The sequence below is a fragment of the Pseudorasbora parva genome, chromosome 2 (genome assembly GCF_024679245.1).
Source record: "Pseudorasbora parva isolate DD20220531a chromosome 2, ASM2467924v1, whole genome shotgun sequence".
NCBI classification, from domain to species: Eukaryota; Metazoa; Chordata; class Actinopteri; order Cypriniformes; family Gobionidae; genus Pseudorasbora; species Pseudorasbora parva.
Window position 1 is genome coordinate 7,940,712 of NC_090173.1, and position 68,203 is coordinate 8,008,914.

Consider the following 68,203-nt stretch of genomic DNA (forward strand, 5'->3'; position numbering starts at 1 on the left):
TATATTAAAAGTAAACATAGCTTTATTCGTCTGTAAAAACGAGTATAATAATAGGCCTACTATTTTGGAAGTTTCATGACTTTAAAGCACTTTATCAAATTTATGACCGCTTAAATTATTGTGCATAGAAATATAGGTGGAAAAAGAAAAAGAGGATAATACAACGATTAGAGTACAACTTAAACAAATTGAAAACGCTCCTCTAAGCTTTCCATCTACTGAAGATGAAATTGTTCTGAAATACTATTTAAAATCTTTCTCAAATACAATAAACATATTGTTTTGATGTTGGTGAATTTACATTTAAATGTGCTAAGTAGATACTTACGAAAATTAACCATGTTTTTATTATAGTAAAAGTATAGCCTAGTGACCATGGTTTTAGGCAAATTGATTACCATTTATATAACCACAGATTTACCACAACATGGTTAAACTGTGGTTAGAGTAGCAAAGTTACCAACTAACCATTTGTTTTTTGGTTTTATTTATTGTAAAACCGTGGTTATTCATAACAAAGTATATCTTTATACTTTAGGCACATTCATAGTGTCCAACAATAATGTAATTAAAAGTTATGGATATTGCAGGGTATTATTACTATCGTTATTATTGCGCGCAGATCTAATCTGGAAAGTAGTTCCGGCTGAAAACACGTCATCGCGGGAGGCGATATAAATGCGCGAGGCTGCCAAACAGTGAAGTTTACAGGGGCGCGTGCGGGAGCGGGGAGACGTCACGCCATGAATAAACATAAAATAAAATAAAATCACAGTAAAAGTGCGTTTCGGTCAAACGCAGCGCTTCAATGTGAAGGATCTCTTTAAGTGTTGATGCTTGTGTTACGGGAATCATAGGAGCGGGAGAGAAACACAAGCTTTGAATCAGTAAGTGCTTGATTTATAATGATAAAGAAGAATATAGCAGAATGCATTTGTGTTGCAAGGACACGTTCATTGCTTTTATTTTGAGTGACTGATGAGTTGTCGTCCATTTTAGATTGTTGTGAGGAAACCCATCTAAAGAGGCAATGACTTGATAAGCTGCACCTCAAATATTAAGCCTTATTGTGTTGGCATTTACATTCAGGATGAGTGTGTGTTTGCACAGATGTCCTTGGCTTTACTGGTGTGCTGAGGGGACTAAAACTAAGACTAAAAGGCCAAAGGTTTGCAAAAGCTGATTATTGAGCTGTCTGCTGTGTAACAGAGCTGCTGTGTTTTTATGCTGTATTGCTGTGGGCTATTTATAAGCTCGTTTGTCCGAAGTAACTTCAGGGAACATGTTGTTCTGTTATGGTTTTTGTGAATTGGGAAAAATAGTGCAACGTGAATTATGATGCCTAGTGTTTACAGATCTGAATTAAACCTCTGTGGTTTCTCTTGGAGTTAGATAATTCAGTTTTCATGGTGGAAAACGCTTTCTTGAAGGGAACCCCCGACACACACACACACACACACACACACACACACACACACACACACACACACACACACACACACACACTTTAGTGTATCTGTTGTCATGTAACATTGTTGACAAATGTGTTGATAGTTCATCGTTTGGGTCTCCACAAATAACAATAGTGGTAGGAATAGCAGCTTGACTGAGTAAAGTCAAGAGATGATCGAGTGACTTCTGATTGGTGTGTGTTGAAGCTGATGTGATTTTAGATGATGTGAATATGCTGAACGTGTTTTGTGTCTGATGGTGAGTGTGTAAACAATCAATCAGGCTTGCAAACCATTTGGTCGAGGAATAATAAGCCCTTTTCTGTCAGACGCGCGTTAAGCATTTGCTCAAACGTTGACATTGAGTGACATTGAATGCCCGGTATGATTTATTCTCCCAAAAAAAAGTATCCTCGTTTAGTCTATCATATAAAAAAATAGTGATATCAGCACATTCATTAAATAACCGCTGATAATATCGAGCACATATTTGATTTTGTAAACATTAGTTATATTATTATTATTATTATTATTATTAGTATTATTATTATTATTTCAGTTTTAAGGAAATTGTCAAATCAGTTTTATCCTCCGTGTCAGTGTCTCCTAAAACGTGTTTTAAATTCGTTTAAATGTGATGAAATACAAACAGCGCTTGTATTTATGATTTATATGGCCTGTATCTGTATTAACGCATCTCTTTTATGAACAATAACACGAGTTTCATGACATTTACCGGCAGGGAGCCGTCCTCATTAGTGCTGAAATCCATCGCGGATCCGCCTTTTATTATAAACATACCGATTGCAGTGCATTTAATGCATTGGTTTTAGCAGAGCTTATCAGTGTTTTGAAAATGCGGAGGCGTCACATCAACATTCACACGCGTGGTGATGACGTCAAAAGCCGTGGCGTGGTGCATGCCGGGAGGTGTAGTTTTTCTTAAACGTGCCTTCAACCGCACCATTTTATCGGCAATTTCTAAGGTTTCCCCTCAGATGGTTAAGTCTTGAAGTGGATAAATGAGTTAATCCAGTTATAATCTATTAAAAAAGGTAAATGTCATCAGATTTACTTTAGCTTTTCATCTAAAACTAAATACATTTTCTGTTATCATTGTAAAGCTGCTTTGAAGCAATCTGTGTTGAAAAGCGCTATATAATGAAGATTTTTAGACTTAACTATTAAAGGTCTCATTTTAAAATAATGACATGCTTTCTCCTATCTCAATTTCATCTGTAGGGAAGCTATAAACCTTTAGTTAGTTCCTGAAGAGGGTAAACTCTGGTATTTTCAGTTCTTTATCCACTATTGACTATTTAAAGTCCCCTTTTATGAAAAATGGAATTAAAGCTACACTTGCGCTAGTGTGAGTGGACCAAGTTATATATATTTGGTGTTGAAATGTTCCTCTCTTAGCACATGTAATCCTAAGTGCTTTAGCCAACGGGACAGATGAGGGATTTCATGAAGATTATCATGGATTGGTACCTTGGCCTCAGCATCTGCTGAAAGAACAAATGCGTGTGTAAAGAATTGCTTGGTTATATTTGTCTAACTGCTCTTGTCTTTTGTCTTTCCAGAGTCTTTGAAGAAACTGGATCTTGAAGAGCTGCTGTCCAGTTTTCCTTTCGTCAAGCCCAGTTCTGGCAAGAGGGACTTCAGGGTGAAGATTTTTTTTAAAAATCAACCGGTCTCTGACAATCATTTTTTTAAGCAATTTCTAAAGCAACGATCCCAAAAATCAGAGACCCTTGCTTTTAAATTGACATTCAAGGCTAAGACTAAAGAGTTTCGACTTTATAGAGATTTCGATTTTGCTAGAGATGTTAGGACGGCCGTAGGTCCCCCGTATCACTGGAAAAAAAAACGTCCAAGAAATAATCAAATTCATCATGCATCTGGAGGTGAAGGTTGCGTTGAACTTCATTGTGTCGTATTTGTACAACAAGCTCCCACGCCGCAGGGCAGATCTGTTTGGCGAGGAGTTGGAGCGTATCCTGGTGTCCCGTTTCGAAGGTCACTGGTACCCCGAGGCACCTTTACGAGGTTCTGCCTTTCGTTGCCTCCATCTGGGGGCTCCAAGGGACCCCGTGGTGGAGCTCGCGGCCCAGAGAAGTGGTCTGGACACCGAGGAGGTCCGAGCCAACGTTCCCCCAGAGCTCAGCATTTGGATTGACCCTTATGAAGTGTCCTACCAGATTGGAGAAAAAGGGGCAGTCAAAGTCCTCTACATGGAGGAGCCTGCAGGTCTAGCGGGCGACGTCGAAAGGGCCGACATCTTGCTTAAAGGAGACCTGGAGTTTGAGGAAGTCAAGAATCTGGGATTTAACCCAGAAGCTCAGGTGTTTGTACCCATCGGTGGCCAGGTTTCGCCGGTTATGCTACCGTCACTCTCCAGTTCGCCAACCCCAATTTCTACCTCATCTTGCCCTGGGTTGTTCGGTTACCCCACTCCCAGCACTCCCCCCAACCCCAGCGCTCATTCCTCCAACACCTCCACCCCGTCTCCGCCAAGCCTGATTTACCCTCCGCCCAACTCCCGGCCCATCACCTTCACCACAGCCAGCTTCGCCGCCACCAAATTCGGCTCCACGAAAATGAAGAAGTGCGGGAACCCTGGAGTTCCCTCAAGTTCTGTGGCCGTCGTCGTGGCTCCCCAACAGAGGATGATCACATGCTCGCCCAACGCCATCTCCCCACCGGGGCTGGTCAAGCACAAACCCCTTTCCCTCTCCATGCACTCTCTGGCTGGACCCATCCCAAGCCAACTTTCTCCGAATGCCAAAGAGTTTGTGTTTCCCATTTCCCAGAGGCCCCTCTACTTCGACGCAGAAGTCGCGCAAATGACCCCGTTCCAGGGTCCGCACCCGCACGCTTCATTCGATCCGTTCTCCAGTCCCCCACCAGGGCAGGCTGTGGGAATAATTGGGAGCAACAGTGGGATTTCCTTCATGGATAAACCTCCATTTGTGGAAGGACTCGGATACAACCTGCAGTACTCTGGCCAAGCCTTTCAACCGGTGGTGTTGGCCAACTAAAGTCTCAGAGATCCCAATGCTGAAGGACTTTCCTTGAGAAAACACTACTTTTTTTTTTTCTCCTTCATGAATCATTGTTACTACCACCAATGCAAATCAAGAGTATTATGACTACTAATTGAGTATTTCTTGTGATTGTTACTTTACCATTCATTTGTTTCTTGTTTCATGATGTTGTTGGAGTTACCAGCCCTTTTTGCACAGGTGTTTTTTGCGTCACTTGATTTATGGTGTCCTTTACCCAAATGTTTATCTACATAATCTGATGATTTCCGCTTTGATTGCTACTTTAAAAAAAAATAGATTCTAGAGAGGAAAAAAAGAGCTAATATTCTTATGGAAGATTATAATGCTAAAAAGGGATTTTTGGCATGAGGTTTGTTCATAAAAATGACTCTCTGGAGACATCAGCCATGCTAATAGCTCGGTCACACCTTAGTGGTCATAATTGAGGGTTTATGGTAATTTTATGACTTGTTCTGTGGAATGATGTGGATGTCTTTAGATCATGACTAGCAACTTTAGGACACTCCTTTTCAGTTTGAACACATCAAACCAAATCCTGATGAAACCAGCCAGTGTTCGAACCCTTTTTTTAGTGCATTGCATCTCTCAGCTCTTGTAAATTCAGCCAGGCAGAATGATTTGAGGATTGCTCTAAATGGTTTCGCTCGCTTGCCTGGTCAGAAGTGCGTGAAGGTACCCGTTCAGGAGCAGAAGACGTTTTGATTAAACCGGCGAATGTCTTTTGAAGGGATGGGGGCACAAGATTAAAGGGCATTGGAGCAGAGACCCCCTCAGATTATCTTTCCAGCATGTTGAATTTAATGCATCATATTTGTGTTCCAGGGGTCATAAGTTGTGGTTTGGGAGAGATGCCGTCGTGAAAATTGCACTCTTTTCTCCGCTCTCGGACTCTGAATGTTACCTCATATATTCTGACTGCAGTGGCTGTGTTTTGTCGAGTCGTTCTAGAATCTTCTTGAAAGTAGGAGCCTAATGACGGCTTCCTTTTATTACATCACTTCCCCCTTAGCGTTCCGTTTTGTCGTTCTAGAATCTTTTTGAAAGTAGGAGCCCTATGACGGCTTCATTTTATGACATCACTTCCTCCTTAGCGTTCCGTTTTGTCATTCTAGAATCTTCTTGAAAGTAGGAGCCCTATGACGGCTTCCTTTTATGACATCACTTCCCCCTTAGCATTCCGTTTTGTCGTTCTAGAATCTTCTTGAAAGTAGGAGCCCTAAAATGGCTTCCTTTTTTGACATCACTTCTCCCTCTGTGTTCCGTTTTGTCGAGTCGTTCTAGAATCTTCTTGAAAGTAGGAGCCTAATGACGGCTTCCATTTTTGACATCACTTCCCCCTCAGCGTTCTGTTTTGTCGAGTCGTTCTAGAATCTTCTTGAAAGTAGGAGCCCTATGATGGCTTTCTTTTATGACATCACTTCCCCCTTAGCATTCCGTCCTGCCGCGTTGCACTTTACGCATCGGTCCTTCGGAAACTTCTGTAAGGCCTCACAATAAACTCTATATGCTAGATGCTAAAGGTCCTTTACTTGCCCTTTAATGCCAATTATGTCTGAACTATAGCTTGGTAATGTAGTTTAAAGATTGTATTAAAAATGAAGGGTTTTGGGTGAGCCCGTATGTATGTCCTGACCCTGCTGTGACGTCCCTCCCTCGACATTGAAATGTGAACGTCCGCTTTATGAATATTTCAGTCGTTCCATGGGTTTCATTTTGGGGGGTGGGGGGTGGGGGGGTAGATTTCTCTATAAATGCTATGACTGGGTGTATTTTTACATTTGTTTGTAATTTATTTACAATTTTTCTATATTTTTTTGTGTTTTTTCAAAAGAGTTATCTATGGCATTTATAAAGCAAATTAAGAGATATATATACCATGATGACATGAATATGTATATATTTCTTATGTTTGAGATCTTTTGTTTAGTTTCTTACGTGCTGAAGTTATTTTTTCAGAAATAACTATATGAATATAAATATATGCAAGATGAAAATGACTAATAAAAATGTGTTTAACAAAATGCTCATTTGATCCAAGTCAGGTTTTCTGTTGGTCGTTTCTCCGGTTTATTGAAGGATCTTGACCCGTTTGATTTCTTAATGTTTCATTAAGTATATTAATTATCCCAAAGCATGACTTTATAAACCTCTTGTCATCCCAAATGTTCAAACCCAAAATGTTAAGCTAGTGCTCCGGTTAGATTTATCTTACAATAGCTAAATCAGGGCTCGACATTAATGCTTGTCCGGGGGAAGTGGATTTTTTCGAAGGGGAAGTGGGAGAGAATTTTACTTACCCAAGCGGATTAAAACATCAAAAACAAAAAATAACTAGCGACTCACCAAAATGCAAGAATGATTGCGCATTAATTTAGTGTAAATGGTCATCGATAGTGGATAATAATGTATAATTAACTTGCGGTCGTGCTGCTGACGCTTGCACAGCCTCTCGGGGAGAAATCAAAACAAATGATTAGTATTGCAAAGTAACACAAAATAAAACCGAACCCACAGATCGTGAAAATACCAATAAACGTCTGTCAGGTTTGTAAAACAACACCGCTTTGGGTTTCTTCTGATTTCATTAAATTGACTTGCTATAGGGAAGAGTATTGCTTCATAGCAGGAGCACAGTGAAACTGCGATTAAATACTCAAAATGTGATTTTTATTTTTTAGTTTTTTTTTATATAATATATGATACAGTTAAACAATGTCACACAACCAAGGGTGTTTTCCTAAATACCATCACGACTGAAAATGACACTGACTAAATGTTAATGGGACTGTCATCTGAAATCACTTACATTTTAGATGCAATATTGACTGTTTTTTTTTTTTTTAAATCTATTTCAGCAGCAAAGTGAGTTCCAAACAAAGATTACAAGCAACAAAATTTCCAAACTGCAGAACCATAACGCATCTCACAGCAAAAATTACTTAATGATTTAGTGTTTGAATGAATCGGTTTAATCAAAGATTCAATGACCTGTTCATAAACGACTGCCTCATTCTTGAATGATTCAGTGTTTGAATGAATCTATTGAATCAAAGATTCAATGACCTGTTCGTAAACGCCTGCCTCATCCTTAAATGAGTCAGTGTTTTAATGAATCGGTTGAATCAAAGATTCATTGACCTGTTCGTAAACGACTGCCTCATTCTTGAATGATTCAGTTTTTTAATGAATCTGTTGAATCAAAGATTCAATGACCTGTTCGTAAACGGCTGCCTCGTTCTTAAATGAGTCAGTGTTTTAATGAATCGGTTGAATCAAAGATTCATTGACCTGTTCGTAAACGACTGCCTCATTCTTGAATGATTCAGTGTTTTGATGAATCGGTTGAATCAAAGATTCAATGACCTGTTCATAAACGACTGCCTCATTCTTGAATGATTCAGTGTTTGAATGAATCTATTGAATCAAAGATTCAATGACCTGTTCGTAAACGCCTGCCTCATCCTTAAATGAGTCAGTGTTTTAATGAATCGGTTGAATCAAAGATTCATTGACCTGTTCGTAAACGACTGCCTCATTCTTGAATGATTCAGTTTTTTAATGAATCTGTTGAATCAAAGATTCAATGACCTGTTCGTAAACGGCTGCCTCGTTCTTAAATGAGTCAGTGTTTTAATGAATCGGTTGAATCAAAGATTCATTGACCTGTTCGTAAACGACTGCCTCATTCTTGAATGATTCAGTGTTTTGATGAATCGGTTGAATCAAAGATTCAATGACCTGTTCATAAACGACTGCCTCATTCTTGAATGATTCAGTGTTTTAATGAATCGGTTGAATCAAATTCAATGACCTGTTCATAAACGACTGCCTCATTCTTGAATGATTCAGTGTTTTAATGAATCGGTTTAATCAAAGATTCAATGACCTGTTTGTAAGCGACTGCCTCATTCTTGAATGATTCAGTGTTTTAATGAATCGGTTTAATCAAAGATTCAATGACCTGTTTGTAAGCGACTGCCTCATTCTTGAATGATTCAGTGTTTTAATGAATCGGTTTAATCAAAGATTCAATGACCTGTTTGTAAACGACTGCCTCATTCTTGAATGATTCAGTGTTTTAATGAATCGGTTTAATCAAAGATTCAATGACCTGTTTGTAAACGACTGCCTCATTCTTGAATGATTCAGTGTTTTAATGAATCGGTTTAATCAAAGATTCAATGACCTGTTTGTAAACGACTGCCTCATTCTTGAATGATTCAGTGTTTTTAATGAATCGGTTGGATTAATCGACTCAATAACTCACTCATTAAGACTCACCTGCTGCCACCTATTGGAGGTTTAGTTTCATGTTTAAACATTCTTTTCCAACGTTTGTTTATTAAAAAATACCAATCTCATAATATTAATGCAGTTTAAATTTAGATCCCAATTATGCAGTTTGAGGATTTTTGATTAGTATCGCAATGTAATACAAAATAAAACCGAACCCACAGATCGTGAAAATACTAATATAAGTCTGTCAGGTTTGTAAAATAACTCCGCTCTGGGTTTCTTCTGATTTCCTTGAATTGGCTTTGGAGAGTCTACAGGAGGGAGTATTGCTTCATATCAGGAGCGTTTACGAATCCAGAGAAGCTTGACTTTCTGATGAAGATCATCCAGCTCTTCTCAGCAGGCCATTGTGCCAGAAACTCTTCAAACTCTTGAGCAGATGTGTGTGTCGGGCCTGTTCTCATGCTGTGTTATGACCTCTGACCCCCAACCACAGCCAATCACGACGCAGAACATGGCCTCGTCGCAAAGTAATTTTCCAATGTCGTTCTAAAGGCATAATCCCTCCCAAAAAATCAGACTGAATGTTTTCCTTCTTGTATTTGTCCAACATGTCTACAAGAAGGTGTGTGTGTGTTTGTGGCGTTACTATTAGTATGAGATTTCTTTACACTCTAAAAAATGCTGGGTTGTTTTAACCCAACGTTGGGTCAAATATGCAAGTAACCCAGCGATTGGGTTGTTTTAACCGTGCGGTTGGGTTAATTATTTGCTTGAGACAACCCAATTGCTGGGTTAATCCATATTTGACCCAACATTGGGTTGTTTTTTACCCAGAATGTTTTAGAGTGTATCTTTTATGTTTGCCTTTTGCATTATCAGAGCAGAAACTTAGACCAGAATGTGTAATATTAGTAAACATGTTCAGGTTATATTACACCCCAAAAGAAAAAAAGGCTTTTTTGTTAATTTAAATGTTAACTTTGAAAAATCTTATGGTCCTACATAGGCGTGATTATCTTTATTTAATATTTTGCTTTTGTAGTGAAATATGAGGCAGATATGTTCTGTGCGGTCCAAGCGTAATCTGATTGGATCAAATCTTGAAAATGAGTTGTTTAAAGAAAAAGAGGAGTCTGAAAATGGTTTAGATCACAAAATCCAATCTTTTGATCTGGATCAGATCATCAGTTTGTGTTGTTCAAAACTTATTTTAGTAAGAATGGGATACCTTTGATCCAAAAAAAAAAAAGAAAAGAAAAAAGGATTATCCTGATCCTAGCAGAAGGGTGGATTTCAGGAACAAAAATGTAAGACCAGCTGTTCAAAAAATTAATCTGGATTTGGAAATCCCATGTTGTGCTGTCCAGGATCAGGGAATCCATCTTAGTTTTGTGCCGTATTTTCAAAGCAAAACTGGATTGTATCACCCTGATCCAGATGCACTCTTTGTGGATGACCAAATGGGACATTTGATGGAGAAACATACGTTTCTTTTTTTTTTTTTTTGCGTTCTCTTAAATGTTGTGTAGCAAAAAACTGCGTTCACTCACAAATAACTTTTGACGGGGAGGTATTATGAAAAAAAAAGCCCCACTTTAAATTAAATATATTTGGTTTAGAGTTGTTTGGGGATTATTTTAGGGCACTAAAATTAAAAATAAAATTTTTTTTAGTGAAAATAAAAATCTTTTTAAAAAAATTTTTTTTTAGGTACACCGAAAGGCTTAATAGGAAGCCTAATACTTAATAATGTAACAGTTAAACTGCAAAAATAAAATAAAGTAGTGCATGATACAAATGTTGTATTTTTGGACCGGTTGTATAAAATTCTTGTTCCTGAAATCCACACTTCACACTTTTTTTTTTGTGGATCAAATGTATCCCAGTTTTACACAAGTTTTGGCCAAGTTTTGAAGAACACAAACTAATGATTTGATCCAGATCAAAAACAAGATTGGCTTTTTTGATCTAATCCAATTGTAAAATCTTTTATTTTCTTTGTTCTTTTGAACTATTTTTCCAGATCTGATCCAATCCGACCGCAGAAATCCAATCAGATTACTTTTCAACAACTGCCACCAAAATGTGGTCATTTGTAGCCTATAAGCACGTTTTTAATGCTCTTGATTAGTCGAACTGTTAAAGTAATCATGAAATGCAGACACTAGTAAGCCTTTCAGGACAGTGAAGTCAAAAACATATGTAGGCACCTGGTCATTTTGTCAAAGGACCTTTAACTGTTAAAACTATATTTCTGTCTCTTATTTGACATATCTCAAGTCCCAAAGAGACTTGTAGAAAAGTTTTACACACCACATTAGGGTAGAGGTGTATAAAACAGTTTTACATTTATATGGTTAAAGTTAGAGTTTACATAAGGTTTTATTTATTTATTTTCACATCATTTTATACTGGTGTATTTTCTTCAAGTGTTGATGTGTAAAATGCACACCTGACAACAAAATTCATTTGAGGCTTTATTTTTCGGGTGTTTTTTTGACAATAGAGAAGGTGATGCATATTTTAAAAAGACAATGACATCATAAGCATTTAGGGTCTTTTGATTTATAAGAGGAATATTCCTTTATTTATAGTGTCATCTAAATTAAGCATTTGCTGTTTTAAGTGAACATTTTAATATTAAAGTGATTTTAGATTTTGTTCATGGTAAAGGTTTTTTTTTTTTAAGTTTTGTCTTGTGACTACAGAAAATAAATTGATTAAGATTTTATTTTTTAAAAATATATATAGTTTGTAATGAATCAGAAATTTAACATAAGTAGGTTTTTCCTAATTAAAAATTTAAGTTTTACCAAAGTAAAAAAAAAAAAACTATTTTGATTTATATTAAATTAAATGTTAAAGTTTCAACCAAATCAAAAAATATATATAGTTTGAGAAAAACCAATACATTTATTATGTTGGTCCAAAGTATAATTAGTTTCAGTGTGGGAGGACAAACATGAGATGGACGAAAAATGAATTTGAATGTTTTAGCAAATGTTTCGTTTTCCCCGGAGAAACTTTGCATTCACTTGAGTTGAGTGCCTGTGTGAATGAATGCTACGTTTCCTGAGGGAAAGCTACATATTAAAATCAAATGTACATGTAAATGTTCATAGATTGAAGGAATGTGCAGAATATTAATTTGATACGATTCTCTTTTCATCCTTTATTTTCATGTTTAAATGAGAGAGCTCATGTGCTCGACTACTCTCTCTCTCGACTCATTGTGTGTGTGTCTGTGAAACAGATGTTATGCAACGAGTGTGTTACGCAACATCACGCTGAGAATGAGAATGAATCCGACGCACTGGTGGAAGACCACACACACACACACACACACACACACACACACACACACACACACACACACACACACACACACAAGTTATTTCTTCCAGAGGATAGACGAGCGAATCATCCAAAAACAAATGCAGCTGTGTTTGAATAGAATCAATGCCGGTTTACACAGAACGCGCTTTCGCGGTAAAAACGCAAACGCGGGGAAATGGAACGAAAATACGCGGGTTTTTTTAGAAGCCGAACTTCTTTTAAATTGAGCTCCGCGTTTTTAGAACGCCGCGTCACGCGCGCGCGCAACCGTTAAACGGTCCCGCGCGCGTTTACACTGATGGAAAATTAATGATGAAAAAGCAACACACTGCAACCGGAAAATCGCGTTGTGTATGTAAATCTAAAATATACGGTATGGTCATCCATCACCGTAGACTCACCAGTCGCCACTGTAGGTGTCCAGTAAGCAACCTAGACAAAAGTAAGCAACTAGTAAGCAACCTGTACAAATAAGCAACCAGATCGAGCTTCAAAAACAAGCCCAATATTATATTATTTATTATCATCAATATAATTTATGATCAATCTTTTATCAATAAATGAGTCGGCAACATATTAAAACGAAACCTCTCGGAGTTTGAAAAGCAAAAACCCAGCTAACAATGTTAGGTTATAAGAACGTTTCCCTAACGTTCCCATTAAGTTCTTAAAAAAGTTTTTGAATGTTCTAGGAACATTGAAATGTCCAGTTTGTGGAACGTTGTATTAACGTTCTCATTAGGTTCTAAGAACGTTAAATAACGTTCTTATAAGGGTGTGGAGTATGATCAAACAAAATATTCCTGTTTTCTCCTTTAATGTACTTTCTTTTGTTTATCGACATCTTATTCTTTCTCACAAAAGCTTCTATTGCTCTCCCTTTTTTGTAAGTCGCTTTGGATAAAAGCGTCTGCTAAATGATTAAATGTAAATTCTTTCTTAAAAAAAGCTAAAACCACTTTTATAATTGACTTTTATATTTATATTACATTTATGTACTACATAATTAGTTTATTAGTTTACTAGATTTTTCTTCTGATTGTAAAAAAATAAATATATACACGAAAATAGCATTTAAGTGTCATTAAGTTGTCTCTGGATATACAAAATATGTATCTGAAGTTTGAGAAAAAAGCTGTATGACTAATTTGTAATGACTCATACTTTTTTTTAATGTAGTAACGTTTTTAAAACGTTCCACTAACAATGTAAGAATAACGTTTTATAGCTAACATTTTTAGAACGTTTCTCAATAGCAAATAACGTTGGCACAACGTTCTAATAACGTCACTGCAAGAAGGTTTTTTTGATAACTTTGAGAGAACTTTCAGAGAACGTTAGCCAACGTTCTGAGAACGTTCCCTGTTAGCTGCACAAAAGATTATTAAAAATAATTGAAAATAATTGAAAATGACTAATGTCACATAGCTAGTATTTTAGGATTAATAATATGCCCTTTTTACAGTCTATGATTGGGAGTTGGGACACAAGGGAGCACTGCAATATAGACACATATTTATAATAAAATACATTCGAACCATACCTACTGTTATTATTTTTTTAATCAATATTTTTTTTAATAATTTTTTTTATAATAGCCTGTAATGATAAATACATTATAAAATATTTTTGAATTTAAATTAGGTTCCTCTCCTTCCGGTTTCCTCTCCATCTCTCTGCTGCATTGTTTGTAAAAAATGTATTTGTCTATTTACGTCTACGAACTATCATTACATTTATAACGTCACATCTCACATCACATGGCTGCACGCTGAACGCAATTTTTCTTCAATGAAGGGAAGGAGGAGGCGGGATGTATGAGGACGAATTACTACAGCACTAATCGTTGCACTAATGGCTATTAGCTGTGAGAAGACAATGTATAGGACAAAACAGCGACCATAAATGTAAAGAAAACGAAGTTGCGTGTCATATTTTCCTAACAAGCAACCACATTTTTTAAAATAAGCCCAAAAAAACGCGACCCGCGACTCAAGATTTTTTAACGTAACTTGCCAAAAAAAGTAGCCCAAAGTCCACTCAAAGTTATACGCGGACTTGGCAACTATGCTAGCGACCGCGAGTGACGTCACCAGGAACAGCCAATCACAGCGCAGATCCATCAAAGACCTCAACAAGGTCAAATCATTTATTTCTGCCTTTATTAATATGCATGATACAGGATACAGTCATAACATACTGCATTACAAGACATGAAAGTGTCTTTTTTTATAAAAACAACACATTACAAAAAAAATCTATTTTCTTAAAAATGCAAGTTAAATGTTTTTATTTTATTACAGACAAAAAACGAGTTTGCTACATTTGAGCTTATAGTCTGGAGTTTATAACAGATTTAAAAGAAAACGTCACAATTCAGTTTAAATCACACACCAAAAAAAACGGCCTAGAAAAACAGACAGAGAAACGTCACTTCTCGTACAATTAGTATAAACAACAGTGACTGACGGGGGAAAGTTTGGTGTTGTTTGTAGAGCGAATTTCAATCAAACAGGAAATAAAAAGAGCAGCGCAGGCCATGCTCATTTAAAAACAACAAAAAGACCAAAATATGCGACAGAGTTTATATTTACACACGAGAAGGACACGCCCACTATGACATCAGCATGCACTAACGATTCGTTAAAATGCAGTAAGTGCGAGTAACCCGTCTAACAGAAACACAATCCTGATTACGCATTACATTAGTATTTAAAATTACACATATATATATATATATATATATAGGGCTGTCGCGATTCCTCAAATAATGTACACAAGATGATAATTTATATTACGTATGTGTATTTAAACAATGTTGTTCTATAAAACCATAGCTTTTGATACTTTATTTGAACCAAATATTATTGCCTTGTTGTTATTTATACATGCATTTTAAGTCATTTTGAAGGATTTTGTTTGCTTACGTCGATTTAATCAGCAAAATACCCGACTGATTACCAAAATAATCGTCTCCAGCCCTATATATATGGTGAATTCAGCTTCATTGCGATACTTTTTGCCATTGAGATGATATGGAAAAAATGTCCCAATCACCCTGAATTCACCCATATATATATATATATGAAAATAGATGATGCTGATGTTTTCATAGCTTCTCCAAAAGAAAGTGGTAAGCACACTTTGTGGCGTTCATAACTTTTGAGCACTGAAAACAACCACGTATCAAAATCCATAAAACACAGTGGAAGCACATTATGACTTTCTGCCGTATTGTCCCTTTAATAAATTAATGAGACTAATATTATACAACAATCATATTTATGGTTTGCAAATGCAAGAATCGATCTAAAAAAATGCATTGTTATTATTATTATTACTATAATGAATAAATGCACTATTAATTAGAGTAAAAAAGAAACATTTTCCACATAAACCCATCCTTACGCAACTACAACAAAACAAAAACATAACAACACGGACATTTAAAAACAATAAAACGTCCTCGTGTTAGAAACATCTAGTCTGAGGTAAAGATGAGTGTGGATTATTGCCCTGGATTAAACCCTGAAAACAGACCCGATCCAGTCCACGAGTCGCGTTTTTACAAACGTCCGGAAAGAAACGGCGACACGGACGCAAGCATATTTTACAGACTCCCGTCTCTCCCGTGATATCGGCACCGGAAGTGCACTCGTTTCTAAAGCATAAAGGAAACGTCATGCGTCTTAAACGTAATAAATAACGCGTCGAGTGCAAACAAACACACTTAAAAAACTAGCCGAGAAGAGCCGCGAGGTCAACGAAACGCTCTCACACTCGCCGGCGTCTTCTTTATCCGACTGGATTTTTCGACTTCTTCGCTCAGACCTGCAATGGCGTCTTCATAAGGTCTAAACTCGCTGCTCGGGCCACATTTGGGGGGTGGAGAGGGGCAGAATGAGGTATGAGGGGTCAAAAGTCGTGCTGTGGTGTTTTTAAAATTGTGCCCTTTCACTGCTAGATCTTCTTTGAAACACTGTTGAACGCGTCCCCGCGTCGCTCTCGTCCCACACGGCCCAGCTGCGTAACGGAGTGAATGTTGTGTGTGTGTCCAGGGGGGAAGTTTGTCCCTCACAGCGCGCCGTATTTATCCTCGTACTGCGACATGATCTTCTTGCAGCGGCCGCAGTCTTTCCGCAGCTCCGCCACTTCCTGTCTCAGCGCGGCGTTCTCCCGCTCCAGGAATGAGGCGCGGACGGCGATCTGGTTCTCCTTCAGCCGCCGGGCGTCCCGCGAACGCTTCGCCGCCACGTTGTTCTTCTTCCTCCTCGACCAGTATTTATCATCCTGCGGGAAACAGCGGGAACAGTCTCTGTTAAAGTCTCGCTACAATGAACCAAATAAAGCGGCTACGACCAATCACAACATTGGAAAAAAGTTTTTTTTTAAAGCAAAAAGGTCAAAAATCGGTCAAAATACTGGGAGCTCAATGGTGTGGAGAAAATACCTTTAATCTCCTTAAATACAGCAAACAATATAATAATAATAATAAAAGATTACAGAACACATTTTTTACTGTAGTTTACAATAGTTGTTTACTGTGAAAATAGAAACAATGTCATTCAGGCTCACTGCAAAGTTATAAAAGTGATGATAATAATAATAATAATAATTAAAGCTGCAAGCAGCAATACTGGGGCCAAGCGCAACAGAAGCAACGAAAGTAAGCTAGCAGCAGACCAACTGCAAATGAGTAAAGACATTTGGAGACAATTTTAAGCAAAAACGTTGTTCTTCTTCCTCCGCGACCAGCATTTATCATCTTGCGGGAAACAGTGGGAATAGTCTCTGTTAGGCCGTGTGTCCACCAAAGCGTTTTTTCACGCTGCTGGTTGGCGTTTTCAATTGTTTTCAGTGAGAGCGCCGCGTTTTTAGAACGCCTGGAGCGCAGCGAGGCGATGAGCGAGTATTTCCCGTTCACGCGCTGAGCGCTCAGCGTTTTTTACTGGTCGCCGAGAGTTGAAGCATGTTCAACTTTAAGTAAAACGCAGCGCTCATCACTGTCACTCTTCACCCAGCCGTCCAATCGCAGTGGAGGAGGGCGGGACAAACACAACACAGACCAACTGCCACATTCTGCGTGTCGTCATCAGATGACAACAAGCAATAATAACGCAACAAAATTATTTAAAACAAATGCCAGAGCAAATACTTTACATTGTATCTGCAATTTTATATAGAATCAATACAGGATCAAACTACCTGTTAAATTAGAAAGACCTCTGCGGATTTTCCATATCATAACAAGTAAGTCTCAACTGAGGAGAAAAAACGCTGCCTGCCAAAACGCTCTCAAGCGCTCACAGCGAGGCGTTTTCAGCTGGCTAAAAACGCTTTGGTGGACACACGGCCTTAAAGTCTCGCTACAATCAGTGCACCAAGTCAAGCAGCTACGACCACAATATTACAAAGATGTGTTTCTAAGCAAAAAAAAATTGTCAAAATACTGGGAGCTCAAGGGCAGAGAAAATAACTTAAATCTCCTTAAATACCGCAAAAAAAAGTATTACATTTAAAAAAAAAAAGTTATGTATTACATAACAAAAAAAAAAATTGTTTACTGTAGTTGTAGTTGTACTGTAGTTTACAAAAGTTGTTAACTGTGAGAATAGAAACAATATAATTTAGGCTCACTGCAAAGTTATTAAAGTGATAATAATAATAATAATAATAATAATAATAATTAAAGCTGCAAGCAGCAATACTGGGGCCAAGCGCAACAGAAGCAACGAAAGTAAGCTAGCAGCAGACCAACTGCAAATGAGTATAGACATTTGGAGACAATTTTAAGCAAAAAACGTTGACAGTCTCTGCTAAAGTCTCGCTACAATTCGTGATCCAAATCAAGCGGCTACAACCAATCACAACATTACAAAAATGTGTTTTCAAGCAAAAAGGCATTTAAAAATCTGGCAAAATACTGGGAGCTCAATGGCGTGGAGAAAAATAACTTCAACGATGTAATAATTAAAAAAAATATCACAGAACAAAAATTAAATACTTAAAAGTAGAGGCCGACCGATAGTGGATTTTACCGATACCGATAGCTAGGTTGGACCTCGTTTGCTGATAACCGATTAATCGACCGATAGTTTTTAAAAAGATACTAGATTAAAATATAATAATAATACATAAAATAAAAGGTAAAAAAGCAGTGCTGAACATTATTACAAGAAATTTAAAAAGTACTGAACCATGAAAATATTAAAATGAGTTCTGACAGAAAAGAAATTCTACAGTAATAAACATTAAAATACCACAAATAAATGTTTCTTTAGCTATAACCTAGAAACATGTAAATGTCAGGTAACAGACTGCAAATCCCATTTGTTAACAATGATGTATTTATTTAGCTAGCTTACATGAACTAAATGCATTATGTAATGTACATTTTACAGCATGTATTAATATTCGATCAATACAATTCTACCTTAATCATTCATGTTAGTTCATAGTGCATAAAAAAGGTTAACAGATAAAACTAACAATGAATAATACTTCTACAGCATTTATTAACCTTACTTAATGTTACAAATTGAATATTATTATATTAAGTGTTATCATTTCATATAGATCCAAACAGTTCGCTTTTTTAGAACACAACGGTTCCCTTATCAAAATAACAACATATGTATTGACGTCTAATGCGTTTATATTTCTGTCGGATGCATGATACAGTTTCTCACATCAAAAAGTTTCTCAGTTACATCGTTTTAAATGCTTGAGGTAACCATCGCTGCTAATATTAGCGTCCTGTCAGCCCTGACGACAAAGTACATATACTGCTGTTCTTCCCCTGCTAAAGCATCTAGTCAACAAATCAATTACTTTATAATGATTTGGCAACATGTACTGAAGTGTTCTGTATTTATACCGTTTCTCTGTTGGTGTTTTAAACGCGCATCAGATGTGCAAACCGGAAAAACTATCGGTATTGATTTTTGCCGATAATCGATTGTTCCACCAATCAGCTATCGGTGCCGATTAATCGGCAAATCCGATGAATCGGTCGACCTCTACTTAAAAGTTGATTACGGTGAGTATGAAAACAATGTAATTTAGGCTCACTGCAAAGTTATTCAAGTGATGATAATAATAATAATAATTATCATCACTTGATTAAAGCTGTAAGTAGCAATAACATGGCCAAGCAAACAAGGAAGCTAGCTGCAGACCAACTGCAAAAATTAGTGAAGACATTTGGAGACAATTTTAAACAAAAATGTTAAAATCCCACATTAATACATTGAGTTGTATAGAGCCAATTTCCTGTTTTGTTTAATTATAGCGTCAACAAGAGGCACAATCATACCAATTTTTTTCCTCGGTGTCCTCGGAGTGAGACCATACAAGTGCGTGTCAATTTTGGTGAAAATATTTAATTTTGTTTTTGAAATTATAGACATTTATGTGAATAAACACACAAAAAATGACTGACAGAAGACTTTGATTGGATTTTACTACCCCTTACTATCAATATTTCGAGATTTGGGAATTAACGTTTAGCTATCGGCCTATGTTTCCGAACTTCTGCCGCTGGTTTCGTCTCGATCAGACTAGCGGTTTCGAAGATATCAGCTAACGTTTTAAACGCGCTTAATTACCACGCTGCACAAACCATACATCGAAACCTGGCAAGTCTGGTATCGTTGGACTCGGCAAGCATTCAGGAGTCCATTTTTTGTTAACAGTCTATGGCTTTATCCCAGATTTGGCTGGAAATATCAGGTAACAGAAGTGAAATGGTGATTGAGAAGAGTAATTCATGTTGGCTTTAAGAATCTCGTGCTAATCCAGTGAGTAATGAATTGTGCATTTATATCGGGGTTTCAACAGCGAAGAAACCCAAACAGCAAGCTAGCACGATTGCTAAATAACCACATAAAATCTTAAGACTAGCGACAGTGCCTAAGTGTCCTGAGCGGTTTGTAAACACGTTATTTTCAGACCGTTTTCAGCCTCACCTTGGCATCTTCAGGGACAAACACTTTCTTGGCTTTCTTGATCATGGGCTGCGGCTTGAGCTCGTCCTCGGAGAAGCGGTGCTTGCGTGGGTTGAAGAGCTCTCCTCCGGGAACGCTGGACAGTACCAGGTCCGTCGGGTCCGGCTGGAAGGCGATGTTCACCTCGATCTCCTCCGGGTCCATCGGGCTCGGCGTCGCTCGCTCGGGCTCATCTTTGGAGTCTGGCGGGTAGAAACAGAGCCTAATATTATATATAATCTGATATGATGATATAAATCTACAGAGACGAGCGCTATGACCAACATCTTGCATATATTAAATGTAAGTTAGGGATGCATCGAAATTTGGGCTGCCAGAAATTATTTTCAGTTTCGGGACACAATCCACTCTCCACACTGAAAAAAAATGCTTTTCTTACTTAGTATTTTTGTCTTGTTTCTAGTCCAAACATCTAAAAATTCTTAAAACAAGAAGTTTTTACTAGACAAGTAAAAATTACTGTTTTGTTTTGGGGAAAAAATAAACTCAAAATTAAAAAGATACAATAAGATAAATAATCTGCCAATGGGGTAAGCAAAATAATCTTAATTCAAACAGAAAACAAGATTATTTTGCTTACCCCACTGGCAGATTATTTAAGCAAAACTCTTAATTTTAAGTTATTTTTCCCCAAAACAAGACAATAACTTGTACTTGTCTAGTAAATGTTTCTTAATGTATGAATGTTTAGAAATGGGCTAGAAACAAGCCAAAATACTAAGTAAGAAAAGCATTTTTTGCAGTGCATTGACTTTGTATTGTGTGAGGCTTCCTCATTGTCATTTCTGACTTGTAACAAAAAACAGAACAATGTATAAAAGCTGCTATGTGACAAGATGTACAGCAAACAAGCTAAAAAACACAGAACCAAAAACACTGACATTTTCATAAGCTGTTGGCCCAAAAAACGAGTGTTTACACAGCAAAAAATGCTCCTTACTTAGTATTTTTGTCTCGTTTCTTGTCTAAATATCTAAAAATTCTTAAAGGGGCGGTGAAATGCTGTTTCATGCTTACTGAGCTTTTTACACTGTTAAAGACTTGGATTCCCATCCTAAACATAGACAAAGTTTCAAAAGTTAAGGTGGACGTTTGATGGAGTGTTTCTGTGTCGAAAATACTCCTTCCGGTTTCTCACAAGTTTCAGAGAGTTTTTTTCGAGTATGGGTCGGCTTGACGTTAATAAGAGCGGAAGGTCCTTGTATGGGCCGTACGGGCTCTTCTCCCGGTAGGGTGCGCGCGCACGTAAACACTCTTTTAGGGCCAGATCCAGTCATCCGTGAACACTTATGTGGCGTGCCGCGCTCCACTTTATTCCTATGGCTGACGTCGGGCGACTTCAACGCTTCAGCACAGCATTCTGGGAAGGCAGCGCTGCATTTGAACCGATTCGAACGCAGAAATGACGGGAAGCTTCACAACATCGCTTCAGTCGCGTCTCAAAGTGGATTTCCACGCTACTGCTGTCACAGGACTTCACCAAATCATCCCAAAGAAGTGTGTTTTTGACGGAGCGGTCCCAGCATTAAAGGTTCGGTCCTGCTTTGGAAGCAGCCGGTGAGTAAAACTGCTTCAAATGTCTGTGCTGTCGGCTATCGTCGCGTGAGTAAACATCAGTAAACGACACGATCGCGCGCTTCGTCATTCAAATGCGCTAACGGACTCTATTGTTGTTCTCTGTATAACGTTACACTAGTCTGACGTGCAAAACCGTTTTGCTTGCTACTGCTAAGGTTTAGTCGCATACAATAGTCCATAAACCGAATCATGTCCTCATAAACTGCGAGTAAAGACACACAAAGGCCACTAAATACAGTCCATACCACAGAGACGGACGTCCTGATGTTGCCGTTTCTCCTGTTCAATTTATTTCAGCCTCCGAATGATTCTGGATCATATATCTATTAGCCGAGATCGATAGCCATGGGTTTCTCCACGCTTGAGGACGTCACCGCTTTGCGCTCGTCATTCTTTAGCTCCGCCCACACGATACGCCTCCAGGCGCACTGTTTTTTCCGGAAAGACTCGGTACAGCCCATATTTCTTTTATAAATATAATAAAACTAAAGACTTTTCGGAGATATGAAGGATGCAATACTACTCTATAGGTACTCAAGATTGACATGAGATTGACTGAAACTGAGTGTTTCACCGCCCCTTTAAGTCAAGATGCATTTACTAGATGAGTAAAACGACAGAAGATATTTTTTCTTGTTTTGTTGAAATTAAAATCTAAATTAAATGAGTTTTTGCTTAAAACAAATCTTGTTTCTGATTGAAATCTTGTTTCTTGTTGTCGTCCCAAACAGAAATAAGATTATTTTTCTCACCCCATTGTCAGATCATTTTGCCTGTTTTAAGCAAAGCCCCGCCCTTCATATATATATATATTATGTTGTTTTACTTATCTAGTAAATGTATCTTGATTTAAGTATATTTAGATATTTGGAAAAGAAAAAAAATACTAAATAAGAGCTTTTTTTTGCAGAGTAATAATTCTGTGCAAACAGAAACAATAAGTGTTGATCGCGTCACCGACTGATTTAATGTGAATCGGTACTCGGTAGTACAAGTTTATTACTCACAATTCTGACTTTCCTTCTCAGAATTATGAGTTTTAAACTTGCAAAGTAGTTCAACTACAGTTCTGAAGCACTATTTAACCGCACTTTACACTACTAATAAAAAGTAGCTACATCAATGGGATGCAACTGAGGTCATTTAGGAGGGGTCAGTATGTTTTCTAAAGAAATAACTATCATTTAAAGCTGCACTATGTAACTTTCTGTCCACTAGAGGTCACCTTTTCAAAACAAAGGCGTAGTTTGATGACGCAAAGTGTGAGCGCAGTATCTTGGGAGATGTGGTCTTCTCATCACAGCCGGTGGAAAAATAGGACTCGGGCAGAAATCATGTTGATGGATGCGGTTATTAACGTACCTGTAGTGAAGCAGAGCAGGAGCGAGTGTTGATGAGCTGAGCAATGCCGCTTTAATGGACTTTTATTATGCCTCAGTCGCCGGCGCCCGCACTATTTCCGCTTTTCCGGTCATGAGTGTGAGGTAACGCAGCTCTGTTCATCATATAAGATACATTAGAGTGTGTTTAAAATGATGGTATGACGTTATTCTGTGCGTTCGTTCAGCGGCTGCTGTGACTCTTGTTCACACTGCTGAGAGTAAAGCGTTTCTCAGAATAAAACCAGAAACTGAGGCTAACGCAGATATGACGCAATTCACAGGCGACTCCCTCAAACATCCCTGTTCATGGGTTAAAATAGCAATTTACTTACAAATTACAAATAGTTCGAAACATTTGTAATATAGTAAGAACTCAACTGAACAAAATATATAACACTGGCCTGGTGGATTTTGGATATTTTCCTGCAAAAATACTACATATGATGAGTGTGCCTGTTGCTCGCCTCACCTGCTGTTGTGTCCTCGCTCACTTCCTGCTCCGCCGAATCGCTCTCAGACAGCGAATCCTCCCCGTCGCCCTCGTCCCGTTCCTCCATCTGCGGGACGGCCGGCTCATCCGCGGCCCCAGAGGAGGCTTTGAGGAGACCCTTGCTCAGCTCCTCCTCCAGCGTGACGGGGATCCCGTTCTCCAGCAGGAACTCGTCCAGGTCCATGTACTCCAGGTGGAAGGTCTCGCCGTCGTACGGGATGGTTTTGTCCCAAATGGTGGGCGTGAGAGAGGCGGAGACGCCCCCCGAAGTGCCGTCGGACGCCCCATCGCCAGCCGAACCCTGCTTCTCCTTCTCAATATCTGCGAGAGAGGACCAAGTATCACAGAAGTTGCATGAGATAGACATTTCAATGGGCTTATACTGCACATTTTCTACCAATAAACAAAATAAAACTACTTTATTGGAAAATGTCGACCCGAACTTGATGATCCAAAATTAAATATGTCTTAATTTTTCCCTCTAGTTTTTGAGGTGAACTAAGTGAGCCCTTTAACCGTCAAACTTCATCTCCATTTTCAGCAGTTAATGAACTATTTTTATGTTTGTTTCAGGGTGAGGTTGTCACACAACTTGTCCGTCTAATTTGTCTTGATTTCTATCGAGTGACATTAATTTGCATCAAAATAACGTAGATTTGCATTCCCTCCAGAAACTAGTCGTGATTGCGGATTATCTGATCATGGTTATTCGTTCTAAACACTCGGCAGATGAAAGTGAAAGCAATTCAAAATATGAAAGTATGAAAAAGTTAAAGTGGGAGTTTAAAGTAAGTGTAAATGAAAAATACTGAAACATTAATGGCTGTAAATATAAAAAGCATTATATCAACATTTTAAGAGACACTTGCACATGTTTGGCTTCTTCAGGATCTTCTTTTTGATACAAAATGCATTAGGCTCCAAAATAATCCTTATTGAGGAATGACATTAGAGAAATCACAATCTGTATTATCACTATACGTGGAGGTTTCAATGAAAACATCAATACAATTATGCCCACGTAGATTTTAAATACTTTTATTCATTTTTGTATTCATATTTTAGTGGAGAAATTTAATGTAATGCGTTTAAAAATGTATATTTTTAATATTATAAAATAAATATGTTTTGGACACCAGAATTGACACGCCATGTCATTGACCCACTAACAAAAAATAGCATTACCATGGTAATACCATATTGGACGTGCAGTTTATTCAATTATACATTATTTAAAAAGCTAAAGTATTGTTTTATGGACATATATCATGTTCTTTTTTTGAGTGACGTGTAAAAACAATCTTGCCATCATTATAAATAAACTTAGTATCATAACTGTGTGTGTATGAAAACCTCAATACAACTGAGCTCAAGTAGAATTTAAATACTTTAATTCATATTTTACATTTTTTTATTCAGATTTCCAGTTAACCAGAATGACATGTTGTGACTTTTGAGCTCAATAGTTCCTTAAAGATGAATTATTTACAATGAATATTCATATAAGTGTTTAAGAAGGGGAAGTCGAGTCATTTAATGTAGTGTATTAACACATTTTTAATAGCCTATATTAAATATGCTTTAGACACCAGAATTGACACGCCATGCCATTGACCCACTAACTAAAAAAGTAACGTTATCATGGTACCACGTTTCTTAAACATGCACAATGTATTCACTCATACATATTTTTTATATAAAAAAAGATGCTGAAATAAGGTTTTATCAACATGTATTATGATATGAAGTAACTTGTAAAAATAGATCAAGTATAAACATGAATATGATAATGTTACATGAAAGTAACGCGGTATTTCCATCTGATACCGTCAATAAACCAGTACTTTTTCTGAGGGAACTTTCTGTTCTTTTGGGGAACCAATGAGCGCGCGGCAGTTGCAGGTGAAGCCCGTGCACGACTACAAACACACACACACACACACAATGAACAAAACGACTGATTTAACATTACATGCTGGCAGTTTTATGTTTCTTACCGTCGTCTTGATCCGCGAGTATGTTTGGCGGCGGAATATTCATGATCTTCTTTAAAACAAAAGCGGAGGATTTCTGAGGACCGACGGCCACCGTTACTGACGCCTTTCCGGGCATGATTAGCTCAATATTATCCTGGAAAATATAGAAATGTATGAAACTCCGGCAATGTCGCTTATATCCGTTAAACCTCCAGTTCCTGTTTGAGGTAACACAGCCCAAAACAACACCGTAGCGATGCACTCACTCCAAGCGTACTGGCAGAAGTAATTACATATTCATGAGGAACGGGGCGTTCCTCATGAATATGTAATCACTTCTGCCAGTGGACGCGCTGATTGGTTGTCTGGCCAACGGGGAATGAATATTTAAACGGGAAGAACGTAGTTCTGATTGGTCAACTCTTAATCCCCCTTTACGCAGCGCCACAACAATGAGCAAAACGAGGAAAACGAGTCTCTATTGTTCCGAAAACAAACTAATACTGTCCTTATAGTGACCCTGAACACGGGGAACATATAAACATACAGCGAAATAAACTCAACAACACCAAAAAAAGGCAAATTATATTCAAATGTACATTTTCATACGTTAACTGTGACCATTAAATATCCATACGACTGTAAAATCAACCTCTTGGCACTTTAAACTATATATATGTATACATATCTATGCTTTAAACCGTCTTTATTAACGATGAGTGTCTATGTACTCGTGTTGTGTTTTTCCATCTAGAGGCGCGCTCGTGCCTCCACACGTGCCGTCTGCACGAGCGCGCGCTGGGTGGGCGGGGCTTCAGAAGCACGTGCGGAGTACAGCTGATCGGCAGCGGGACATGGCGTGTTATTTGTAATCGCCAAAAGAAACTGTTTACCGTCACGTTTGGTTTCAGGGCTGTTCCCTATGAACCAGATGCTTCAAATTACACGGACTGAACTGGGAACACACATTCCACACATCAACCTTTGTCCTACAGTCTTGCTAGCAGGATGCGGTGTGTGTGTGTGTGTGTGCATGTGTGTGTGTCTAGACCACAAAAACGCAACAAAATTGAGGTGTATACAACTTAAAAAGCTTTCCATTGAATTATGGTTTGTTAGGATAGGACAATATCTGAAAAGCTGGAATCTGAGGGTGCAAAAAAAAGTCTAAATATTGTGAAAAATCACCTTTAAAGTTGTCCAAATGATATCCATAGCAATGTATATTACTACTACTAATACATTTTTTATATATTTACAATAGAACATTTACAAAAATATCTTTACACCATGATCCTAATGATCCTTGACATCCTAATGATTTTTTGGCATTAAAGAAAAATGGATAATTTTGACCCATACAATGTATAGTTGGCTATTGCCACATTAGAGATTGATAGATTATTGAGATTATGGCTGGTTATTAATAAGCATGAGTCATATGGACTACTTTTACGATGCCCTTTTGACATTTTGGAGCCTCCAGTCCTATTAACCTCATAATTTATTATTTAAAAATGATCATTTTGTGTTTAACAGAAGAAATTAAGTCATATGTGTTTCAGTAAACACAAGGAAATGATGAAAAATAATGCAGATTTTACATTTTTAAGCAAACTAATCATTACCCTAACAAAACATACTCTGGTGTTTTATTTTTTTACATGATACTCAAGGTCATCTCTGTGTTTTCATGCAAGTTAATAGGGACTTTATTTGATGCAACTAACATGAGTAACAGTAAGTTTTAAGAAGGTTATATTGAAATCTGAGCCTGCATTGCATGGAAATACACAAAGGGTTAGAAGGGAACATTTTGTTCTGCAATGACACTTTCCTCTGGAGACAAACTGAAAGGAGAGAGCGTGCAATGAACACAAGCTCTCACACCAAACACAATGCATGTCAGATTAATACTCACACCCTGCTGAGAGAGATCAGCCCTGTGTGTGTGTGTGTGTGTGTGTGTGTGTGTGTGTGTTCTATTCCAGAGAACATCACATGTCTCGGCTAAATCAACCCGTTTCATGCATGTGACCTGTACTTCGTGTGTCCCACAGGGGCATTTGTACTGTATACAATGTCTAAAGAGCAGAATTATTTACACTACAGAGGACTGAATAACAGAAAATACGACTTGAAATATGACTTTTTATTTGCACGTTCCTGTAACTGTAGAAACTTCCCTAACTCATGATCGGTTTACAGGTGTTAGTTCACTTTGACATCTTTATTCTCAGCTTTTCAAAACTATTTCTTTAACTGCGCACAAACTAGATCGACTTTTTCCACATATATGTACATCTGTAATCCGAGAGGTATTTTAGTTTTACCCTATAATGAGAGATACTTATCAGCTTCTCATGTTTCATATTGTGTCATTAATAAAACACCCATTATAATCTGATCAAAACACCTCGAGCTCTGATTAAATGTGTGATGCACTTTCACACTTTTAAAACAATTGTGCCTGCATGGCATTAACACCAGTCATATACGATACAACACAACATAGCCTACTGCATTCACTACAGGTGGAAAGCAGAGCAAAATACGCGTATCCGAAAATAAGGTGAATTCTTACCACTGTCATAGTTGGACAGGAGGGGATTTTCCAGGTAATTTCTGAAAACTTGGATGTCACTCGGAGTAAAATCTCTCATGTTAGACATGTTGGAGCTCAGCACTGAATAAAGTCAGTCAAGGAAAATCTCGGCAAACTTTGTGTCGCATTTTAAAAACAAACGTCAGACCTGTGTGCGTCAGACCACGCCCCCTCCTCATGTATATGCAAATCAATCATGTGACGTACCTCTAGTTCGCGCGACAAACACATAAGGTAAACAAAAGCCCTTAAAGAAGTAAAAAAATACTATTAAATATACTATTCAAACTAGTACTAATGGAAAAGCTATATAAGCTGGTTTACTGTGTACTGTCTTTAAAATCTTTAAATAATAAAGGTATCGCTGTGGATGTCTTTTTTTCTCTAGCTTTTATTTCTTTTTCTTTGTGTTCCTTTTCTTTTAAGCATGTATGTTAGCCTATTGTTATTAGCTCCCCTGGGCTCTAACGTGTATGTTGTTTTGATGCTCAAGCATAAAAGTAAAACATAAGGCTAAATAAACCATGAGTATTGAATTGTGATTTGAAGGATAATAGGCCTACATTAAACCACACAGTTTCACAAATTATATCAGTGACTTAAATGTTGTGAATATAACACGATCATTTATATTCATAAGGGACAATAACAGTCAGACTAAAAACAAATGTCAAGATTTTAGATTCACATCAAACATGTGCGTGAAATGTCTGATGACTTCAGACGGGAGGTTGGTGAGAAAAATACATATAGTAGACTGGGTGCATTTGGGACTGAAAGCTGTTCTCTTCGATCGTGGGAAAATGTGGAAGTGTCTCCACCAAGTGGCAACCTTCACCAATTTCTCTTGAAGCCAATAGAGAAGTGACTTAAACTGCAGTTCCTCGACTGGCTACTAGAGACAGACTCCAGAAGGAGCAGAATCTCATTGAGCCTCATGTTAAAATGCCCAAGCAGCCTTTACAGCAGAATAAAACATGTTTACAGTCTGGGACAAATTGTGGTTTTGGTCTAGACCACACTGTAAAAAAAAAGGCAAATTTTCAACTTTTGCAGTAGAATCGACTTGGATGTTTAAGTTATTTCAACTTAAATTATGTTAAACTGACTTTAAAAAATGAGTTACATCTTGTATAACTAATAATAACAAGTTTAACATTGCTTAACTTATTTTGATGAGTTAAAACAATGTAAAAACATATGTTGTCATAACTTATTGAACATATAATTTTTTACAGTGCAGGGGTTTTCAAACTTTATGATGCAAGGACCCCCAAATATGATTAACCTTTTATGAACTTAAAGCAGCACTAGGTAACTTTTCAACCTTCATAATATATTTTTTAAGACTCTTGTGATGATAATTCGACTTACAATAGGTTGAATGACACGTCTGCCATAGCCTGATGGGGTCTGTATCGTTTTTAATCGTACTTTTAAACTTCGGGTTTTGGGTAGTAACCCGAGAACAAAAAGAACTACAAAATTCGACTGCTTTACGGCATATACGTCACTTCCACCAACACCCACACTTCCTTAAATTCGGACGTGCGAGCCCAACTTTGTTCGTCGGATAATATAGTCATGTCCGAAGCAGCAGAGACAAATAAGAAAGAAAATGTTTTGGTTTAAGGAAAGCAATAAGAGGAAACGAAAAAGTGATGTGATTAAAGGCAGGATGAGGATCAACATGTGACCAGCGTTTGTTCGTTGGCGTGAGCTGAAGGAGGCGCGCCCGACCGATGCTGTCCTGCTTGTTACGGTGATTACCTACCACTCAAACATTGAACTGAAGTATCATATAGATTCTGGAAAACGCTAACCAATAGACTACTATAATGACGCTGGCTTGTAAACGTGAGCATCGTGATTATTTGGCGTTTGAAAAAAATAAAACCCATGAAATTATATTCATATGACATGCTGAAACATATGCCACTGACTGTAACGTTACCTGTGATGAAGACATTTCACACATTCATTTTTTTCGTCCCCCCCAGGGCACCTGGCCGGTGGAGGTAGGCCTGGTGAAGGACTTGCCGGTGGCCATACTGCTGGGAAGGGATTTGCCTGGCTTCGAGAAGCTGCTGTCCACCTCTACTCAGCCTGCCAGCCCCAAGGGGAACCGTCGAAGACCGAGGCGGCCGCCTGGACCCCGCCGCCGACCGGCCCTGCTCGTCTCCAACAGTGGGAAAGAAGGTGAGGCCCCCTCCCAATCTACTAATCTGTTTTATGATGTGTACCAACAGGTTCTTTCAACAAGGAACAGCGGGAGGACAACCAACTCAACCACTGTTGGAGCCAGGTGGGAGTCGTAGATGGAGATGACGTCCTCCCCCGGCCCCACCCTCTCCCACATTTTGTTGTAGAGAATGGCCTGCTGTATTGTGTCGCCCAGTGTAGGGGGGAGGAGAAAAAGTTACTAGTCGTGCCTCGAGCCAAGACCGAGACCATTCTAGAAGCCTGCTCATCCCGCTGCCTATCATCGAGGTGCCCTTTGAGCAGATTAGGATGGACATAGTGGGGCCGTTGCCGAAGTCTGCCCGAGGGCGTGAGCACATCCTGGTCATCGTCAACTATGCCACCAGGTATCCAGAAGGAGTCTCCCTGCGGTAGGCCACCGCAAAGTCCATTGCCCAGGAGCTGTTTCTGCTGGCCAGCCGGGTCAGCCTCCCCTCGGAGATCCTGACTGACCAGGGAACCCCCTTCATGTCCCGGCTAATGGCAGACCTCTGCCGGCTGCTGCGGGTGAAGCAGTTGAGGACCACCGTCTATCACCCCCAAACTGATGGGCTCGTAGAGAGATTTAACCAGACCCTCAAGCAAATGCTCAGACACGTGGCTGCGGAGGACAAGCAGGATTTGGACCTCATGATCCTCTACGTGCTCTTTGGGGTCCGTGAAGTTCCCCAGGCCTCAACTGGCTTCACCCCCTTTGAGCTCCTGTTTGGCCATCAGCAGCCAGCCCCTCATCGTACCATCATTGAACATGTCCGGCAAACGAGGGAACGGATCGACCAAGTGATGCCGTTAGTCCATGAAAACACCTCACCTCAACCATACCTCAACAGGCGCAGCAACGTCATTACGACCGGGCAGCCCAACCACGGGAGTTCCAACCGGGAGACCGCGTCATGGTCCTGGTCCCCAGCTCCGCATGCCAATTTCTGGCCTCCTGCAAAGGACCATGCTCGGTGGTGGAGAGGATGGGCCGGTCACATACCCCCTGAGACAGCCGGGACGACGGCAGGCGGAGCAACTCTACCACATCAACCTCTGAAGAAATGGGTGGGGACCCGGAACCAAGTAGCTGCCCTGAGCCTCACCGAGCCCGTGGTTGTGGATGTCAACCCCCACCTTTCAGCTGTCCAGAAGATGGACCTGCAGCACTTGGTCAGTCAGTTCCAGGTCAGTCATGTTCTCCTCTCAGCCTGGGCAGACCAACGTGCTTCAACACCACATCCGGACGCCCCCAGGAGTCGTCGTTAGGCAATGGCCCTACCGAGTCCCGGAGGCTCGTTGGCAGGCTATTGAGGAAGAGGTCCAACAAATGCTAAAGTTGGGGGTAATAGAACCATCCCGGAGTCCGTGGTCCAGCCCCATTGTTATGGTCCCAAAGCCGGATGGCACCCTCCGCTTTTGTAACGACTTCCGTCGCCTGAACGAATTCTCTGAATTCGATGGGTACCCCATGCCTCGAGTGGACGAACTGCTGGACCGCCTAGGAAGGGCCCAGTACATCAGTACCCTGGACCTCACCAAGGGCTATTGGCAGGTACCGCTCTCCGAGGCCGCCAAGCCGAAGACCGCCTTCTCCACCCCCAGTGGCCATTGGCAGTACCGGAACCTTCCCTTCGGCCTACACGGGGCCCCCGCAACGTTCCAGCGGATGATGGACATCCTCCTGCTCCCCACCAGGCCTACGCAACCGCTTACCTGGATGACGTTGTGGTCTACTCCGAGGCATGGGAAGAACATCTGGATCATCTGCGGAGGGTGCTCTCGGAGCATGCCACCTAGCCCTCTCTGAGGCCAAGTACCTGGGCTTCCAAGTCGGCAAGACAAGAAAATCGAGGCCATCCACGCTGCCCCAAAACCCCGGACAAAGACCTAGGTACGAGCCTTCTTGTGGTTGCGGGTTATTACCGATGTTTTATCCCCAACTTCTCCTCTTTAGCCCAGCCCCCCCTCCCCCCTCCCCAGACCTGACTAGGAAGGGGTAGCCGTAGAAAGTATGCTGGACCCCGTCGGCGGAAGAGGCCTTCTCCCAGGTTAAAGCAGCACTCACGTCCTCGCCGGTACTCCGCGCCCTGGACTTTAGCTGCCCTTTCCTGCTGCAGATGGATGCCTCTGACACAGGACTGGGAGCGGGCCTCTCCCAAATTTAAGAAGGTGAGGAGCATCCGATCATTTACATCAGCAGGAAGCTGTCCCCTTCCGAGAGGAAGTACGCCGCCGTGGAGAAGGAAGCCATCAGGTGGGCAGTCCTGGAGCTCCGCTACAACCTCCTGGGCCAAAAGTTCAGCCTGGTAACCAACCACGCGCCCCTACAGTGGATGGCCCGCGCCAAGGATACCAACGCCAGGGTGACTCGCTGGTTCCTAGCGCTCCAGGACTTCCACTTTGAGGTTCGCCATCGAGCTGGGGCTGCCAACGCGAATGGCGATGGCCTCTCCCAGATCTGGACAGCTTACGCAGGTCTGTCAGGGGTCATTCTCCACCCTCCCCTAATTTCACCCCTACTTTCTACATGTCTTCACAGGACCAGAACGACACTAGATGGGGACGTCTGGACAACCACTTTCACCTTAACTGGCACAGAAGAGCACGAAGAGCATCGGCCACCAGAAAGCGGAGCAGCACATCTCTCCAGGCACCCCACAGTACTCAATAAATCCACACAGGGGTTTTTGATTTCATGTACCCCTTGTCGAGTGGTTCTTCAACCCGTGACAATATATATATATAGAGAGAGAGTTCTGAGGAGAATGGGCCGACTGATTCAAGCTAATAGAAGAGCAACTTTGACTGAACTTTGACTGACTCGTTAACTTGTGAAGTCACAACACGCACAACCTTGAGGTGGATGGGCTACAACAGCAGAAGACCCTACCGGGTACCATTCATCTCCACTTCAAATAGGAAAAAGAGGTTACAATTTGCACAAGCTCACCAAAATTGGACAGTTGAAGACTGGAAAAATGTTCCCTGGTCTGATTAGTCTCGATTTCTGTTGAGACATTCAGATGGTAGAATTTGGTCAGAATTTGGCATAAACAGAATGAGAACATGGATCCATCATGCCTTGTTACCACTGTGCAGGCTGCTGGTGGTGGTTTAATGGTTTGGGGGATGTTTTCTTGGCACACTTTAGGCCCCTTAGTGCCAACTGGGCATAGTTTAGGATTTTCAAGCTATTGTTATCAAATTTTTTGGCCTTCAGAACATCTTAAAATGCACATATGTAGATCATAGAAAGATTCAATGACTCATACTGTCGCCTTTGGCTTGGCTTGCTCAGTTGGGGACACTAAAATTATGATCCAAGTTATTAAACTAAATATACAAATTAAATGTATTAATTAGGTCATATTTAATTCTATAAACTTTCCGAATCAAACTAGCCAAATCAAATTTTATTGCAATATTGTCCTGTTTAACACTGTGAAGCTGCTTTGAAACAATCATCATTGTAAAAGCGCTATATAAATAAAGTTGATTGATTGATTGATTGATGGATCGTTTAAATGCCACAGCCTACCTGAGTATTGTTTCTGACCATGTTCATTCCTTTATGACCACCATGTACCCATCCTCTGATGGCTACTTCCAGCAGAATAATGCACCATGCCACAAAGCTCGAATCATTTCAAATTGGTTTCTTGAACATGACAACAAGTTCACTGTTCTAAAATGGCCCCCACAGTCACCAGATCTCAACCCAATAGAGCATCTTTGGGATGTGGTAGAATGGGAGCTTCGTGCCCTGGATGTGCATATATATATATATATATATATATATATATATATATATATATATATATATATATATATATACATTTTAATTAGTCCATGATTTACTCACCCTAAAGACATCCTAGGTGTATATGACATTGTTCTTTCAGACAAACAAATGTAGAGTTATATTAAGTCCTGGCTCTTCAAAGCTTTATATTGGCATTGACTTTTGTTTCGATAGTCTATAAAAATGCATCTGTCCGTCAAATAACGTGCTCCACGCTGCTCTGGGGGATTAATAAAGGTCTGAAGTGTATTGATGTGTCTGTGTAAGAAAAATATCCATATTTAAAACTTTACAAAGTAAAGTTCAGGCTGAAGGCCTTCAGTGGAAAAGTGTTGAAAGTGCCTTCTCGCAGTTCAAAATGCTGACGAACGTACCTGGTTGTATAAGTCTTTCGAACCGTAGAAGCACTTTCAACACTTTTTCCATAAAGTTAATACGGAAGACGATTGGCCAAACCTTACTTTATAAAGTTTTAAGAATGGATATTTTTCTTGCACAAACGAATCAATGTGCTTCATAAGGCCTTCATTAACTACCCAGAGCCATGTGCAACAATACTTTACAGACAGTTGCATTTTTTTATGGATTTCAAAAACAGAGCAACAATTACTGCTATTATAAAGCTTGGATTCGCTAGGACTGAAAAAAAGAATGTCATACACAACTAGGATGACTTAAGGGTGAGTAAATCATGGGCTAATTTTCATTTTTGGGTGAACTATCCCTCTAATTGGGAGCCAGATAAATTAGAGGAGTGGTTTTAATACATCAGAAGATGGCCACTTAATGCTCACAGCTGATTGATTCAATTTCAATTTGAGATGTATTACCCAGAACAGAACCTATTTTGGAGCTGGTTAGCTGTGGAGTGCAAGTTACAGTAACGATGAACACTGATAAACGCTGAGCCACTTTCCTGGTGCCTGAACCCCAGGTTTGGTGCAAACTAACCTGAAATTATCTGGCTAGCCACTAGCTCACAGATAGGCTCCAAAACACTTGACAATAACTTTGGTGTCAAAGTAAAAATGTTTGTCCTCCATAATGTCTGTTTCTGATAAATGTATTGAATTTATCTTGTAGTACTCTTTTACATGAACACCCATACCTGAACACATTAAGTTTATTTATGTTTCTGTCTCATACATAATCTACATAATCACAAACACAAAAAACACACATAGGTCTACAATTTGCATTTAAATCATTTAAACCCAATAGAAAGTTGGTACTGAAAGTACTATTTCGTATCATATTTGTGTTTTATACATTTTAAGGAGATTTTAGAAAGTAACTTCAGACTAAAATAATTAGTAAAACATTTCAATCTCTCCAAAACTATCTAAAATAAAAATTACAACATATAATTTTTTTGGTTAAGATACGCAGTATATAATATATTCATAAATTTGAACCCTTCACATCAAACCTTCAAGAACTTCACTTAAACAATAAACATAAAATACGACGTCTAATATAAAACTAAATACAACTAAAATAAGAGAATACTGAAAATCTGAGTTAAATAACTATGCAAATTATTTTCCAGAGTCTTTCAAAATGACATGAAATTACACTTCTTACTGAAGTCAGGGTTGACTGAGCTGCATTTTAGTCATTATTCTGAAGTAAGGTAGGAAAACCAAAGCAAACTTATTTTGCTTGTTCAGTTAAATGTATTTATACAAACTCACTATAGCATCCTGTTTTGAGTATTGTCTCCATTCATCTGGAATCTCCCCTTCCCCCTCAAATGTTTTACTGTAGTGTTTTTCCAGATCTTTCTGGAATCTGCACACAAACCACTTCCAGTAGGGCAGCTCAGAGACATCAGGGGTGATGCTCCAGTCTGCATATACTCCTCCTGCTGTTCTGTAATCTCTCCAGAGGACTGACTCATCTGAGTCATACGGATGAAAATATAGATCGCTGTTTGCTACAGCTGATGTGCAGATATGGGTGCACAAGTTAGATGTATTATTGTAATATATTCCATTTAGTCCAATACTACGATGGAAAGGAACACTGTGTTCTCCATAATGGTCTTCTATGGTGTTGGTGCAGACGGCTTTACAGAATGGACACTGAGCCCAACAGCACTGGCAGAAGTGATCAATCAGAATCTCTCCTGGCCTGAACTTATAGTCCAGCTTTACTGGGAAGGTCTCTGTGTCGAATCTACTGCTGATATCTGACATTATAGCAGGAAGTTCTTTTCTTATCACATCTTCTAGGAGGTTGTAATCATTAACATCATGTGTGACTCCACTGAGGTCTTTTTCAGAGAAGATCAGCACATCTGAGAGCTGCTGTGTGAAACTCTTCAACCACAAACCAACATCTCCTCTGTTCTCTTGAACATGTTCAGTAGATTCATGAGCTGCGTCCATGATCTTCTGCTGCAGGAGTTTAATGTTCTCCTTCATCTTGTGTAAAACACTGACACTGAACTTCTCAGTGATGTACCGACTGACTTCATCTCTGATGAAACTCTTGTAATGATGGCTGGGATAATTAATATAATCCATGTATTTGACAAAATCCTCCTGTTCTGCCAGTGTCTTCAGGATGTGTTTCTCCAGATTTGATCTGTTTCCATTCAGTGATTGACAGTTTTTCATAATTTCATATGTCAGATTTCTGGCAGTCTTCTTGTAGAGACTCTGCTCAATGGGTTCTTTCAGTTTCTGACAGATGATCTCTCCAAAAATATCAGCTGATGTTGCTCCATGACAATATTTATGGACTACACTGTAGTACTCTGCTCTCTTCTTCTCAACAAATATTTCTGGATCATTGGCATCTCTGAACAGTCTGTGTTGTTCAGTGATCATTGCTTTCTTACAGATGGAAAGAACCAAATCTGTGAAGAATTCATTCTTGAACTCATATTCCACAGATCCTTCCTGATGATCTGTTACTCTCTTCTGGATGTAATCTATGAGTTGTCGAATGCAGCTTCTGTTGTAGCCCATCTTTGAAATGTTGAATGACTGAATCATTTTGTCTGTCTGCTGAGCAACATCTGTGACTAATGATCTTATTTGCGCTTCTTCTTCTGGAGACAGGCAAGCCCAATTTACAGGCTTTTTAAATTCTTTTTTTGCTGACTTTTTGAAAGTAACATAATCAAAAAAACTCCACACTGTGAAGATATTTATGTACTCACTGTCATCTATAATATGATCCACAGGGAGACGCCCCGCATAGATGTCACTGAGGATCTCTTTTACATCTCTCATTATGTCAATGTCTTTTACTGTAGGAGTGTCTGTGATGATCTTTCCCCCAGACTGTTCGCAAAGCAAATCAAACTCTTTCTTCAGTAGTTCATCATTTGCTTTGTCTTTGATTTTTAAGGCAAGTTCTTTGCTCTTTTCATAGAGAGTGTTTTCATGATTTGTCTTCTGAGCATCAATCATTTTCTTCCGGTCTCGCTGCTGAAGAATCTCATTTAATTTCCTCTTTGTTTCTCTCACAATGTTTTCCTGAAGGTTTTTGATTTTGATATCAAATGATGTTTTCCACTGAATCAGTATATCTTTATCTTTGTCTTTCTCAAAGAATTTAGACATTGATTTCTCCACTTCTTCACTTGTCGTCTTCAGTTCTCTTTGAAGATCAGTTTCCTTGACCTCATGAATTGCTTCATTTTCTATTTTGTTGTTTAGTTTGTTCTCAGTTTCCATCATGGCACTGTGAAGACTCCAGGACCACTTGCTGTATTCAGTCTCCAGTTTCCTATAGACTGAAATCTCTAGAGAGTTTCTGAAGCTAAAGACAAATCGTTCATTCAGTAAAGCCTCCCAGAGATCTTTAATACGGTCTTTTAAATGTGTCAGCATCATTTTATCTGATTTTTCTGCATGAGACATAATAGTTTTCTTTAGTTCTTGAATATTCTCACAGTAGTTTGGGTTTGGTGGTGCCATCGGTGGGTTTCCCTCCCAGAGATGAGCAAAATACTTCACATCATTCTGTGCATCAAATTTAATGACATCACTGAAACTTTCAGCATCACAGTCTTCCTCTTCAGCAGCAAGTTTTGTCATCTCATCCAGTGTCTCCTGCAGTCGTCTCCTTCCTTCCATGTTTTTCTCACCAGCTGTGACTTCTGAGACGTTCTGATGCACAAACATACAGCTGGGATTCAGTTTGACCTTCTCCATCCTCATGAAGGCCTGAACAACAATCTGAAGAATGTCCTGCATCTCAGATGGGTTTTCTCCAAAGATGTTGATCAAGGTCAGATTTCCAAGACCAACAACAAATGTGGCTAATTCATTGTCATGATGTCTGGTTGATCTTCCAGATAATTCTGGAGCACGAAGGCCCTCAGTATCAACAACCAGAATATAGTCAAAGTTCATCTGTGTTTTCATCTCCTCTGACAGTCTGACCAGCTGCATGAAAGCTCCTCTGGTGCACCTGCCAGCACCGACGGCAAACTGGAGTCCAAACATGGCATTGAGCATTGTGGATTTCCCAGAGCTCTGAATCCCTAAAACTGACAGCACAAAGACTCTCCTGTCTCCCAGTTTCTGGATGAGTTGATCTAGAACAGCAGAGATCCAGATAATAGGAACATGATCAGCATCTCCATCCATCAGCTCCAGTGAAAATCCTGAGATCATCATCTCTGCTGCAAGACTCGGGAGAAAAGAGAAGTCAAACTGCAGGTCTTTCTTGTTCTTCTTTACTGATGAACATGATTCATAGATCTGACCGATCTCCCTCATGATGTGCTCCAGACCAAAGGTTGCAGCTTCAAGATCTTCAGATATTCTCTCAATTTCTGCTTGTTCAGTTTTGAGGTGTTCAGATTTATCATTATAATTTTCTTTCAGTTTTATTCCAAGCCATTTAATGAAAAACATTCTCTCATATTCAGCATCTGAGTTTATATGTTTAATGAAGAACTTCATGAACTCACTGATATCAGATTCATGTTGCTTTTCTCGGATTCTCTTCATCTCTGTTTGTTTTCTACTGATGTCCATTTCTATTTCATCTCCTTGAGGTCGATGTAGTTCTTTGTTCTTCTGACTCCACTGATGCCACAGTTTCCCCTGATGAGGCAGAAATGATTCTTTGATTTCTGTCAGATGTTTCTTCTCCAGTAAACTCATCATCTGCTGTGCTGCTTCTCTTCCTCTCCTGCAGTCATCATCATCTTCCTCATCTACTCTGATGTCTGAGTGTTTGGAAAAATCTTCAACTCTGATAGTGGAAGATGATTCTGAGAGACAATTACTTATTGCTGTTCTGATCTCTTCAAATAATTCTGACTGATTTCTGTCTTTCAGACCAATCCTATATTTTTTCTTCGTCACTTTTACAACAGAATCATCCTCAGTAAAAAGACAAATGAGTGGCTTTGAGTCCTTGTAGAGTTGTTGAAGTTTCATCATGTTTTTGCCATCCCTGTCAAGTCGTGGTAGAAGAACAACATTGACTGAGGCCATTTCAGTGAGGATCTTCATCTGTTTCTCATGGTCTCTTGCATCACCGTGTAGATTACAGAACGCAACACAGTCAGTGAATTTATCATCATATGACCCAGAGGGGCAGAACCAGGCAATCTCCACCACCCCATCCATCAGGACTCTGGTTCTGCTGCTGCCTGGGCAGTTCCTGTGGAAGAACGTGTTGTGTTTCTCATTGATCAGACTGTTCATCAGCTGAGACTTGGATGAAGACACAGGGCCAAACCTGAAGAAAAACACCACTGGAGTTTCTGCCTTGTAGATCGGCTGGGTTTGACTGACGATTTTATTGTTGGTGTTTCTCATCTTCCAGCTCTTGTTGATTTGTCTGAATGTCCAGAGAGGAAACTCAATCAGTTGTGTGACTGGATCAGGAACAAGCAGAGGCAGAGCATACTGACACTGGGACAGTTTAGTGACCATCAGCTGCTTCAGAAAACCATCAGCACAATGAAACACAGCCATCTGAACATCCATCGGGTGGATACGCTCAGACGGGCTTGTTTTAGATGCTAACCCAAAATTAAAAAAAAATTCTTGAGGATCAGCCTCTTGACTAAATGAATTACAGCTTCCGTGTTTATTGTGAACTTCCTCAATTTCCTCATTGGTTTTAATGTATCTTGCTCTGTAGTTCATTGTAAGTAGTTTTTGTACGAAAGTCTGAATCAGCTCCTCTTCAGCACAAAACTCACGGGACTGTAGTGGATCTGCAGTTGTTAACTGATGAACATCTGCAGCTCTCAGTTTATTGTATTTTCTGCCTTCAAGATGAAGTCTGTGAAATAGATCAATTGTTTTAATCAATGCTTCCTGTTGAATGTGTTGATCTGAACTCACTTCTGATGATCCACAGTGCTTGTTTTCTGCCTGTTAAAGAAATACAAATGTAATTTACTTTGATTATTCATTTAAAAAAATAATACCACTGTAGTCTGAACAGAGATGTCAAGACCAGACCTCCAAGACCAGGGAGTCATGACAAATATAAATTATTAATGCATGGTCCTATATTAAGCATGGACAACTTTGTAAAAGAATTGCCAGTGAAAGGTAAATTCAAAGCAGATGATGAATATACCTTATGGAAAAAAAGTACACTTAAGCACCATTTATTCATATGTATTTTAGTATAGCTAAATGTATTTGACACACTATAAATTGGCATACTTAAAGTCTGTTAAATTGGAACACTAATTCTGCACTAAATGTGTTTTAGTTGTACAAAAGCAGTGCTAAAGTTCAAGTAAAGTTGCATTAAAGATTTTTATTTGTGCTAAAGTGGAACTATTCCAAGTATACTTAAGTACTATTTAAATATACTCTTGTATCTAACACTTAATCACTATCTTTTTAGCATTACCTTTTCTGTCAGTGAAGAGGGTTTCATATGTGAAAAATGCAGGGAGATAGTCAGGCTGACGGAGAAGATTTCAAAATTAGACACACATATCCAAAATATTTCTGATAATAGTGTACTTCAGAACTTAAGACACTGATGTGGATGCGACTTAGTGTACTCTGTTCATTATTTGGTTACGTCAGTTTTATGGGAATGTGACTAGGGGACCCAAGGGCACCCCAGCCAGTCACTATTCAGGAATCCTTCACTGAATGCCACCAGGGAGGCTTGGCCTGGTGTCTCTTCTGTGGGACACCTTAGCTTGGCCAACCGTGTCTGTTCGGAAAAAAAAACAGATTCTCCAGACATTCACCTGCTGATGAGGCATCCAGACTGAGAGACTGCGAAACGGCAGTGTCCTGCTCAACCGGATCTCGGAGACGGGTATCCTGGAGAGCAGTACTCAGCATTGTGCTTTCTAACCCTTGCCAGAGAGGGGAGTTTTGTCTGCTCGATCCTAGGATCTACTGAGCACATATATTACAGGGGTTCTCAGGAGGCCCTAGAGGCCTACAAATTGATCTAATTGGGAGGAATCGTGAGGGACCTACTACCATCTGATCAGACCCAGGTGGCTTTCAGCTCATAGATGACCCTCAATGAGGGAAGCCTGAAACCCGCCTGGTAGATAAACCAAGCTGTAGGCTGAGCAAGCGCATTCCCTTCCCTAGGGATCGCTTGGCAGGAGCGGCATCTCATCGCACTAGGGACCGCCCTCAGGTGTTGCCAGAACCCAGACAGCAAGTACCCACTAGCTGTCAGCAAAAAGCCAGTTATTAATTCTTGTCTTAGGAACCCATTTTCCCAGGGAGGTCCAGAGGGGCCTGCTCCTAATAGCAGTCAGAGCTGGCTGTTAGGGCAGCTGGAGACTGGGAACTCATTCCCTCAGGGAATGCTAATTGACACCATGATTGGATCCCAGGGGCTCACCTTTAGGGAGGACTGACAGGGCCTACTACCTACTAGCCATTCATGCTAGTCATACGGTATCTGTAAGCCAGGTACATATCCCCATGGAGAGACCTATGGGGCCTGCTGCCCAATGGCAAGACTTCAGGGAGGCCTAGTAAGGCCTACTACCTGATAATGAGTTAATGCTAGTTACCCGGGCATCTAGATATGGGACCTTGCCCTCAGAGAGACCATTGAGGTCTACTACACAACACAGAGTCTTTGGGGAGGCCTGGTGAGACCTGCTACCTACTAGCAACTCATACAAACTGTCGCAGCGACTGAAGTTCCAGACCTTGCCTTCAGGGAAATTTGGTAAGGCCTACCACCTAATGGCAGAACATGCTAGCTGCTCGATCCCCAAACCCAAAGGCTTACCCTAAGGGAGGCCCGCTAAGAGCTACTACCTAGAAGCAGCTTATGCTAGCCATCCAGTCACTGAAGCCAATGAGCATGCCCTCAGGGGAGGCCTGGTGAGGCCTACTACCTAGTAGCAGCTTATGCTAGCCATCCAGTCACTGAAGCCCATGCCCTCAGGGGAGACCGGGTGAGGCCTGCTACCCCAAGGCAGGCGCTATGGGAGACCTGGAAAGGCCTACCAGATGACCTGTAGTCGAGCCTGCCGCCTGAGTATGCTGGTCCAAGAACCTACCTTCAGGGAGGCAGGGTGAGGCCTGCTACCCGATAGCGATCCTATAGCAAGGTTATTATAGTTTTGCTTTTTTGAATTAGTTTTTATTTCAGTATCGTTTTCAATTTTGCTACAAATTTCAGTTTAGTTTTAGTTAATTTTACAAATGGTTTTGCTAGTTTTAGTTTAGTTTTTATTTTGCAAATACATTTCTATTTAGTTTTTATTTATTTAGTTTCAGTTTTAGTTTTAGCAGAGTTACCATAATGAAGTGTAGAGACCAAATCAAGGTTTTTAATTTCAGCAAAGTTTAATGTTTCCACAGATTAGAGTTTAATCTTACTTCCTTAAGTGAAATAACTTGATAAACAAGCATTATTGTTTAAACCCAGGAAGGTCTTACAAAACATGCATAAAGTTGGGTCTTCACCTTTGAGCAAAAAAGCTTGAGTCAAACTATGACCTATACAAACAACGATCTGTCAATTTGCCTGTTATAGGGGGGCAATCGGAGCTCGGGTAGAATATCCTCTCCGAGCCCCTCTATAGCAGACAGCAAGCCAAATCTGTTTACCACTTTCACTAAGATTATATGGGCACACAAACTCGTGAAACAAACGTGTGTGTGTATGTGTGTCCTGGTATTCCCTACTTTGTGGGGAAATGTCTCCACACAGAAAATAATATTATTAGTAGTAAATGATTATGATAACACCTTTGAGCCTGTCAATATTATGCAAACATGAAATCTCAAACGCACAGTAGGCTAGTACTTGCAACTTACTATAGTTGCTGACTTCTGTGCCTGCATCTCTCTTCGCGTAAGAAACGGCATTCTAAAACAGTGAGCTTAAGTTAAAAGAAGTTCAACGTGCATCTCATTACCTTGTGTTATTTCCCATTTCACTGCCACGAACGCATTGATTCTTTGTGAACTGCTGTTTAGGACTAGCGATGTGTTGACTGTCTGCACACGTCCGTCAGGACAGCGGTTAATCTCCTCCTCAGATGACTTCACGCGCAGTAGCGCAATATACAGACACTCCCTCAACCGCCACAGTCAGATTATCCACCACATTAAATAGGGCTTATTAATAACGAAAATGAATATTTATTTTTGCTAATTATTATTTTATTTCAGTTAGTTTTTTAGTAAGAGAAGTTAGTTTCGCTTAGTTTTAGTTTTTTATTTATTCAGATTTTTTAATTTTATTTCAGTTTACGAAAAAACATTTTGACCAATAGTTTTAGTCTTAGTTTCAGTTTTCGTTTACGAAAATAACCTTGTCCTATAGGGAGGCCTGCTTCCTATAAGCGACCCATTCTAGTTGCTCAAAGGAACCCTGTAACTGGGAGCCCCCCTTCAGGGAGGCCTGCCTCATTTCCAGTGACCTGAAAGCATTACTTGAGGACTCATCCCTAGGGAGGCATATATAATGGGCCTACTAGTTGACGAGGTTTCCTGCTGAAGCCAACATCATTGGGAAGTATCTTCCTAACACACATGGGCTGCGCGCAGTGTGACTCTCAAGGCCAACTGCCTGGTGTGGCTGCTATGCACTAAGTTATGGCACAGTCTCACTGGCAGTGCCTACAAGCCTGGACCTAATCACATTGCCAATGGCAGTGTACTCAGCAACAAACGCATATTCTCTCTAGAACCCTCTAAATCGAGGGGAGTAAAACTTACGCCACCTGCTTTATCAGAGCAGCCCTATTTTCTAGCAGCCTAATGTACATGCAAGGGTGTCAGCCATGGCAATGCTCTGGCTTCAAGGAAGCATCCTACCACACCATAACAGAGAAAAAAGTTGCAAAGCACTGCTCAACCCGAGCCACAAGGGGTGGAGGCAGAACACACGGAACTAGGAAATGACGTCACATAATCTCAACTGGCCAAATATAGAAGTTGGCAAGGACCTGCCACAAGGTGGCAGCCATCCACTTGTTCTGGGAAACGGGGCTTAGCAACTAGTCTTCTTCGTGAAAACGAAAGATGGCCCACCCTGTCTTGCGACCACTGGCTAAGTCGCGCTCAATTATGCCTTGACACCTATCTGCATTTCTAACATAACCCCAGGAATGAGCCATGTCTCAACTACTCCATCACACAAGGAGGAGTTATAAATAAAAAGCAAGCGGCTGCTCAATCCTACACTTCAAGCTGATTAAACAGACCGCCAAGGTTATATTTACAAGGTCATTCCAACCACCTAAAGGGAACCACAGGGCCCTAACTTTTCCTTTTATCCTACTTCATAAATGTCCTAGAATCCCCAAAGAACGCTCAAGGGAGCATAAAGTCCTACACACCATAATACAATAATGTTTCCCTCTTTAGGGGGACTTACCAGCTCGCCCGCAGCATGACATGGTATCGACCTCACTAACCAAGCCTAGCCTAGTACTTGATGTCAAAGTACCCGGGGAGGAATAGCAGGGAAAATAATGGCCTAGCTTTAACGCCTTCTAGGGGGTGGAAACCTACCGCCCTGACCCCTGCACTGGTTCCGGTTCACCTCCCCCCATTCTTCCTTTTCCCGTGGGCGTCCCGCCTCCTCTGCGCCCTAATCCTCCCCGGAGGGGGCGCACGAGAGGTGTCACTGGTCCTCTGGCCCTGTCGCCAGTCCTCAAACTGTGACGGCCTCTGACCTCAGCGGAATGCAAGTATTAAATGCTGCCGAGCGCACCTTTGCCTCTCTGAACATCCCCACCATTGACTCAACGGAGGTGCCGAACATATATATATATATATGAAAAATAATGCTTGGCGGGTTGCTAAATATTCAATCCCTTTCCTCAAAAGTGCCTTATTATTAATTATATGATTATAGATAATAATCTAGATGTGCTGTTTGACAGAAACCTGGCTGAAACCTGACGATTATATTACATGAGCCACGTCTGAAAGGTAAAGGGGGAGGGGTTGCTGTAATGTGTAATAATATCTTCAGTATTACTTAGAAGTCTAGTTTCCAATATCATTATTGGTAAGTTTTGGTGCTTTATGTAACATTATGTAATGTAAATGACAAATCCCATTTAACATTTGTGTTAGCTATTGTATACAGGCCTCCAGGGCATCGAACAGTACTTAAATGTGGAAGCAGACACTGTTTGATGGAGCCTTCTCATGCACGGCTGAAATGGGAACAAAGATGGAAGACTGACCAGCTGCTTTTGCAACATTTCTGGACGAGAAGTTTGAAGATGAAATAAAGCATGTCTTTGTGGACTGTGCTACCTTTGGACTCCACGAGTGTGGCCAAATGATGTCAAGAGGTTATTTGTAGGATTGAAAATAATCAAAGATATTTTAAATTAATCAAAGAAAACTTTAATTAACAAAAAAAAAAAAAAAAAAAAAAAAAAAAAAAATTTTTTTTTTAACCTCCATCTTTCTTACCAGATGGACTATTTGGAATTCCTAAATACAATGAGATTCTGAAGGCCTGTAGACCAAAATGTGTCACATCTTTACAAGGGGGGAAGATGCAATTATTTGATTGGTCAGTTTGAATGTCTCACATTTGGGTTTCAGTCACATGATCAAGGAAGGGATTAAAGGATATTTCAACTGTTAGTCTGTCTCTGTTATTCTCTGACTCTCTCTTTTCTTGGGGCCTTGCGGCTCTTCTTTTATCTGGTGTTTCTTTGCTCTGGCTCTTTCTCTCTTCTCTTTTCTAACCCCAACCTCTCAATCTCTTTCTCTCTCTCCATCAGGTAACATTCTATACATGCTGGGTATGATTAAAGGTACAAGTTTTTTTAGTTATTTTGTAACTATTTAAAGTATAACCATAACCAGATTTTTTTATTAAATTCTTTCAATTACAAATGATAGTAGTAATAGTAATGACTCTGAAGTGCTATCTATTGCAATACAATATAGTGACATTATAGCAATGCTCTCCCACACATTTTGCTACTGTAGCTGCGCTTATTTCCTTCTTTGGTATAAGTTGCAGCGGTAATAGCTTCTGAGCTTCCCAGAGAAAATGGAGGAGTTGGTTCACGCACGAATCAGACTCAAAAATCGCAGAGCCCCACAATCACCAAAGCCGACAGTATGGAAGCAGAAAAGACTCATTAATAATTCACGCAAAAATCACAATGCACACATGTGTAGACAATTTCACATACATGAAACCAAATTTACATGCACAAAAAAAATATTCACGTGCGAAAAATACAATTATATATTCTAGGGGTGACCCCGAATAGTCGAAGATTCGATGCAAACGATGTAAACGCACTCAAAGTGTTCTTTTCCTCTCTAGGCAGGTTTTTTTTTTTTTAGGTTTATGTATCAAAATGTTCTTTTATATATTTGTGTGATGTATTTCGATCGCGGCTTTAACATGTTATGAGAAAACGGTTTATGAATGTTTATCCACCACATTACCTTTTAGGCTATTTAAACCCTAAATAAGAAAGCCATTGTCAGTTCGTCTGTCAGTTGGCAGGCAGTTTTGGTCGCTTTATTAAAAGTTGTTGCTGTGTGCAGTGTGTAAAGGAAAATAAAAATAGTTTTACCCTTCCTGGATGGACTTCCTGCTTCGCTACTGTTCGGACGCTCTTGCTTACTGCTCCGCGCTTTGCTCTATCGCTTCTATATTTTATCTCATAATTTTAACTTCAGCAAATCAACACAGCGCTCAAACAACAAAGCTTGACTTCAACGATAAAACTAGAAACTCTGTTGACTGGATTACTACAAAAAAGTGGAACATTTCATCTGACCAGCCTCTCGCTGCCATCAGCTTACATTCCGGAAGGGAAAACACAGCTGCCTACTATCGAAAGGATAAGAAAATGCCTCCTCTAGCTAAGGAATCTTCTTGCTGCACAAACTGCCACAGACTTTTACAAAGGATTGCAGTTCTTGAAACAAAGTTATTTGCGGAACCACCGAACCGGACGAATCACACAGCAGAGCTTCATCACGAACGTCCTCTGCACACAGCCGGTGAGTCCCATAAATTTAGTGCTACTCAACAGATAGAGAAACAAGAAACTGATCGACACACTAATCGATGGCACAAACAGGGGGCAAGACCCAAACGCACTCGAGACATCAGATTGTCACGAGCTTCATATATTGCTGCCGTTGCATGCTCTACCCCAGACACAAGGATTGCAAACTCTAGTTTCCGACCACCATCGATACATCTCGAAAACAGATTTGAAGTATTAATGAATGTGGGTGAGGAATCCCCAAACGTGATGAATATGAACGAACACAGATTGCATCAGCCCGCAGCTAACACTAATGCTAACAGGCACTCAAGGTCGAGCAGACAGCGGCCCTCAGCTCAGAGCACAGCCGAGCCAAGGACTCTGATAGTGGGTGACTCTACAGTCAGAAACATTCGCAGCAGAGATACAACTACATGCTGCCTTCCACAAGCAACCATTTCTGATGTAAACAGGGAAATTGAGAACATTCTGATGAAACATAAGACTGCAAATCAACTAATCATTCATGTGGGGAAGAACGATATTCAGAGAGAGCAGTCAGAACTCATGAAGTCGGACTTCAATGAACTTTTTGAAACACTTAGAAAACTGAAAGTTCAGCCGTTCATCAGTGGACCACTGCCAGCACGAGGAACAAATAGATTCTCACGGTTGCTTGGGCTTAATACATGGCTGCAAAAAACCTGTAACATGAATGGAGTGAACTTCATTGATAACTTCAATCTCTTCTGGAGTCAGAGACAACTGTTTACATCAAATGGCCACCACCCAAACAAACTTGGTGCAAGAGTGCTAAAGGACAATATTTATTTTTCCCTTCATCATCCTTCAGCTGTGTGTTTTAACCCACTCAACCTGATACAGAGTATGGATGACCACAGGAATTCATTTCAGCTCCTGAATGGACACTCGGCTGACACATCCCACAAGGACAATGAGAACTCCACACAGCCACAACAATTGCTCATGGACACACTCCCAGCTGAGCCCTGCCCACAGAGCTCACTACAGACAGACTGTGAAGGATTAGAACTGCTCCAAGATTCAGCACCCAAAGATGACTTTCTTGAAAATGGACAGCAAAGCCAGGACAACATACTTCAACTTCCGATAACACCAGAGCAACAGCCCCTCTCACCGGACATGTCATTCCTCTCTCCAGCATCCCCGCATCTGGGCTTCTCAGAGAAAATGGAGGAACTGATTTTTGTTGGAACTAGACTATCACACTCGATTGCTGCGAGCCCCCAGATATCAACCAAAAAGCGTCGAGCCCCACAACCACCAAAGCCTGTGGGCCCAGCTCCCCCTCCTCCTGTGAGATTTCTTCGGTCACAACGTCAGGGCCCACACCCGCCTCCATCTGTTGTAGGTGAACCAAAAACAACTGATTCCAGCTCTCAGTGATGTGTTTTGGGTCCCCGCTATGATAACAGTACCTTTATCAAATGTTTACAAAACAAGTGGGAACCCAGTGTGCCTGCCTCTTTCTCTATCTCTGTTCTGTTACGTGAAAGAAAGTCTAAGGCCTTGTCAGGCCGTTTAACAAACCAATATAATCTGCTGCCTGTTACCTGTCAAACTAAGACTAATGTGGGTGAAAAAATTAATACTGTTAAGTTAGCACTTTTAAACATCTGTTCACTTAAGAACAAATCATTCCTAGTCAGCGACTTAATAACCACAAACAACCTAGATTTTTTGCTTCTAAATGAAACGTGGTTAGAAGAAAACTGTAGTGCAACAGTCCTAAATGAAGCAGCCCCTCCTAACTTTACTTTTATGAGTGTTTGCAGAGCTGTTAGGAGAGGTGGGGGTGTTGCTGCTCTTTTTAAAGATGTCTTTCAATGTAAGCAAGTATCATTTGGTGACTATTTGTCTCTAGAATATCTGGGTATTGTGTTAAAAGGTTCTCCACGCATCCTGCTTATCATTGTTTACAGGCCTCCAAAGTACTCACCAGCCTTTATTGAGGAATTTACAGAACTGTTATCAATAATTTCCTCAGAGTTTGACTGTTTTGCTATTGCTGGGGATTTTAACATTCACATAGATAATATTGAATCCAGTACAACAAAAGAGCTCATGACTGTTCTTAACACTTTTGATTTGACACAGCATGTAAATGGACCCACACACAATCGTGGACACACTCTAGATTTACTTATCAGTAAGGGTCTAAACATTTCATCGATTGTTATTAAGGATGTGGCACTGTCTGATCATTTCTGTATTTTCTTTGACATATCAATCACTCCTGCCATTGAAGCTAGATCTGTCTCTGTCAAAAAGAGATGCTTAAATGAGAACACTAATGTGCTGTTTATGAAGGCTTTATCTCTAAAACCAAGCATATCTGCAGACTCTGTTGATTTTCTCCTTGACTCCTTTAACTCAAAAGTTAAGAGTGTAATGGATGATATTGCCCCTCTGAAAGTCAGGAAAAAGAGTGGCAAACAAAAGGCACCATGGAGAAACTCAACAGCAGTTCAAATAATGAAAAGACAATGCAGAAAATCTGAACGAAAGTGGCGGAAGACAAAACTTGTAGTCCATTATAACATCTATAAAGACAGCCTTCATGCTTTCAATGTTGAACTAGGCAAAGCTAGACAGACCTTCTTCTCAAATATTATAAACAAACACATAAACAACACGCGCACTCTTTTTGCTACTGTAGACAGACTAACAAACCCCCCGAGTCACATTCCCAGAGAAATGCTCTCAGACAGCAAATGCAGTGAGTTTGCTTCCTTCTTCTCGGAGAAAATCAAAAATATCAGAAAGGCGATCAGCACATCCTCTAGTTGCTCTGGGGTCAGTCAGATCAGACCAAACCCTCGGAAAATTACTATGTCTGATTTCAAAACAATTGACGGTAAAATTTTAGAAGACACAGTACAGCATCTTAAAACATCAAACTGTGCCCTAGACACACTCCCCACTTCTTTTTTCAAAAGTGTGTTTAACTGTTTGGAAGCAGATCTCCTAGAAGTGGTGAACTCCTCACTTCTCTACGGGACTTTTCCAACCGCCCTTAAAACTGCAATAGTTAAGCCTCTTCTGAAAAAGAGAAATCTAGATAACTCCATACTGAGCAACTACAGACCAATCTCAAATCTCCCCTTCATAGGCAAAATCATCGAAAAAGTTGTTTTCAATCAACTAAACAAATTCTTAAACTCAAACGGATTCTTTGACAATTTTCAATCTGGTTTCCGACCGCATCACAGCACAGAGACAGCGCTCATAAAGATTATAAATGATATTCGCTTGAATACTGATACAGGCAAAACATCAATTCTGGTTCTACTCGATCTCAGTGCTGCATTCGACACTGTTGACCACAACATACTTCTAGACAGGCTGGAAAACTGGGTCGGGCTTTCTGGGATGGTCCTCAGATGGTTCAGATCATACTTAGAAGGGAGAGGTTATTATGTGAGTATAGGAGACCATAAGTCTGAGTGGACGTCCATGACATGCGGAGTCCCACAAGGGTCAATTCTAGCACCTCTCCTGTTTAACCTGTATATGCTGCCACTGAGCCAAATAATGAAAAAGAACAATATTGCTTACCACAGCTATGCTGATGACACCCAGCTCTACTTAGCACTATCACCTAATGACTACAGCCCCATTGACTCCCTGTGCAAATGCATTGATGAAGTTAACGACTGGATGTGCCAAAACTATCTTCAGTTAAACAAAGACAAAACCGAAATCATTACATTTGGAAACAAAGATGAAATTCTCAAGGTGAACGCGTATCTTGAGGCTAAAGGTCTGATAACAAAAAATCAAGTCAGGAATCTTGGTGTGATTCTGGAGTCAGACCTGAGTTTCAGTAGTCATGTCAAAGCAATAACTAAATCAGCATACTATCATCTGAAAAATATTGCAAGGATTAGATGTTTTGTCTCCAGGCAAGACTTAGAGAAACTGGTTCACGCTTTCATCACCAGTAGGGTGGACTATTGTAATGGACTTCTCACTGGCCTTCCCAAAAAGACCATTAGACAGCTGCAGCTCATACAGAACGCTGCTGCCAGGATTCTGAGCAGAACCAGAAAATATGACCATATCACACCAGTCCTCAGGTCTTTACACTGGCTTCCAGTTACATCTAGGATCGATTTTAAAGTACTATTACTTGTTTATAAATCTCTCAATGAGCTAGGACCTCAATACATCGCAGATATGCTGATTAAATACAAACCCAACAGATCACTCAGATCAGCAGGATCAAGTCAGTTAGAAATACCAAGAGTTCACTCAAAGCAAGGAGAGTCTGCCTTTAGCTATTATGCCAGCCGTAGTTGGAACCGGCTTCCTGAACAGATCAGATGTGCTCCAACAGTAGCCACATTCAAATCCAGACTCAAAACACATCTGTTTAGCTGTGCATTTACTGAATGAGCTCTGAGCACTGTACGTCCGACTGATTGCACCTTATCTATGCATCATTTTTTAAATAATTTTTTATAACTGTTTTAGTTTACCTGTTCTTTTCTTTGGTTATCATCATTTTATTACTTTTAATTCTCTTTACATTGTATTCTTTTTCTTATGCATTTTTTAGCCCTATTTTAATTCCTTTCTATGTAAAGCACTTTGAATTGCCATTGTGTATGAAATGTGCTATATAAATAAACTTGCCTTGCCTTGCCTTGCCTTGCCTTGCCTTGCCTTCTGCTGACAGTGTCGTGCCCCTCCCAACCCATTCACACACACAGATGATTCGACTATCGGTCGACCATAGAGCGATTCGACAATTCTGATTCGATTGTCTAAATCCTTAGTCGAGGACAGCCCTAACATATTCATAAAATACATTTCACAAATGCAAAACGCAATTCGTAGATTTACAACTGTGCATAAAAACTTTTGAATGTTTAAAATGTACAAGCTCACAGCTCACAGCACAGCAGTTCATTTGTTCAGCAAAGCAGCTGAGCTTGTGAGTCCTGACCGTATGTAACAGAACACAGACCGAATCAACTTAATAGGTCTCCAACTGTTCATTGTTGCAGTTGGTCTTATACTCCTAGCTAGCTATGCTGGCATGTCTTATTGTCTTCATTTCACTTGGCCCCGACAATTGCTGTTTGCAGCTATATTTCTTTGTATAACTGTTTTAGTTTACCTTTGTTCTTATATTTGGTTATTGGTATTGTATGTGTTCATTTGAGTTAAATATGATGAGTGAAAACTGGGTTTGATTGAAATAGCAAGTTTGACAAAAATGTTTGAGTATTTGGAAATCTGTGGAAAGGTATGATGAGTGAAAATGGGTTTAACAAGAAGGTTCTTGAGTAAAAATCAGGGAATAGTGATTGAAATGGATGTTATGAACGTGTTTGAGATCTAATTAAGATGGTACATGTATGTAGACTGTAAATTGAAGGATGTTTTATTTTTATTTCAGACCACTATTGTGTATTTGACCATTTTATTATTATATATTTTTTTAATTATCCTTGATTTTAAATTTTAATTTCTTACACATCGTAATCTTATTTCTCATGCCTATGTTATCACTATTTTAATAATTTCTGTGTAAGCACTTTGAATTGCCTTTAGGTATGAAATGTGCTTTACAAATAAACTTGCCCTGTCTTGCCTAATAGACGAGAAATGTACATAATGTACAGGCGAACCGCCCTTACAGCTGGTATAAAGTGGCAAATGCAGTTCCAAAATTATCATAAATGTATTGTTACAATGAACACAGATTCTACTCTACAATCTGAATTACTCAGATTACAATAAGTATTTATTCATTAATGAGGCCAATTTTTAAAAGTGGTCTAATTTATAATTTTTCTTAAGTGTTTTTGTGACTGCTGCACGGGCAAAAAGGTAACACATTTAATAAAAATCAAGGTCCAAGTACCAACCAGATGACATTAATGATCATAATGGTGACTTCAAATAAAATGTTCAATAAAACAACTTCACCAGCAATATATATAGTATATATATAGTTGTAAAATAAATTAAGTCAAACCTGAGCTTTGAAGTCCTCCATCTTTGTATCATCAATTCGTCTTGAGCTGCGTCTGTGAACGTCTCTGTAAATCGTGTCTATTTATACGTGGATGTGAAAAGTGTTTCACATTCTTAAAATAACCTGTCATAGCAGTGCGCAAGTGAAAGTGTTTCTGTGTTATTTACTGTGGTGCGGAAGTCTTTGAGCTGATTTGAGCCAAAGTCAACTTTTTGCATGTACTGAAATTTTTTTAGCATATCATGAAAAGGTTCTCTTAACGAGCTATTAACCTAATCATCTGAATCAACTAATGAACTCTAAACGCCTGCAAAAGATTCCTGAGGCTTTTAAAAACTCCCAGCCTGGTTCATTACTCAAAACCGCAATCATGGGTAAGACTGCCGACCTGACTGCTGTCCAGAAGGCCATCATTGACACCCTCAAGCGAGAGGGTAAGACACAGAAAGACATTTCTGAACGAATAGGCTGTTCCCAGAGTGCTGTATCAAGGCACCTCAGCGGGAAGTCTGTGGGAAGGAAAAAGTGTGGCAAAAAACGCTGCACAACGAGAAGAGGTGACCGAACCCTGAGGAAGATTGTGGAGAAGGACCGATTCCAGACCTTGGGGGACCTGCGGAAGCAGTGGACTGAGTCTGGAGTAGAAACATCCAGAGCCACCGTGTACAGGCGTGTGCAGGAAATGGGCTACAGGTGCCGCATTCCTCAGGTCAAGACACTTTTGGGCTACAGAGAAGCAGCACTGGACTGTTGCTCAGTGGTCCAAAGTACTTTTTTCAGATGAAAGCAAATTTTTCATGTCATTCGGAAATCAAGGTGCCAGAGTCTGGAGGAAGACTGGGGAGAAGGAAATGCCAAAATGCCTGAAGTCCAGTGTCAAGTCCCCACAGTCAGTGATGGTCTGGAGTGCCATGTCAGCTGCTGGTGTTGGTCCACTGTGTTTTATCAAGGACAGGGTCAATGCAGCTAGCTATCAGGAGATTTGGGAGCACTTCATGCTTCCATCTGCTGAAAAGCTTTATGGAGATGAAGATTTGTTTTTTCAGCAGGACCTGGCACCAGCTCACAGTGCCAAAACCACTGGTAAATGGTTTACTGACCATGGTATTACTGTGCTCAATTGGCCTGCCAACTCTCCTGACCTGAACCCCATAGAGAATCTGTGGAATATTGTGAAGAGAAAGCTGAGAGACGCAAGACCCAACACTCTGGATGCGCTTAAGGCTGCTATCGAAGCATCCTGGGCCTCCAGAACACCTCAGCAGTGCCACAGGCTGATCGCCTCCATGCCTCACCGCATTGAAGCAGTCATTTCTGCAAAAGGATTCCCCACAAAGTATTGAGTGCATAACTGAACATAATTATTTGAAGGTTGACTTTTTTTGTATTAAAAACCCCTTTCTTTTATTGGTTGGATAAAATATGATAATTATTTGAGATAGGAATTTTGGGTTTTCATGAGCTGTATGCCAAAATCATCAGTATTAAAACAATAAAAGACCTGAAATATTTCAGTTGGTGTGCAATGAATCTAAAATATATGAAAGTTTAATTTTTATCATTACATTATGGAAAATAATGAACTTTATCACAATATGCTAATTTTTTTAGAAGGACCTGTACATAATGATAGAGAGGATCTGTAATCCTTGAAGATTGTTTGGAATGAAATGTTGAGGAACTAGTATTATCAAACAGTTCTTTAGAAAAATATTTCTGTGTTTAATTTTTATTTTTTTCCTTCCCATCAAGTTAGACAAGTTCTCAAGATTGCTGAAAATACATATATAGTGGTAGAAACCCTGCTAACAATATTTTCAATGATTCAAATCTTGTTATGGGAACGTGAAAATGTCTAGATTTGTAGCTACAAAATATGCATTTATCCACATTAGAGAACTGATATAGCCTATGTGCCTTTGTAACACTGAGTTAAAAATATAAATGTAAATGTAAATGTAAATATATATATATATATATATATATATATAAATTACGCCATTCATTAGCCTTCAAACTATTTTTATTTTAAAGCCTAGACGAATGCCTAAAGTGAAACTGAAACCAGAGAAACTTGCTCCTCTCTCATTCTACACAAATCCAAATATCTATATTCGCACTTGGGTGATAAACGATGTACTATGGTAGCATTGCTTTGTATGACTTGTGTCCCAGTCTAAAACAACATTCACATCCAAGCCAACGAACTGGGCACGATTTGTTAAATAGGACCGAAACCAATTAAGGACAGCTCCAGAAAGACCCAACCAATTTTCCAGCCTGTCAAGCAGAACAGAATGACATATAGTTTCAAAAGCAGCACTGAGGTCTAATAAGACCAAAATACTGCATGCTCCGGAATCAGCCGCAATAAGAAGATCATTTACGACCCTGATTAAAGTGGTTTCAGTACTATGCCCTCTTCGAAACCCAGATTGAAAAGGTTCAAGGAGACTGTTCAGTTCAAGGTGATTATTTAAAGGGGGGGTGAAATGCTGTTTCATGCATACTGAGCTTTTTACACCTTTAAAGACTTGGATTCCCATCCTAAACATAGACAAAGTTTCAAAAACTAATGTTGGACGTTTGATGGAGTATTTCTGTGTTAAAAATACTTCTTCCGGTTTCTCACAAGTTTCGGCGAGTTTTTTTCGAGTATGGGTCGGCTTGACGTTAAATAGAGCGGAAGGTCCTTGTATGGGCTGTATGGGCTCTTCTCCCGGAAGGGTGCGCGCGCGCGTAACTAGAGGGAGAGAGAGGAAATGCACGCTGTAAACAGTCTCTCAGGTGCAGATCCAGTCGTCCGTGAACACTTATGTCGCGCCCCGGGAAGGCAGCGCTGCATTTGAACCGATTTGAACGCAGAAATGACGGGAAGCTTCAAGGCATCGCTTCAGTCGCGTCGCAAAGTGGATTTCCACGGTCACTGCTGTCACAGGACTTCACCAAATCATACCAAAGAAGTGTGTTTTTGACAGAGCGGTCCTGCTTTGGAAGATGCCGGTGAGTAAATCAACTTCAAATGTCTCTGCTATTGGCTACCGTCGCATGAGTAAACATCAGTAAACGATACGATCGCGTGCTTCGTCATTCAAATGCGCTAACGGTTACTCCATTGTTGTTCTGTATAACGTTACACTAGTCTGACTCTGACGTGCAAAACCGTTCTGCTTGCTACTTCTAAGGTCTAGTCGCATACAATAGTCCATAAACCGAATCATGTCCTCATACTCTGCGAGTAAACACACAGAAATGTGGAGAGGCCATTAAATACAGTAACTTACATACCACAGAGACAGACGTCCTGATGTTGCCGTTTCTCCTGTTCAATTTATTTCTGCCTCAGATTTGATTGTGGATCATTATCTGTATTAGCTGAGATAGATGGGTTTCTCCACGCTTGAGGACGTCACCGCTTTGCGCTCTTGTCATTCTTTAGCTCCGCCCACACGATACGCCTCCAGGCGCTCGGTTTTTTCCGGAAAGACTCGGTACAGCCCATATTTCTTTTATAAATATGATAAAACTAAAGACTTTTCGGAGATATGAAGGATGCAATACTACTCTATAGGTACTCAAGATTGACATGAGATTGACTGAAACTGAGTGTTTCACCCCCCCTTTAACTGAGTAGCCACAACACGCTCAAGAACTTTAGCCAAGAATGGGAGGTTAGAAATAGGCCTGTAGTTAGCCAAATCAGAAACATCACAGCCAGTCTTCTTAGGGACTGGTGTAATGGCAGCTATTTTTAGTTCTGGAGAAACAATTCCAGAAATCAATGAGAGGTTAACAATCGAAGTCATAAAAGGGCAGATTGATGCAAGGCAGTTCATAATAACCGAGCAGGGAACCGGATCTAAAATACTGGTAGTAGAGTTCATGGACTTCACTGTTTTTAGAATAAAATCATCGAGTGATTCATTTAGAAGATGGCGATCTGTTATGAACTTCACTGTTTTTAAAATAAAATCATCGAGTGATTCATTTAGAAGATGGCGAACTGTTATGAACTGTAAGCTACATCAATAAAGTAAAACAATTTCTTGCTATGGGCACTGCCACACATACAGGCAGCAGAAGATTATGCTGAGCTTGCTTCTGCTTTTCAAACATGGAAGTGTGACAAAGGCACGTGCTTTATAAATTCTCCAAGGCATATTTTGTACACATCATACAAGACGTCCTAATTAGGAAAAAATATATGTTGTTTTAATAAGAAAAGGATGTTGTTTTTATGACATAACATCTTGTTGTTACGAGAAAATTATGTAGTTTTTATGACATAACATCTCGTTATTACGAGAAAAGATGTTGTCAAAACAACATAAGATCTCGTTATTATGAGAAAAGATTTCGGGAGGGACAGACCAGGGTGGAACGGGAGAGCGGGATGGGAGGGACAGACCAGGGCGGGACGGGACGGGAGGGACAGACCAGGGCGGAACGGGAGGGCGGGACTGGAGGGACAGACCAGGGCGGAACGGGAGGGCGGGACGGGAGGGACAGAGCAGGGCGGAACGGGAGAGCGGGACTGGAGGGACAGAGCAGGGCGGAACGGGAGGGCGGGACGGGAGGGACAGAGCAGGGCGGAACGGGAGGGCGGGACTGGAGGGACAGACCAGGGCGGAACGGGGGGGCGGGACTGGAGGGACAGACCAGGGCGGAACGGGAGGGCGGGACTGGAGGGACAGAGCAGGGCGGAACGGGAGGGCGGGACTGGAGGGACAGACCAGGGCCGAACGGGAGGGCGGGACTGGAGGGACAGACCAGGGCGGAACGGGGGGGCGGGACTGGAGGGACAGACCAGGGCGGAACGGGGGGGCGGGACTGGAGGGACAGACCAGGGCGGAACGGGAGGGCGGGACTGGAGGGACAGACCAGGGCGGAACGGGAGGGCAGGACTGGAGGGACAGACCAGGGCGGAACGGGAGGGCGGGACGGGAGGGACAGAGCAGGGCAGGACGGGAGGGACAGAGCAGGGCAGAATGGGAAGGCGGGACGGGAGGGACAGAGCAGGGCGGGACGGGACGGGAGGGACAGACCAGGGCGGAACGGGAAGGCGGAACCGGACTGGAGGGACAGACCAGGGCGGAACGGGAAGGCGGAACGGGAGGGACAGAGCAGGGCGGAACGGGAGGGTGGAACGGGACTGGAGGGACAGACCAGGGCGGAACGGGAAGGCGGAACGGCAGGGACAGAGCAGGGCGGAACGGGAGGGCGGAACGGGAGGGACAGAGCAGGGCGGAACGGGAAGGCGGAACGGCAGGGACAGAGCAGGGCGGAACGGGAGGGCGGGACGGGACTGGAGGGACAGACCAGGGCGGAACGGGAGGGCGGGACGGGAGGGACAGACCATGGCGGAACGGGAGGGACAGACCAGGGTGGAACGGGAGGGACAGACCAGGGCGAAACGGGTGGGCGGGATGGGAGGGACAGACCAGGACGGGACGGGAGGATGGGACGGGAGGGCGGGATGGGAGGGACAGACCAGGGCGGAACGGGAGGGCGGGATGGGAGGGACAGACCAGGGTGGAACGGGAGGGCGGGATGGGAGGGACAGACCAGGGTGGAACGGGAGGGCGGGATGGGAGGGACAGACCAGGGCGGAACAGGAGGGCGGGATGGGAGGGACAGACCAGGGCGGAACGGGAGGGCGGGATGGGAGGGACAGACCAGGGCGGAACAGGAGGGCGGGATGGGAGGGACAGACCAGGGCGGAACGGGAGGGCGGGATGGGAGGGACAGACCAGGGCGGGACGGGAGGGCGGGAAGGGAGGGACAGACCAGGGCGGAATGGGAAGGGGATGGGAGGGACAGACCAGGGCGGAACGGGACAGGAGGGACAGACCAGGGCGGGACGGGAGGCTTGCAAAATCAAAAGCCCATTTCCAGTCTCCCTGCTCTCTGTTCTGCCGCTCCTCGGATTTGGAATGCCCTACCCGACCATCTGAGGGCACCTCAAGCTCTTGAGACTTTTAAAAAAAGACTAAAAACATTTATTTTTAGGAGAACGTATGACTTTTAATTATTAGATCAATTAGTATTTTATCATTTTTTAAATTATCTTAACTGTAGCACTTTGAGATTAGTTCCAAATGTAAAGTGCAATACAAATAAAATGTATTATTATTTATTTATTATTATTGAAATATAGTTCCTAGCCATATCGGGAAAAAGTGAGTAAAAAAAACTGCTAAGCTACGCTAAAAGTGCTACTGTCAGACCTGGAGATCGGCTGAATGGATTCAAAAACGGTAAAACTCAACTGTCTAACTCTAGGGGAGTTGGAAAATAAGCCTATTTTCAAAAAAACATGGAGTGGTCCTTTAAGCATGAATTAATGGTTATAAGTCCACCCGTATTGTAAAGTTTTACTGCTATTAGTGTTTTTTGGAGATTCAAATCTAAAAATGCTACATGTCGTGCCTTTAAGAAAACTGGACATGTTTGTGTTCTTGGAATGTTACAAATCAACGTTACTAGAATGTTAGCCGTTAATTAAAATTAAGTTGAAACATTGAAAGAATGTTGAATGTTGAATGTTGAAAGCATTTTAGAAACACCATACCAACCGAGAAGAAATCATTCCATTCACATCAAGAACCTTTTCACATTCCGATAACCAAAACAGAATGTAAAAAAAAAAAAAAATGTTAGCTGGCTTTCTACCAGTTTAGATTTTCAACAATCTTGCGCACCTGTTTAACTGAATGGGAGTTAAAACGATACCCTTAAAAATGAATGAGGAAATCATTCTCTGAAGAACAGCTTGGCATTACTAGTCCCTCAACATTTCATTCCAGTCACATTCCAGATGTTTTGTCATGCTCTGGTATTTGCGCTTTTTTTCACTTTCTTATAAACATATTAATGGCAAAAGTGTCATTACACTGTATTCAGCACAAACTGGGATTCCTGGGAAAAATGTAACCATCTAGGACCCACTGCAACTTATACCATCAACGTAAATAAGTGCAGTTACAATAGCAAAATATGTGGGAGAGCATTGCTATAGTGTGACGATATTGTATTGCAATAGAGGTACATTATAATACCACATCATACCTAGTTAGCACAGTATTTGTAATTGAAAGGGTTTAATGACAATATCTGGTCATGGTTACACTTATAACAGTTGCTAAATAGATGTCTCTCTGTTATCTACAGAAGCTCTTATTGAGAATTAACAGAGGTGTAGATGTTGATGTCATATTGAAAATGTTTAGTTTGAAGTCACCATGATGGGGATCAGTGTTTGCTTTAGTTGGGCTCTTAACCCTTGACTTTTCAAGTCAAAGGGTTAATAGGGATTCTCTATGGGGATCTAAAGATGTTGTTGATCGTATCTCTTGCAATAATAGTTTTGGTAGTGCACAATGAAACGTATAAATTTAAATAACACTTTTGATCAGTGATTAAACTTGGTATGAGATCTTTGAATCAGACCACAATATGTTGATGAAAATACTGTCACCATCAATAAATACATAATATCACCTGATCCATCTTTAATTTAGATCTACCCTTTTATTAATTCTCAAAAGGAGCTTCTGTAGACGTCTGACAGAAATAAAGTCAGTCTGGTTAGTAATGTGTGAAGCTGGTAATGCTGTTTGTGGAGTTGTTTAATCCTCCTCTGATGAGATCTTCAGAGATTTAATATCTTCTTTTATCTTCAGTTGCTTTCATCTAAGGCTGTGGCTGAAGTCAGTTATAGTTCTTGAGTTTCTTCTTCTCTTTTTCATTTTATTTCTCTTCCATAAATCCTAATCATTATCCTAATTAAATCCTCAATTGTGTGGTGTCTTTATGATTATTTTACTGCTTCTGATCACGTCTGAGCTTGCATGATCCCAGATCATAATTATCAAACATGATGATACCGACGGTAACCAAAGAGAGTGAGCAAGATTCACCAACTGGATGTTGTGTGCATCTATAGCTGAAATATGGAAGCCACAAACAATTTTTTTTTTTAATTTAGCTCAAAAACGAAAAAAAAAAGAAAAAAAAATCTCACGCCAAGAGACCCTGGAATGTTGATCTACCTCCATTTGTTTTACTTCTCAAGTCACGTTTAATCTCACGGGGCTGTGAAAATGTTACTACAGTCAACAAGTGTGTGGCATTCAGAGGATTATAATGCTAAAAAACGGTTGAAACTGCTCTTATGTCTGTGGCTTCCCTACAGTTTTAAAATCAGCTAAGATTATAGTGTGTCTCAGGCCTAAGAAAAAATGTGAGGAAACTAAATACTGTTCTGGTTGTTTGCTTTTTTGTTGCATAGTGCAAAATATAATCAAAATATAAATAATGAGGGTCACATTTCTTTTGAGAACACAGATTTGAACAGAAAGTTAAGCAGTCAGAAAACATTTGTGCCATTCCTGCAAACAGTTTCTGTTCAACACAAGTGAATGTCTCTGACCTGACATTTCCAGAGAATTTGCTGCGGATTGCCCTGAAGCAAAAAACTACAGAGTGTTTAAAGTAACACTGAAGCAGTGTTAAAGTTAATTTAGTAATTAAGTGATTGATTAAGTGATGATTGTTTGATAATAATAATTTTAAAAAAAACAATAATGGTGTGCATCTTGAGACAAAAAATAAATAAAAATAATGTAATTGACACTATATTGGCAAAAGTTTTGTAACGCCTGCCTTTACATGCACAGTCACTTTCAAATTGCGACAGCCTTTGTTGTGCAATTGGCCATAAAATGGGACCTTTGAAGGGTGTCTTCTGAATTCTGACAGCCTTGGAATCTTGAGAACTTGTCTAACTGGATGAAAAAAAAAAAAACCTTAAACACGGAAATATTTTTCTAAATAACTGTTTGACAATAATAGTTCCTCAACATTTCATTCCGTACAATCTTTAAGGATTACAGATCCATTAAACATTCACATCTTCAGTACATGCAAAAAGTTGACTTTGGCTCAAATCAGCTCAAAGACTTCCACACCACAGTAAATAACACAGAAACACTTTCACTTGTGTACTGCCATGTGATTTTAAGAATGTGAAACACTTTCCACCTCCACGTATAAATAGACACGGTTTACAGAAACGTTCACAGACGCAGCTCAAGACCGAATTGATGATACAGAGATGGGGGACTTTAAAACTCAGGTTTGACTTAATTTAATTAAATATACTTGTTTGTGCTAAAGCGGAACTAATCCAAGTATACTTAAGTACAATTTAAATATAATCTTGTATCTAAGTTTTGAAATGCAGAATTCACTCTTCAACTTCAAATGTATTTTGGCGACATTACAATTGCAATTAAATCACACTGTAAGAGTCTTGAGCATACATTAATATTACACTGATAGCAAACTTTTAGTGATTTTAAAATACATTGCAATGGCATTCCAAGTAAACTTGAAGTCTGCTAATGGCATCATTATAGTATGCTTCAAAGTAATCTTCAAAATAATCTTTATAAATAATTACACAGCTTAAGAATTTGCCTTTTGCTGACTTTATAGACACCCCCCAGATTACCGGTAACTGGAATTATATGGATTTAAACAGGGCTGTACACATTTTGAGGATCAGTGGCCCAAACCATAAAAAGGGGCACTATAAGAGGATTGAGTATCACCTAATGTAGAGATTGAATAAAAAACTTAGGGATGAAACGGTATGAAAATTTAATTTCAAGATTATACTGACCCAAATGATCATGATTAGCAATATTATCACGTTTTTATTTTATTTTCAAATGAAATGAAAGTGATCAAAAAGAACAGATGCACACACTGAAACAATTTCAATAAGTTTTATATTTTATCAACAAACAACAAATAAAAGCAGCTCTATGCAGTTTAAGAAATAATTATTTCTATTGATTATATTCTGTATTTCATTTTTTATAATGACTTTCATCAATAGCAACGCATTAAAAATATCCATGTATCACAACAGACACTCTTGTTTCATTCTAATGCTACTTGCGTCTTGCGTCTCTGTTTTCGATTGTATTGAAAATGAAATCAGAGGACTTTACTATTACTATAATTATTGTCATCATCTTTTCTGGATGGTTGTTATGCACACTTTACAAAATGGATTTAAAAACAGATAAGATTTAAAACCTTAATCTCAATTCAATATGGCGGTAACACTTAATGGTAAGGGTACATGTTTTATCATGAATTCATGCATTAATTCATGCATGACATATGCATTACTACATGCATTAATATCTCATGAATCATCAGGAACTAAGAGGAGTTCAAAATCTTTCATTCATAACTTCATGGATGAACAACAGCTTAATTAAAACCTCGGTTGGTGACGTCATCAGTTCCAGCTGTAGCCATCAGGTCTTTTTGTTTTCAGACAAACTCTATGTTTGGTGTGTGAACAAAGCTCTAAAGATCTTTAAAAATATTTCTGAAATCTCTCTCTTTAATGAAAAACTTCTGAAAAACTCAACTCGAGATCATGTCAGGAGTTACTTTTCAACTGGTAGTGTGCAGAAATTTCTCTCTTTCATCTCTGTGTGAAGCAAGTGAAAAGATTTCAAGCTATCAGTTTATATAAAATGAGTTAGCAGAAGCGTTGTGTGCCTCCATGCTCTCGCCCGATAGCGGACGTGGACACACACGATTTCTGTTTTGTGTGTTTGGGGGAAGAGCACGCGGTTGCTGCGTTAGAGTCAGGCGAGTGCCAGCATTGTGAACTGTTCACAGTGAAGATGCTCTGCGCTCGCCTGGGCTTCTTTCAGTCCGCACCCACATCAGAAGCATGGGGCTCTAGGATGGATTTGGCTGACAAGCAGGAAACGGGTCTGTTACTTTTGACTGCTCGTTTGCCAGATCCACATTTCTCCCCGCGCCATTCCAAAGCGCACTCCAGTGCCTCTTCGGCTCGCGCACTGGGCGAGGATGAGTTATCTCTTGAATCTGCGGACTTCAAGCAGCCACTTTCCGAGCGTTCCTCGCATTATAATAAAGCTGTCGAGGAATTATTGGAGGTTGTTACTCGTGCAGTGGGCAGGTTGCAGATTGACTGGCCCTGTGAACAAGAGACCCCCAAACTCAGTAAGCTTGAGGATTGGTTTCTGTCCGGTGGCGGGGGGAGAGAATGTAACATCAGTCTCTCCCCTTCTTTGAAGACCTCCATGACAAACTATCTAAGTCATGGAGTAAATCATATACTTTGCGTGTCTTTGTGCCCTCGACATCGACTTTTTTGACTATTGTGTGTGCGAAAGCACGCGGGTATACAGAGATGACGCGGATTGAAGAGACGCTCACGGCTATCTCACACCTGGTGTTAAGAAAACACCTGGTGTTAGTTAAAGAAACCGATCCTCCCCGCGAAGTTATGTAGGACAACTTCGGCGCTCGTGGGGAAAGCTTATCAGGCTGCAGGTCAGGCTGGTGCAGCGCTGCACACCATGGCGGTGTTACAGGAGTACCAGGCTGACCTGCTGGAGGATTTGAGTGTGGGGGAGATCCACAGCCATAGATTTGTCTCTCCGTGCCACCAAGCAAATGACCCGTGCCATCAGCTGTTCAATGTCTGCTTTGGTGAGCACAGAGAGCCTTTTGTGGCTGAATCTATCAGGAATTAAAGATAAGTAGAGAGTATTTCTGCTAGATTCTCTGATCTCCTCCGTAAGGCTTATTTGGTAAAACACCTGCTCACTCCGTCCCGCTACCCTCACGAAACCTCTCCACCTCTGCCACCTCTGCCGCCTCTGGTGATTCGGGGGGCAGCGGTTTCCAGCTAAATGTTAAATATCCCGGGTCTAAATCCTGCTATTATTCAGGACGCGTGACATATAACATCCCCTCAACAGGAAGTTTTTTTTTAAACACATAAAACACATAAAACAGAGTTTACAGAGCAGAAGTGGACCTCTTCACCTCTTATCAGTGCAATGTCTCCTCTTCTTCTCTCTCAGTCACCCAGCTCTGCTGGGTCTGGATACGATGGCTCATACATGGCCCAGAATGCGCCTGTATGCCTTCTTTCCAGTCGCTCTGCTCCCAGGAGTTCTAGCCAGGGTTCACCAAAAAGGGTCTTGCCTCTTATTGATAGCGCCACGTTGGCCGCACAGAGTGTGGTTCTCGGAGATAGTGTCTCTCCTCAGCAGCTCGCTATGGGCGATTCCGGCGAGGAAGGATCTTCTTTATCAGCCAGAGGGCATGATATTCCATCCATCATGTTTGGCCCTTGATGGGCACCAACTGAGGGACACTTGGCTTTCACCTAGAGTTAAAAAGAGGCTGATTCCCTCAGAAGATTATCTCGCCGCATGGAAGTGCCTTCCGCATATATCTACATGGTTCCTGCGTACTGTAGAGAGAGGTTACAGACTGCAGTTCGGTCACCCCCGACATGGGGGTGACATGGACTGCGTGACGGGGTGACATGGACTGGGTTCGGGCAATGGAACAAGAAGTGAAATCCTTGCTGGCAAAGGATGTCATAGAATGGGTTCCACCGTCGGAGAGGGAGGCCGGGCTCTACAGCCGGTACTTTATAGTTCCCAAAAAGGATGGAGGTATCTGAATCCGTCTCTGAGGAGGTTTTGATTCAAGATGCTCACTATTCCCACCATCGTGAGTCAGGTCCAGTCCAAGGACTGGTTAGTCACGATAGATCTAAAAGATGCGTATTTCCATATCTCCATCCTTCCGTGTTACAGGAAGTTCTTGAGGTTTGCTTTTGGGGGCGAAGCGTACCAATATCGAGTACTTCCGTTTTGTCTAGCTTTTTCCCCTCGCACGTTCACCAAGTGCATGGATGCATCTCTGGCTCCAATGGGACTTTAGGGTATCTGGGTAGGGTCTAGGATAGGGTGTTCTGAATTATATCGATGACTGGCTAATTCTGGCACACGATCTCATACGATGGAGGTTCGACATTGAGATGTCGTTCTGGCCCACATTCAGTGCCTGGGGCTGAGACTCAACACGAAGAAGAGCGTGTTGATGCCCTCCTAGAGTACCAATTTTCTGGGGATCATATAGGATTCAATATCAATGCGGGCACAATTATCTCCCGCACGAGTCGAGACCGTACTGCATTTATACATTTGTGTCTTGTACATGTAAACAATAATAATAATAATGAATAAACTGTGGCACAATGTAAAGGGGGAGGAGAACGAATGCGTGCTTCACGTTTAGTCGATAAAACACTTTTGCAAAGGATACTCCTGTGTATCCTTGCTCACGACTCCTCAGGAAGCTCCTCACTCCTCCACCCTTGTGGTGCAATAAGAGAATTGAGATGTCCAACAAGATGGCGGAGCTCTATCTGGGTCATAGGATGGAGGAGCGAGGAAATGAGGAGGGATATTGAGAAGCACCCATTCTCTCTCCTTGCTGTGAGATGGTGCTGGCTTTATATGCCGACTTCCTCCTGTCTGCAGACAATCAGTGGAAATGAGCAGCAAATCAGCAACAGGTGATCCCAATCACCTGCATGAACATGGTGACAGTAGACAAGAGCTGTTTCCCAAAGTGAAAGGTGCGCCGTTCGGAGGCCGCATTTGAAGTTTGATTACGTCATTGTGGCACTACGAAGGCTGTCCTCATGTGAAGGCTGCATCCTCTGAAGGCCGCATTTGAAGTGTGATTGAATCACAGTGGCACTACGATGCCGGTCCCAATGTGAAGGCTGCACCCTCTGAAGGCCGCCAAGGCTACCACAATTCTAGAGCGACTTCAAAATGCACCCTCCGTTTCTCAGGCAAAGGAAGGGTACAGCAGATGGAAAACTGCACAACTCCACAGCCTTCCATATCCCAGCATTCATAGCACACTGGTGACCACCGGATATAACTGGTCCACATTCCCGTGGCACTCAATTGGATTTCTTGTGGTGCGGGATTAAATTTCCCAGTGAAAGATGGTAGCGGTCCGTAACTCAAATGTAGCCTGGATACTATTGAACACAGTTCAACCACTTGAACTTAAAGTAAACAAAATGTTTAGTTCCCAGTTCCCTGCCCTTAGCAATCTGGCAAGCTAAACTTTAATTTCCCAATTTTTACTTGCGTAAATGCTATTTATTTCTCAACCATTCTCTCCCTTTTCGCTCTTTCTTTTTTCTTTTTATCTGCACTCTCTTTAAATAGCCTACAAAATAGATCTGTGCAGGGCTGTTTTTTCTTCCTACTCCCGCTAGTCCGCATCACACCATCCCGCTCACGCTTAAAATTCACTCTGTGCGCACCCGCTATAATTTATTTTATTCCCGACCTGACTGATCCAGCTAAATTTCGTTTCCAGAATTTCTTTTAAATGTCCCTTACAGAAAGAGAGACACTGGGGATAGAATATGTTGTCCGTGCAATCATTTATTTTTCTTATCTTAGCCTGTCAACACTGTAGCTAAAAATGGCTAAATAATGGACAAAAATAGGCTAAATCATATGCAACATTTGTCACTCAAAATTATAAGCCAAAATTCAAATAAACGAAAACTGCTGACTTAGCTGTACTGCAAAATAAAGTCTTTTAAATGAATGAATGCTCACTGACGACGGTCCATTACCGAAAGTTTTCTCCAAAGACTGCATGTAAAGTCGTGGCCGGCACAGACATATTTATC

General features: G+C 40.6%; 4 protein-coding genes across 5 annotated transcripts; 2 read left to right on the plus strand and 2 right to left on the minus strand.

Annotated features, from left to right (window-relative positions):
* Positions 1-696: 696 nt before the first annotated feature.
* LOC137091308 (protein Tob2) lies at positions 697-6,551 on the plus strand. The gene is made up of 2 exons (XM_067455600.1): positions 697-887; positions 3,035-6,551. The coding sequence occupies exon 2, from the start codon at positions 3,347-3,349 to the stop codon at positions 4,490-4,492; it is 1,146 nt and encodes a 381-aa protein (XP_067311701.1). The 5' UTR covers positions 697-887; positions 3,035-3,346; the 3' UTR covers positions 4,493-6,551.
* Positions 6,552-14,239: 7,688 nt separating this feature from the next.
* tefb (TEF transcription factor, PAR bZIP family member b) lies at positions 14,240-28,270 on the minus strand. 2 transcript variants are annotated; one of them, XM_067455613.1, is made up of 5 exons: positions 28,111-28,251; positions 25,548-25,680; positions 23,530-23,871; positions 20,062-20,282; positions 14,240-16,384 (listed from the first exon to the last, which is right to left on the minus strand). In XM_067455613.1, the coding sequence occupies exons 1-5, from the start codon at positions 28,117-28,119 to the stop codon at positions 16,169-16,171; spliced, it is 921 nt and encodes a 306-aa protein (XP_067311714.1). In that variant the 5' UTR covers positions 28,120-28,251; the 3' UTR covers positions 14,240-16,168. The 2 variants fall into 2 exon arrangements, with proteins under 2 accessions (XP_067311714.1, XP_067311721.1); XM_067455620.1 differs by lacking the exon at positions 25,548-25,680 and having other exon boundaries at positions 28,111-28,270.
* Positions 28,271-35,826: 7,556 nt separating this feature from the next.
* LOC137048442 (interferon-induced very large GTPase 1-like) lies at positions 35,827-41,743 on the minus strand. Its single transcript, XM_067426610.1, has 2 exons — positions 41,612-41,743; positions 35,827-40,512 (listed from the first exon to the last, which is right to left on the minus strand). Exons 1-2 carry the CDS (start codon positions 41,741-41,743, stop codon positions 35,827-35,829), a joined length of 4,818 nt encoding a protein of 1,605 aa, XP_067282711.1.
* Positions 41,744-57,959: 16,216 nt separating this feature from the next.
* LOC137048450 (uncharacterized PE-PGRS family protein PE_PGRS46-like) lies at positions 57,960-59,570 on the plus strand. The gene has a single exon (XM_067426621.1). It carries the CDS (start codon positions 57,960-57,962, stop codon positions 59,568-59,570), a length of 1,611 nt encoding a protein of 536 aa, XP_067282722.1.
* The last annotated feature ends 8,633 nt before the right edge of the window (positions 59,571-68,203 follow it).

Excerpts from the sequence above, each read along its gene's own strand:
- LOC137091308 (XM_067455600.1), top strand. The coding sequence starts at position 3,347 with ATGCATCTGGAGGTGAAGGTTGCGTTGAACTTCATTGTGTCGTATTTG.
- tefb (XM_067455613.1), bottom strand. Across the intron at positions 23,872-25,547 it reads ACTCGCGGATCAAGACGACG|ATATTGAGAAGGAGAAGCAG; the intron begins GTAAGAAACATA and ends CCTCTCTCGCAG. Across the intron at positions 20,283-23,529 it reads GAGCGAGGACACAACAGCAG|ACTCCAAAGATGAGCCCGAG; the intron begins GTGAGGCGAGCA and ends TCTACCCGCCAG.
- LOC137048442 (XM_067426610.1), bottom strand. The coding sequence starts at position 41,743 with ATGAGATGCCGCTCCTGCCAAGCGATCCCTAGGGAAGGGAATGCGCTT. Across the intron at positions 40,513-41,611 it reads ATGAGCTGAAAGCCACCTGG|GCAGAAAACAAGCACTGTGG; the intron begins GTCTGATCAGAT and ends TTTCTTTAACAG.
- LOC137048450 (XM_067426621.1), top strand. The coding sequence starts at position 57,960 with ATGAGAAAAGATTTCGGGAGGGACAGACCAGGGTGGAACGGGAGAGCG.